Raw genomic sequence first — 72,089 nt, forward strand, 5'->3', positions numbered from 1 at the left:
TTGATTTGAGGCATCTTATGGTTGTTGTATGAAAGCATGTTTGTTTAGTGTTTCCCAAACTTAGATACAACCATATTTAGTATGCTTTTATATTTTGACTTAGATGCTCACTTATCTTAATTTAGGTGTTTTTCTTAGTTCTGTTTTATGCATAGATTTATCTTTAATAAAAGTGAACAATAGAGAAGGGTTCTATATTTTGATCAGGGGACACACTTCTGGGTAGGAGGCACTCTATTCTAGGAAGATTTTACCATGCAAGTTAGTAGCTTTATCCCAAAATCCTAAGAGGAGCTATTGTAACAATAAGAAATTCATTTATTTTGAGTTCTTCATTAGTGCATTGATAGTATATTGTTTATTCCATGTAATACCTCAATATTGTATGATCAAATTATAGTTAAGATTGTATGTCATAATATTTTGACTTACCCTCTTTTAGAGGGAAATTAGAGCATGTGTCAAGCTTGCACACCAAAATTGTATCATGTCGAGTTTATCGGGCATGATTTTTTTGGATCTAAGTGGCCAAATACCTGTTGGAATTCAAGAGGGAACAATACTACAAAGTGGGAAAGAGGTTTGGCAGTTAACTTGCCTTTCACATTATGGTTGGAGTAAGTTTGTTGGAAAGATGCTGGATACCCCAACTTCCTTTTTATCACTGAGTGCACAATTGAATCCTTCAACATATTCCTCTCTCAATTGTCATTAAGCGATGGGTTTTCTCAGAAGTGCTTTAGATCTATAAACTTTACTAGAGTTGTTATTGAGTCTTTAGATGTGGTTATCTTTTGAAAGCACACATACAAGAATATGAGAAATAATATTCCCAACTAATTTCAAGTTATAAGTTATCTTCCTGTGAATAGGGTGTTCCCTTCCATAAACCTGATGACTCGCTCTGCTTCTTTCTAGTGAAAAAATTTGGGACTTTTCATGAATTGTGAGACAATTTCAACCCCATAACTATCAGTTTCTTATTTAAAGTTATACCCACTAGATTAGAACCCGCACAAGGAGAATTACATTCCTGTTTCAAAAGAACCTATAATCAACTTATACCATTCTATTTAATATTTTATGTATTTCTTCGCATCCATGGCCTGTGACATAAAGACACAACAGGATACCTTGCATTTTCTATACTAACACTTCTAAACAGTAATAAAGTATGCCCAAATCTGTCATTTCAAATGATCTATGCATCTCACCTTTTGGTTTTTCAATTATTGAAGTTGTTACCTATATCGATGATATCATCCACAACCAAGGTGACAATGACAATATCTCTTAGATTTTTATCCGTGTTGCACTAAAGGTGTTTTTTGTTCAGGAACACTACAACACATTGCAGTTTCCATTCAGGGGAGAAGTGTACCCAATAGTAGCCTTGGTTTGTGTACAAATGGTTTTAATTCATAGTAGACTTTATCTATTCTTTTGAACGTGTTTCTCCTTCAATAGTACTTCATCTCAGGAGATCCTTTCAATCTACACCTTCAATAGATGCACCTAGCCTTGTGGTACATGCTATATATTCCAGTTTTGTTGTGAGGGTATAGCAACGATGAAATAATCGCATCGATTTTAGGCATCTTATTTTTGTTGTATGAAATCGTGCTTGTCTAGTGTTTCCCAAAATTATATAAATTCATATTTATTATACTTTAATAGTTTGACTTAGATGCTCACTTTTCTTAATTTATGTGTTTTTTTTAGTACTATTTTATGCACAGATTTATCTTTAAGAAAAGTGCACAACAGAGAAGGGTTCTATATTTTGAGCAGGGGGCACTCTTCTAGGTAAGAGGTAATCTATTATAGGGAGCTTTTGTCATGCATGTTAGGTTCTTTATTCTAGATAGAGTTACAAGTCCTTGCCTCCTTGACAAAGTCCCTACCAGACAAGACACTGGTGGATAGAGTTCCAAGTCCCTAAATTTTCCAAAAACCCACCATCAGCTTGGGACATTATGGAGGATAATAGAGGGCATGAAAACTAGGGAGTTCCAAGGTGTTCTAGTGAATGTAAGGCTCCCAAGTCATGGAAAAATGAAATTCTAGTTGTGAGGTCATGACAACTAAGGTGTGTTAGGGAATGTTAGTGTTTTGGGAAGTTTTAGTGTCTACAGACAAATGCTTAAACCCCTATACTAGTAGCTAAGCCTAGAACAATAGTGCAAAGCATTCTCTACTTTTTCTATAACCAATACATTAAATAAGATAGTAAAGCAGGCTACCTAAAGCTTTCTCTTACTCCTTATCTCCCTTTACCAATTCTATCACTCCTCCAGTTCAATCCCATCCTCTCCTCATAACAAGCAAGAAATTTTGACATCACTACAATACTTGAAACCAACTCAAGTCTCATACTAACAGCATCTCCCTATAGTTCAATGATTTCCAGCCCTTAATCACTTAGATGAGTGGTATTTTTATAGGTGAATGAAGGAAGTTATGACATAAATGGTGATAATGAATGCCCTACAAAACTTAGGATTTAGTTCCATGGAAGAAGGGATAAAGGGATTGATGTTCCTTAACTTCCTTCCTCATCCAATTTCAACCCCAAAGGAGTGGATAGCCCTGGGAAACTTCTAGAGGCATCCTATGGATAAGAATATTCCAAACCCAAATGCATATTTTGCTCAAATTCACCCAGCGCAGGCCAAAGAGGGCCCAAGTGTGCTGCAATGCACCCTAGAAGTGTACTGGGTTGCACTGCAGTCCACCCTGATAAAGGTCTGCTTGCACTAATCTTCTTAGAGGTAGTTTTTGGATGATTTCAATCATTGAGTCTCTTGGGAAGGAGGAATTCTTGATGTTTGACTTCATTAGGGCATATAAAAATTGAACTAGGGTTTGATGGGCCCTAATAGTACTGATTTGTAAGTCGGGGTTGATGTACCCAAATGGATTTGTAAGAGTTAGGGCATGCTAAAATGTTACAGATAGTATGAAGACATGTCAAACAAGATAATATGTGCCAAGTGATAAGGCATGCTAAGATGTACAAGGGTTCCAAGTCCCTGTCTCCTCTTCTTCCATATGGTATCCACTTATGACATTTTCTTTGGAATATTTGGTTCATTTGATAGTTATAGGTCATTTATATGTTATAAATGTCTTCAGAGTTTCACTTCTAATTGAGTATTCAACTAAACATATTGATTCTCTTATACATAACTATTTTTCCCTCCACCCAATTTTCATAAATTCAATAACCATTAGGTAGGGACCTAAAACTTTGATGTTGCTTTGCTTATTTAGTAAAATATTGCCAAGACTTTGATTTATTGAAAGTTGTAGAATTTACAATTTATGAAGTTTCAAGGTCTAATTTTAAAAATATAATTCTTTAAAGGGTGTTATCTCAATAGAAGAGCACCTGCTTTACAAGTAGGAGGTTGGTGGTTCAATTCCATCGTGCCCTGACATCCATATGGAATGGCGATGATCAATTTTTGGTGACGAAGGCTCTTTTTACCATCACCAATGAGCTTTGGTGACATTTTTTGACCCTCACCAAAAATATGAAATGGTGACAGTCAACAAATGCCACCACATATACGCATAAATAATGATGACCCTCAAAGGTCCGTAACCATATATCATTGTTGTTGATATGAAATGGTGATGGTCGTTGTCCATCATTATAGTCATTATTCGTGACGAACCTTGAATGTCACCACAACATCTATACTTCTAGCAATGCAGCTTTTGGTGACGGTCAATGAATGCCACCATATACATGCACCAATATTGATGGTCATTAAATATCTATCACAATAAATCATTATTTTTCATATGTAATGGTGATGGTAACTATCCTTCAATATAATCAATATTCATGATGGACCTTGAATGTCACCATAACACCTATACTTTTAGTGACACCACCTTTGGTGACGTTCAGTTTTTGGTGATCGAGGCTATGGTCCGTCACCATTGCTCATATGTAATGGTGACAATCGCTATCCATTATTATAAATCATTATTGGTGACGAACTTTGAATGTCGCTACAACACCTATACTTTTGGTGACACCACCTTTGGTGACGTTTAGTTTTTGGTGACGGAGGCTATGGTCCATCACCATTACTCATATGAAATGGTGACGGTCACTATCCATCATTATAAATAATTATTGGTGACGGGATTTGTATGTCACTACAACACCTATAGTTTTGGTGATGCCACCTTTGGTGACATTTAATTTTTGGTGACGAATGCTCTTTTCACCATCACCAATGAGCTTATGGTGACATTTTTTGCCCCTCACCAATGTCCTCTTTTCTTGTAGTGGAGGTTCCTAGGATGGCCAAGCCCAAGGAAACTCAGATACCTATGGAGGAGAACAAGATTTAGAAGTTGAACATGACACCATTCTTCATTATTTTCGTCAATAGAATTACATCCCTACAAGAAAATACAATGGAGCTGCAAAAATACAAGCTCTCTCCATAATAACACTAATGAAAATCTCCCTCTAGAGGAAAGTTCGACTTGGTACTTATAAAAAATGGTTAGGAATCATTCCACATGAATGGCGGAAGCTTTCCCCACCAAAATCCCTCGATTAATGGATCTAGTCCCCAATACTAGGAATTTGCATTAAATGACAGGGAAGACATTCCTAGATTTTCTCAATCATTCCCTAGAGGAAAATTCGAATTGGTATATATAAAAAATGATTAAGAATCATTCCCCATGGATGGAGGAATATTTCCCCACTGAACTCCCTTGATTAGTGGATCTTCTCCCTTGATTGGTGGATCTGCTCCCTTGATTAGTGGAACACATTCCTATATTTTCTCAATCATTGGAGTTCCACAATTTGTGCCATAATTCCATAATATATTGTTTAATTATTTATTTATTATTGATCCTCCACTAGTAGGGCACAAGTTCCTAAATTATCTCCTCCTCCAACTCTTCATAATCTACCCAATATTCTCATAATATTCCACAAAAAATAAATAATATTAGGCACAAATATTCAATTATTCATAAACCTTCCTAATGAATATATTAAAGTTAAAAATAAATTACCTGATGCAAAAAGAGATGTTTAATGTGTTGAAGGATGGTCATAGGCCCTACGTTATTGTTTAATTTAGAGGCACGTGCTTTAATTTATGTCTAATTTAGAGGCCATCATAACCCCTGCTGAAAGTGTTGCTCATCCTCTGAACAACTTAGTGTCCTCACTGTGCCTCATCCATAGCCCTGGTGGCCTCTCTCTTGTGAATTAAGAATATTGGCTGCAAGTTCTGCAAGGACAAGCCTAAAAACATATTTGTGCAAAGAAAAATCATTATTTCTTGAGACCATTAGCTTGCCTTCTTCCCCTTATTCAAGTTTGGTTCTTGAATATTTTTCAATTTGGCAAGGTCTTCCACACCCTTATCAACATTCTGCTACCTCATTCCACCATTTATTTTCCTTAGGACTGCCTCTTGTAGGATTTCTGGGTCACTGTAATACCTACAAGATCATCCAGTAGAAAAGATAGTCCCTTTGTTAACTAAAGTAAATGAGTGGAAAAAATAACATAAATGGTGGAGGAATGAGTGGTAAAATAAAAGTGTGAGTGATATGGATCTCTTTCTGATCCTCCTTTTCTCTTTGACCATCCTTGCTGACTTGCAAATGGAAATTTCATGAAAATGGAGAGGATGCTCTCTTTGTTTTTTTTTTTCAAGAATGAAATGGGATGGACGAATGATGAATAGATAGTGAATATGAAGTGGATGGAGGGTTTGGAGTGCTCTGGTAACCTTTGCCTTTGCAAAAATTTATTCTTTTAACTGTAGTCCTCATTCCTTGAAATAATCACCCTTCATAATTTGACCTTTACACATCTACTCTATACTCTATAAATATTGTATTAATTGTTATTTAGGGATTGACATTTTAACATTTTTGAAAAAATGTAGCCTTAATTTTGATGTAACAAAGCCCTCCCAATTCCAATCTTCATTTACGTTCTAAAACAAGTAGTATATTTTCACTTTTCATAGGGCAGAGGGAAAATGAGTAGATATTTTCACTTTTCACAGGAAGGGAGGGAAAACGAGATTGAAGATATTTGTGAATTAAATATTCACTTTTCATAAGGGGGAGGGAAAACGAGTAGCATATTTCCACTTTTCACAAGTGAGAGGGAAAATGAGGGAGGGAAAACGAGATTGAAGAGAGTTGTGAATTAAATTTTCACTTTTCATAAGGAGGAGGGAAAAGGAGTAGCATATTTTCACTTTTAACATGCGGGAGGAAAAATGAGATTGAAGAGGGTTGTGAATTAAGGTTTTACTAGTAGAAAACTGATATCAAACCCCACCATTGGATCTTCAATCCATTAATGGCACCCATGTATGTTTCATTTCTAACTTGGCTGCATTTCCACCCCACTTTTATCCTTCTTCCACATAGGGAGGAGTACACACACCTCAAATCTCTAACCCCACCATTGGATCTTCAATCCATTAATGGACCCCAGATATGTTTCATTTCTAACCTCGTTGCATTTCCACTCCACTTTTAGTCTTCTTCCACACAGGGAGTATTACACACACCTCAGATCTCTGGTTCAAAATTCACTATTTTTTTCATCCTTGATTTAAGTTTACGAGTAGCATATTTTCACTTTTCATAGGGCGGAGGGAAAAAAAGATTGAAGGGAGTTGTGAATTAACGTTTTACCAGTAGCAAACTGATATCGAACCTCACCATTGGATCTTCAATCCATTAACGGCGCCTAGGTATGTTTCATATATAACCTCGCTACATTTCCACCCCACTTTTAGTCTTCTTCCACACAGGGAGGAGTACACACACCTCAGTTCTTTGGTTCAAAATTCACTAATTTTTTCATCCTTCCTTTTAAGTTTATGATTTAATCTTTGTGCCTCACTTTGTTACTGTTTGTAGGGATGGCATTGGCATTTTATGACTTTGGGAAGCCATTTATTATAATAAAGAAGGAGGGTAGAAGACCCAAATGAGAGGCTTAGATGTTCAAAATTTCTAACATTGTGGTCACCGAGGATGCTATGAGAATATTGCACACCTCACTAGAGTCCAATGGAATAAAAATGAAGCTCTAGCACCCCTGCGATGATGTCATCATCGGGTAGCTCCTATTCTTTTTATTCATTCTCTATTTCTAGATCAGTGAAAGTGCCCTTAAATTATGAAAATTAGTAGAATTTATTTTAAAACTTGTACGATGCATAACTAAAAATTACTTAAATTTTCTTTAAAGACTGAAATAAAACATTAAATTATGAAAATTAGTAGAATTTACTTATATGATTCATAACTAAAAATTACTTTAATTTTCTGTAATGATTGAAATAAGCTAATACTCTTCGGTCTACTCACTCTTTCTCACAAACACTGAGGCCCACCTAGCTAGATTCTCTAATGTTCATTAAGGGAATTGCAGCCCCTAGATTTATATGTGCCATATTCCATCATGTTGGTTCCATTTAAAGGTGCATGTCGTTCTGGGTATTTCTCCTATTTTATAGGAGCTAGATTTTTAGGGCATGCACGTCAAACTTAGCTACATGGTATTGGTACATGCATGTAATATAACTAGTAACTTATGTGCATTTTGAGGATGTGGTACTTCAGTTTACCATCCAGATTTACTCAAAAACTGAACCCAAATTCACACAAATTTACGAATTCACACAAATTTACGAAGTAACTGAACTGAATAATTCACATAAAAAGTGAACACAAATTCCCACAAATTTACGAAGTAATTGATATTAACTATTTACTATTGAAATGCATGAAAATATAGATTTATGCAACCTAAATACACATAACCATTCCATTAATCATGAATCCATAAATCACAAATGCGGCCAACACAAGCAGAGCAACCTAAAAATAAATTCAGCAATGAAATAAACCATAAAAAAATTAGTAATAATTCAATACAATTCATATATACATTTGGGAATACTTATCTATCTGGAATTGTTCAACAATTAGTTGAATAAGAGGGAAGTAAGATCACAACCATATAACCGAAGCTCAATCACAATTCATATTTTACTCGATCACTCACTTCATCATTGACATTAGCACTATTTCACTTGATCACAAGATCCATTGTTAGTAAGATCTTTGTTTGCCACACATAAGGGTATGCAGACATATTATCTTATTGTCCATAAGCATACCTGAAATATAATCTCTTCATGAGTATAATTGATGGAGAATCTGTATTTTTCCTTATTTTATGGTTTGTCTCTATAGAGTTGATTTTATTGGGTCTACATTGTATGCATCTAAACATTTATCTTTAGGAAATCCTATTTTTATTCCTTCCAAGAAAAAACTCTTTGGGGAATCCCAATGGATGTTTCCCCACATTCATGGATGACATCCCTAGTAAACCCATTGGCATTGACTAGTGCACCTCACCCAAGCGATTTCGAACAGGGCATTTTCCAGCATAGAACTAGCCAAATACCTAGAATGACATTCGGTTGGGCTAACCCCTTGGGCTCAATAAATCATAATCAAATACACTATTTGCCATATTAACATATTGATCCTATTTAACATTTTGTTAGAGTAACCATAACAATCCAGGTCTGTTCCTTTTTTATTTTGGTTTTTAATTCCTTTCTTGGTGTGGTGACAACTTTATATGACTGTATAGATGTTTATTTTTGTCAGAGTATATGTTGAAAAGTAGATGCTCTCTTACATTCTACCTTTTCTGTTATGTATTGATAGAGTTCAATTTCATTAGTTGTGACAAAAGAACTGTGTTAGGCATGTATACAAAGATCCTTGTATCACTATTTATAAACTGAACATTGTCCTTAAACAAGAAAAGTAGATCCTTAATGCTACATGTTTGCATCTCTGGGAACTTCCTTCTAATAAACGAGGTGAAATTTAAGTGTCTCTAGAATCCAAATCTCAGGTTTTGTGAATTCACTCATATATGGTCTTGGAAAAGCAAAGTGAAATTTAATTATTTCCAAATCTTAAGTTCTATGAATTCACTCATATTTGGTGCTGGAATCATTTGAGAAAATGAGAAGAATTCATTTTTGTTGTATTCAAATTTTCCAAAAACAATACTAAATTTCTCCTTGACTAAATTTCTCCTTGACTAAAATTCTCCCTGAAATGGATTTGGGATTGAAAATTTTGTAAATATTTTTATGGAAACAACCCAGAATACTTTTTCTAGATTAGAGTTTTATAACACTAGGTACTAAAACAGTCTTCTGTTTTCTGCTACAAATGTATAATAGAGTTTGCCCAAAAACTGATCAGAAAATTGGGTAGATTCACTGGACAGACTAAATAATTTTGAATGAATAAGCAATTAACATAAATGATATATTAGGTTCAATAAATATATAACTTAGAAGCATGAAATAAATAAGAAATCTCAATGAGATTGACATATTCTTAATTGAGTTGAATGAGGCCAGGAATAGCTTTGATCAGAGGGTGTTGAAAATGGCAGAATTTTGTTCTGGTTGGATAGATTTAGAACTAAAATTCAGTAGTTTTCTTGCTCGCATAACTTGGGAATATCTTTGTATATCAACTCTCAACCTTATTGAATTGTATGATTTATGCCTTGCAATGTTGAGATATGATGTGATAGCACTTGCTAGTAACCTAAACACTTTGGATGAGAATTTAGTTGTGAATTTTATTGCAAAATATATAAGTGAAAATATAGGTTACTTGTACCTTGTGTAGAATTTCCTTGAAATTCTGCTACTGCTTGAATGAATAAATCTAAAACTAATTGTTGCACCAAGACAAAAAATATCTCTACCAATTTGTAGTGGAATAGAACAGAACTAAAAAAAAGTCACACTATAGCCCAGAAAACAAAATATTCTAGCGAACCCAACTGGGAAAACCCTCTGCTAGCTATAGAACTTTAAAATATTATACATATTATACTTTGAGACACCTTATTCAAGACCAGGTTCATAGATTCTTATTGATTTCCATATTCATTTTAATAAGCATTAGGGTTTTTGTTCGTTAAATCAGAGTAGCTAGAAATTGTCTCTTTCAGAAAGCATATCAAGATCAACTTGATCCATGATTCCCCTAGAAGGCTCATCAATAGCAAGAAGAAAGGTCCTTTTTTTATTTCATCACATGCATCCATCATAATCATTGATTTGTCTTCATTTATTTCACAGTAATTTTCAATGTTAGATGAAAAAGGTAATTTAGTATGATATAATCCTTAGGTAACCAACCTCAAACATATTGTCGGTTAATTTATGTTGTTTGAAGTTTATTAAGTTTGGGTTTTTTCATGAACTTAGTAGAAGCATACTAGCATGGGTGAGTTGATTATGTTGATAACAATGTTATGGTTTGATCTAGTCCTTGAAAGGAACTTATAGTTGATGTTCAAAATTTCACATTCCTTTAATTTTTTTATCTTCACATATAACAAATATCTTTATGTTATAGCCTTTAGCTAGATATATACAGTAACTACCACTAAGAAGTTGGATGCCATCATTTTGGACCTTGAACTTACTTAGCTTATGTTTGTTTGAGTTGAAAATGTCATTAGATCTCATCATATCATCTATTGTAGAACTTGAATCCAATTTACCTTTTTTTTAGTTTAAAATGTAATTAGATCTTGCTATATCATCTTTTGTATAGAATGAATCCAATTTCTTATAGTCCATTTGCTTGAGGCATAACAAAAATACTTTAATTCATTAAACTTACTTTCCATATAATATTTCTTGATTTTGATTCTATGGGTGACATCTGCATTGGAAAAGGGGCATATTTAATGAAGTGTGGAAGGAGAGGGAACATTCAGTTATGTCCTTTCAAACTTTCTAAGGTATGTATTTTAAAAAAAATTCTCCATAGAATGTTCCGCTTTAACCTTTTCTTTTGATAATGGATTATTTATGTGATATCCCCTCTCTTACACACAACCAGAGTCGAGACATACATGGTTTTCTGGGATATGTGGACAATGGACAGATATATGCTAGCCATTTATCTAGAAATTTACACTGTAGAAGATCAAGCATTTATAGTTGAATATTTCCTTGCCACTAAATTAGAGTTCAAGAGTTGGACTCCTATTTTTCAAGCATATACCTCACTTTTAAATCAATTTATTGTTGACTCTGTATAGACCTTCCATGGGAGGAAAAGAGTGATCACTACCATTGCTTAATCATTCTGCATACCAGGTAAAGATTCCAAATGTGTATAAATTAGTGGCTCCTTGGAGAATCCCAAGAGTGGTGCTATTGTAGCAACAAGAAATTTGTTTATTTTGACTTCTTCATTAATGCATTGATAGAATATTATTTATTCCACACAATACCTCAACAGTGTATGATCAAATTACACTTAAGCTTGTCATAATATTTTGAATTACCCTCTTTTAAAGGGAAACTAAAGTGTGTGTCAAGCTTGCACGTCACAATTGTATCATGAAAAGTTTACCTGGGACAAGTTTTGTGGACCTAAGTAGCAAGATACCTATTGAAATTCAAGAGGCAACAATACTACAAAGTGGGAAAGAGGTTTCATAGTTAACCTGGTTTTCACATTATGGTTGGAGTCTGTTTGTTGGCAAGATGTTGGATATCCCAAATTCCTTTTTATGACTGAGTGTAAGATTGAATCCTTCTACATATTCCTCACTCAATTTTCATTAAGTGATGGGTTTTCTCATATGTGCTTCACACCTATAAACTTTACTAGAGTTGTTCTTGAGTGTTTGGAGGTCGTTAGATTTTCAAAGCACACGTGTACAAGAACAAAGAAATAATATGCCAGGATAATTTGAAGTTATCTACCTGTAAATAGGGTGTTCCATTCTTAAACTTGAGGACTCTCTCTACTTCATTCTAGTGAAATAATTTGGGACTTGCCATGAATTGTGAGACAATTCCAACCCCATAACTATAAATTTCTTATTTAAATCTATACACAATATATTAGAATATGCACAAGGATAACTCCATTCTTTTTTCAAAAGAACCTACAATCAACTTGTACCATTCTATTTAATCTTTTCTATATTTATTCACATCCTCGGTCTGTGACATAAAGATGCAACAGGCTACCTTGCATTTTCTATACTAACACTCCTAAAAGAAATAAAATATGCCAAAATCTATCATTTCAAATGATATATGTAGCTCACCTTTTGGTTTTTCAATTATCGAAGTTTTTGCCTATATTGATGAGATATTATACAATCGATATTGTTATCCTCCTGTTGCAACAGGGTATCATCTTTCATGATTGACATTTTTACATGCCAAATATGTCATACTTTGCAGGCTACAATGTTCCATATTTCCACGAGGTGCCATGAAGTATGCTTAGTCCAAATGCACTGCTGTATTCTAATTTTTTGATGAGTAGTTCCGGTTTTTGAAGAGTTTTCATTTAAGGGAGGTCCAAGCAGTTTAATCTTGGTCTCCCTAGGTTTCAATTTCCTGTTTTAGAATATAGAGAACAATATCTGTCCAAACAGCTTAATCTTGGCAGATTTGTAGATAGGTAGAGAATCAAAGGGACCCAACTGTTTAATCCGGGCCCTGGCAGAAATAAGTGTAGATTTAGATAATAAAAATTCAAAAGAAAATTTGTAAATCTGGTTTTGAAAGTCTAAGTGCACCCAATTCAAAAGAAAAAAAATGTTAGGAAAGTAGGCTGGGTAGGTAGCTGTGTGGTTGCAGAAAGGCAATTTATGATCAATTTTGTGTTACAAAGTGCTTTATCTTTACAGATCACAGTGCAGGCAATTTTCATGCAAGGGAGCTCAAAGGTGGACATAGCTAACTCCCCCTTCTTCTAATTCCCCAAGTCACTTACTAACTTCCCAAAGAGGTCAAGGTCTGCTTGATTCCTCTTAGTTTCATCATCATCCATATCAGTTGCCTTGGTGAAGATCTGCTTCACTCAAGGATTTTATTTCTTTTCAAAATCATTTCCCCAAAATTAGCCTAAGGTCCCTGACCTTGGCGCCTGCTTATCATCTTCATATTAACTACTGACAAGTATTATATAACTCCCTATCAGTTTTCCCCTTTCCCCTACTAAAACTTTGTATATAAAATTCCCCTATGTAAATATTCCCCCCTGGCAATATTGTTAGGATATTCCGACACATAGGATATAGTTAAGTTCAACTTGGTCTAGTATAGAGTTAGGTAAAGTGTCTTTCTTTACCGTTGTACATTTTGTAACTTACAATCCGACGGTCACAATATGTAGTGATCTGACGGTTCACTCTCACCTCGGTATTACCGACACTTGATCCGTGGCTTGACACCCGATTGGTCCATGAGTTCTATTTAAAGTGCATGGAGGGTCATTGTTCGGGTAATCCGTGCATGAGAGAAGCTTATGTAAATTTTCATTCTTTGATTAATAAATTTCCTGTAGTACCCACGTTGGGACAGGCCGTGGACTGTTTCCCTCCTTGCACTTTGAGGGTTTTAACCACGTCAAAAATACTGGTGTATTGATTTGAGATCTGGTTGTGAGCGGTGTCCTTTTGGTGTTCTTTCTGAGGAACTTACCCTGTAAATTCCTACATGGTATCGGAGCTATTTGAGGGCCGCGTCCGTTGGTGATCCAAATCTGAAGCTGGTAGAACTGCCTGCGGCTGTCGTTTCCTAGATCTGTTGTTTCTGACTGCTTTCAGGTCGAGAGGACTGCTCTGTTGCGTTCGGAGCATCTGTTCCAGTGAGGAACCCCTTTCGTTTCACGCGAAAAGGTTTCCGGTAGCCCTAGCTGCGTCATTTTTCAGATCGGGAGGTCTACAGTGTTTTTGCAGTTTACTGTTATTTTCTCTCTGCTTATTTCGGTTTCGGTTTATTTAGCCTTTTTTTTTAACCGGATCTATACCTTTCATTTCTGTGTATGCTCTTTGCCCTGCGACTCTGTGCGATCTGGGCAAATTAGAAACAGAAAGGAAGGATTTTTCTCATGCGTATGCTCTTTTCCCTGCACCTTAGTGTGATCTCGGAAAATCAGAAACATTGAGAAAAATATTTAGTTTTTCGGCTAAATCTAACATTGAGATTTTTTTTTTTTTAAATATCTAGTTTTTTGGCTAAAGCTAACTTTGAGCTGCAAGGTTCGTTTTTCTTTGCATATTCGTGTTGGGTTTTGTGTTTTGTGTTTTGTAGGGAAAAAGAGCTTTCTGAAGGCAAGCATGCAAACCAAGGCCCCAGCCCCCCCTCTCTCTCTCTCTCTCTCAAATTTTTTGTATAGATCAATTGGTTCAAAGCTATTTTAAGAGAGTAGAGGTCTTGGGTTCAAGTCTCCATTTTGTGGGGGCGGATTTTTTCATTCCCGCACATTCGCACACTTTGCCGGCAACTTCAACAATTGTTTTTCAAAAAGCCATAACTTCTTCATCCGGAAGCCTTTTTCAGAGCCGTTTTTTTTAAAACCGCCTATTTTTTCAAGATCTATCCATTGGAACACTTACTTTCAGCATCTTTAGCTTCATTTTTTTTCTAAAAAATGGAAAGTCCATGCCAAGTCATTCTTGACAGCACTAACTACTTCCAATGGGTAGCCTACATGGAAGATTTACTTAGAAGTAAAGGTCTCTTCAGAATAGCCACAGACCAAGAGAAGAAACCAAAAGATGAAGACAAGGCTGCAAAATGGGAAAATAGACAAGATCAAGCACGTGGTTTGATAGGGATGTCTATTTCTCCTGATCTTAGATTCCATATTGCAGAACTTGAGACTCCTCATGAAGCATTGGAAAAACTCGCTAAAGTTTTTGGGATTAAAAATGAAATTAGAGCCCATCAACTTGAAAATGAGTTACTTACTTTGGATCCTAATAATTTTTCTTGCATTGAAGATTTCTTGTCCAAATTCAAGACCCTTAGATATCTCTTGGAAGGTGTTAAAGTTAAGAAAGAAGATGGTAACCTTATTTATTCCATCCTCACTAAGTTGGGACCAGCCTACTCTGTATTTGTTTCCACCTTCCATTCTACAAGGGAAGCTTTCATTTGTCAAGGACAAGACTACAAGGCCCCTTCCTTTGACTCTTTTTGTGATTCTTTAATAAGAGAACAAGAAAAACTCTTACATATTGGTCTTCTTAATCTTGGAAACTCTTCCACGAAAGCGTTAGCCGCCCAGCAGCAACCAAATTCAAAGAATCCTAAGAAGTTATATCCTCAAAAGAATGGTCCTAAACCAACTCAGCCTCAAAATGAAAGATCATTTCAGCAAAATGATAAGACCAATAAAAACAAATGGAAGAAGACTGATAGACATTGTAACTTTTGTAATCGAGATGGCCACTTAGAATCTAAATGCTTTAAGAAGATGGAAGCCTTGGAAGCCGCAATGAAGAAACATAACATCCATGTGGAGCATTCTTCTACTTCAACTTCAACTTCATCTTCAGGAATGGCACTTTCTGCATGTCGTTGTCAATCATCTCAGTCTGGTTATGCATTAAATGTATCTTCTTCTTCTCATTCTCATGAGTGGCTCATTGATTCTGGAGCCTCTTATCACATGGCCAAAAACAAAGCCATGTTTTCTTCTTTAAATGATTGTAACACCAAAAATATATATGTTGGTGATGATAGATCTCTTAATGTTGTAGGGACTAGAACTGTTCATCTAGACAATGGTCAGTTTAATGATGTATTATGTGTTCCAACCTTATCCTGCAACCTTCTATCTGTATATCAGATAACTCATTCAGGTGAAGGTAAAATTGTTGAATTTTCACCTCATGATGTTGTAATCAAGGATCTGAGAGATCCTAAACAGATTCTAGCTACTAGTATTGCTGATGATTCCACAAGGTTGTATAAGTTTCACAATTTTGGGTCATCAAATCTTCCCTCAGTGTTTGTTGCTCATAATGATGAAGTGAGCAAACTTTGGCATGAGCGATTTGGTCACTTAAACTATCGCTCCCTTCAGCATCTATGTAAAGAAAATATGGTGACAAGTCTTCCTATGGTATCTTGCAGAGATGGTGTTTGTTCCGGATGTGTACTCGGAAAACATCATCGTGACAGTTTTGAAAAACGTGCCTCTTGGCACGCCTCAGCCCCTTTACAGCTTGTGCAGAGTGATTTATGTGGTCCACTTCCTGTTGCTTCATTCTCTGGCTGCAAGTATTTCTTAACTTTCATTGATGATTTCTCCAGACGCACTTGGGTATACTTCTTAAAACTCAAGAGCGAAGTATTTAACACTTTTTTGGCCTTCAAAGCCTTTGTTGAAAAACAATCTGGACACCAAATTCTTAAGCTAAGAACTGATAATGGTGGAGAATATGTTAAAAACACATTCATCAACTTTTGCACCGAAAATGGAATTCAAATGCAACATACTGTTCCATACACTCCACAACAAAATGGTGTAGCTAAAAGGAAAAATCGCACCTTAAAGGAAATGGCTAATTGTATGCTGCAATCTAAAGGACTCAGTCTTAGTTTTTGGGCCGAAGCAATTAATTGTGCAAATTATATAATCAACCGCACTCCTACTAAGGTTCTACAGAATATCACTCCAGAAGAAGCTTGGAGTTCCATTAAACCAGATGTAAGTCACTTTCGTGTTTTTGGAAGTGAAGCATGGGCCCATATTCCAGATGAAAAGCATAAAGCTTTAGAACCTAAAAGTGAGAAATGTACTTTTGTTGGATATTCTGAAGATGTAAAAGGTTATAGACTTATTCCATTTAAGTCCAAAAATGTTATCATTAGAAGAGATGTAAAATTTGATGAAAATAAATCGGCCTGCGAGCCTAGTCCGGCGGATGTGCCACCTCTTCCTATCTCTTCTACTTTTGAAAACATTTCTTCTTCAGATGATGAAAGTGAGGATGATAATCCTCCCCCACCTTCTCAAGATCCTCAACTTCCAAGATGGGTCCATACTACTCGGGATGCAGCAGGTGATCTTGCCGGTGATCCTACAGATCAGCGACGTACACGTTCTCAGTTTGAAAGAGCCTCTTCTTTACTGGCTCAAGCTCCAGTAAATCATGATCCTGACACTTTTGCAGAAGCTTCAGGCCATCCACATTGGGAAGCAGCTATGAATGAAGAATATCATTCGTTGATGACAAATGATACATGGGATCTTGTTCCTCTACCAAAGGGACGCAAACTTGTTAGATGTAAATGGGTTTACAGAACCAAGTATGGACCAGATGGGAAAGTTGATAAACATAAAGCTCATCTTGTTGCTAAGGGTTTTTCACAGGTTGAAGGCATTGACTACACTGAAACCTTCTCCCCTGTTGCCAAAATGAATTCTATCCGCCTTGTTCTTTCCCTTGCTGCCTCTTTAAAATGGGAAGTCCATCAGATGGATGTTAAATCTGCCTTCTTGCATGGGGACTTGCAGGAAGAAATCTATATGGAAAAACCCATTGGCTTCATACAAACAGACTCCAGCCTTGTTTGTCGACTTAAGAAATCCCTTTATGGTCTCAAGCAAGCTCCTCGGGCTTGGTATGCCAAAATGGATAGCTTTCTTTTAGAATCTGGCTTTTCTAGGTGTTATTCTGACAATACTGTCTACACCAAGAAAGTGGGCAACTCTCTTATCATCCTTGTTCTTTATGTTGATGATCTTATTCTTACTGGTAGTGATCCCAACCTTATAAACCATGTGAAGTCCAGCCTTAAAAAGAAATTTGAAATGACAGACTTAGGATTCTTACACTATTTTGTCGGTCTTCAAGTCTTGCAATCCAAGGAGGGTATTTTCCTTTCCCAGTCCAAGTATGCTTGTGATATTCTTCATCATTTTCACATGGAAGACTGTAAGCCAGCCCCTTCTCCCTTTCAGTCTGGAGTTAAACTTTCAGTCTCTTTTACTTCTCCTGAAGTTGATGCTACCTTATACCATCAACTTGTAGGAAAACTCTTGTATTTAACCCATACTCGTCCTGACCTCTCCTTTGTTGTTGGCCTTGTTGCTCGTTTTATGCAAAACCCCCGTGAAAGTCATTGGAAAGCAGCTAAAAGAATACTTCGTTATGTTCGAGGTACAGTACAGTTTGGGATTCATTATAGTGCCAAAGCAGCTCCTCTATTAGTTGGTTTCACTGATTCTGATTGGGCTGGTGACCCTGATGATCGGAAGTCTACTGCTGGTTATGTCTTCACTCTTGGTTCAAGACCTATTACATGGGCTTGTAAGAAACAGGCTGCCATTTCTCTTTCGTCAGTAGAAGCAGAGTATCGTGGTGCCGTAGAAGCTAGTAAGGAAGCCTTGTGGCTTCGTCAAATCCTATCAGAGTTTGGCTTTGAGCAGCAGCATCCAACCACACTTTGGTGTGATAATCAAAGTGCCATTCAGCTATGCAAAGATCCAGTCCAGCATCAGCGCAACAAACACATTGAACTACACATGCACTTCATCAGAAAGCACATTCATGACCATGTTCTTGAAGTGCAATATTGTTCAACAGATGATCAGGTTGCAGACATCTTCACAAAGGCTCTCACAGAGGCGAAGTTCACTAAACTTCGATATATGCTTGGAGTTCAGGAAGTTGTCACTAAGGGGGGATAGGCTCTAGTGCCTCCTTCCTTCTCCTATTGTGTCATATTTGTAAATCCTTCAATCCTATCCCAAGTTGTTCTTAAGGGGGGATGTTAGGATATTCCGACACATAGGATATAGTTAAGTTCAGCTTGGTCTAGTATAGAGTTAGGTAAAGTGTCTTTCTTTACCGTTGTACATTTTGTAACTTACAATCCGACGGTCACAATATGTAGTGATCCGACGGTTCACTCTCACCTCGGTATTACCGACACTTGATCCATGGCTTGACACCCGATTGGTCCATGAGTTCTATTTAAAGCGCATGGAGGGTCATTGTTCGGGTAATCCGTGCATGAGAGAAGCTTATGCAAATTTTCATTCTTTGATTAATAAATTTCCTGTAGTACCCACGTTGGGACAGGCCGTGGACTGTTTCCCTCCTTGCACTTTGAGGGTTTTAACCACGTCAAAAATACTGGTGTATTGATTTGAGATATGGTTGTGAGCGGTGTCCTTTTGGTGTTCTTTCTGAGGAACTTACCCTGTAAATTCCTACAAATATAGCCATATTCTTTCTAAGTCAGGGAAAGAACAGTCCATTTGGGGATACTTTAGCCCATCCGTGTCCAAGCAGGTATTAATCTGACACCTGGTCAGATTAATAACCTCTTCCCTAGCCCTAAAACCCTCAAAACCCACTTTTTCCCCCCTTATACCAAGTTTCGGGCATAAATTGCTAAACCTGCGCTCAAAAACCCATGTTCTACCCCTTTTTCCTAAGTACTAACTGTAAATACATTAACCTGCGCTCGTATTAACCCCCAATACCCCCTAAACCTAAGTTTCAAACCCCACCTACGTGCGTTATTAAATTTGGAATATTCTGCGCATATTCCCCGCCCATATACCCCCGCCGACTCACCATCGCCGCCAGCCGTTGGATCATTCGCCCCGCAGATCTATGGCTGACGGGCCCTCCCATCCCCGAACCGCCAGAAGCTTAGCGTCCGGAAGATGGGCGGTATTACCGCCGTACTCCCGCCACGCGTCAGGCTCTGGGGTGTGGCGGAGCCCCTCCCCCCAAAACCGCTTACCGCCCTCCCCTATGACCTAAGCCCCACGTCACCTGCCGAGTAACATGTCGAGTCACCTGCCACGTGGTCTCCTGCCACCATACCCTACCACTGTACATGCCACGTCACCATCGATACATGATGACATCATCCTGCCATGTCATCATCGCTGATGTCACCCGACGTACGAAGTCACATCTGCTGATGTCATCAACACTTTTTGGCGCGAAGGGAAAAAATCGCACTTCAGAGCCCTGGAATCAGTTTTTGAGGCAGTTTTTGATGAGCGATTTGTGCCTAGTGCAAATCGCTCATCGCTAGATTTTTTGGGCCAGAATGGGGAATCTTCAGGGAATCGTTTCCTTCTGCAGCCCCCAGGAAGCCCGAAAGGCGCCGAATGAACCATTTTTCTTCGCGAAGCACTCAGAAAGGAGCAGAAAATAGTTTTGAAGAAAACAGATGCCAAACAGTGGCCATTAAATGATGATTTAACACACATCATGTCAGAACAGCATCGGTTTATTGCCAAAGAGTATCAGAGGAAGATGAAGAGCCAAAGAGTATCAGCCGAAGATTTTTTAGGGGCTCGAAGCACCTGAACATTGATAAGCCCCCCCAGAAAGTCAAATCAAGAGGCGTAAGCCCATCCTTGCCGTCAAATCACAGTTAAAGCTTTAAATGCAGATAGACAGCAGAGATGCAGAAACCCATACACATTTATTTCAGAAAACACTACAGCAAGCCACCAAGGATAACATCATTTACTCAGTTTTGATACGGTGGCCTTGAGCGCAGCCCGAGATATTTTTGCATTTATTTCTGGATAGGATTAGGTTAAGTAATCATCTTTCTTTCAAACCTGTTTAGGTCAAGTTGTAATAAAAGCAGTTATAGAGAGTTTTTCCCTATATATACCGCCCTCTACATTGTTACAAGGGTTGGTTGATTGAGAATTTTCACTAGAGACTCGCACTGTATACCTGAGTTTTTTCTATAATCAAAGATTGCCGAAAGCTTGGAGAGCAAACTGACTGTTGTAAATGAATGTTTTTGGAGTTTTGAAGATGGAATTCTTGTACTACAGCCTGAAGAAATAAGTGCATCTTACCTCTGTTTATTGTTTACCACTATCTAAATAGCAGAAAGAAAGAATAGCTTAGAATTTGTTTAAATACACTCTATGCTCAATTTCTGTTATTTCTTTATGTTTTCCTCTGATTGAATTGGTTATGAATATGAATTCCTCCTAGCTCATGTTTACCCCGATTCACTTATGTTGGCCAATTATCTAGGGATTCTTCACTGCCCCTAGGTAGAACTCTGTTACCTCCATCTGTTAAGCTGATTGAGAGATTCTTAACTGCCTCTCATTACTTAGCATTCTTCCCATCATTTAAACCTGAAATATTGTTTCATGCTCAACTGTCTTGCTCCATTTTACCTCTCTTGTGACCGGAGAAATGCACCAGCAGTTCTCCTCCTCGACTCCACGCCCAATGGTTTGAAACTTCCAGACTATGCTTTGCCTCTCTGTCTGAAAACATCAATTTTCCCACCAAAACAAAACAAAAACCCCATGAACTCAAAACCTAGCCTAAAATCCTTTTCAACAAAGCTAAATCATAAAGAGAGAGCCCTCTCCAACTGCAGGTTGGCTAGAATCTGTAGTCCAAAGTTGGTCTGTGGTTACCTCGGTCGTATCCTTTTCCGGAGCTTAAGGACAACCTGAGTGATAACATAATGGCGACTCCATTGGGGACCTTCCTCAGATAGTTTCACGAAGAAGGTAAGAAAGCTCTGCTGAGACCATAAATCAAACTTTCCAACTCCTGTTTATCTCTTAAAACTACAGATGAAGCCTGAATGTCAGCCAGGAAGCCTTTGAAACTTTTTTTTTGCTTTGCATTAACAGGAGTAAATAAATGTTGCTTTAGTCAATCTTCATGCTAGTTTTAAGTTACAAACAAGTTGTCCAATATTTTAGTTAGTCCCTTGTTGATTACAAAAACATTCCCAGGAAAGATACCCAAAAAACAATTGGGAAGCTGGCTCCCAAGAAAAATCCATGATATACCAGATCAAATCCAGATCCCAACACTCCAACTGTTTTTGAAAACCCTAACATAATCTCGAAAAACCTTAGGAAACAAGAAAGACAGGAAAATTTTGCTGATTTGAGCCCTGAAACAGCTTACCCTAGCAGTATTCCGACTCTTGTCAAGGTTCTGTTCCGGTCAACCCCTATTTCCCTTAGTTCATCATCTACATCTCGTAGTACTCCTTCCACACCTTCATTCACTGTACATACTAACACTACTATTGTTTCCAACATTCCAGTTACTCCTGTGATCCCCGTTACTCCAGTTGTTCCACGTATCCCCGTTGTTCCATTTATACCTACCAATATGGCTAATAGATATGCACCCTTGCAATTACCTGCTAATGCTGGGGCTTTACCTCAAGAGTACCAATCGAAAATCACATATTTTGATTCCACCGGTCCTTTCACAGCCATTCATCATACCAAAAATATGCAAGATTATTTTGAAAACTACGAGATAGATGATGATAGCGTAAGAATGAGAATTTTTGTTCAGAGTTTAACAGGTGATGTAAGAACTTGGTTCAGATCACTTGCTGCAAATCCCATAACCACCCAGATGAGCTTTACCAATCCTTTACCAACAGATGGGAGAAAAAGAAAGACCCCTTGCACATACTAGCTGAATATGATACGATCAAACGAGGTCCTCAAGTAACTTTTTTGGAGTACTGTGCAAGATTCAATAATGTATATAACGGAATACCACAGAACCTAAGGCCTCCAACTGACCTTGCCTTGTACAAATTTCCCGATGGATTCGACCCAGATATGGCATACCAGTTAAAAGAAAGAGCTCCTCAAACCCTTGCGGACATGCAAAATGTTGCTATCAACGTAGAAGCCAATTTAATTGCCAAAAGAAATAGAGCTAGAATGGAAAGAAGAACCACCTTGAAGGAAGAACCCTCAACTTTTGATCAAAAGCTTGATGCTATCATCAATGGCCTGCAAAGGCTGGGAGAAAGAGTAGAAAATGTTGAGAGAAAAGCATCATGGGAAGGACAACAGTCTAATACCATAAGGAACCCAAATTTTATAAAAACACAGAACACAAATGCTGGTAGGCCTAACCAAGACCATGATATAAGACCCCCTTTCCAAGATAATTATGTCGAAGGATCTACTTCTAGTGAACCCATAAAGGACACTCACATGAACTTAATGGATCTAAAGGGTGAGCACCAAATTGTCCTGTCCCAAGAAGACCAAAATGAACCTGATTACAATTAGTTTCAGACTAGGTCTGGCGAGTCTTTTGATTTTAAACAAGGTTATGATACCGCTGTGTATGAAGTACACAAACAATATAAGCTGAGAACTAGGACCATTGACATTTCCGAACCTAGTAAAATGAGGGATAGCAAACAGCCCAACAAGATCAAAGGAAAGGCTGTCATAATAGAACCAGCTGATATACCTATTCCAAACCCGCATCAAGTGACTCTAGAAGACATAACAGAAATACAACCTTCCAAAGATTAGTCTTTTCCACCTTCTTCCTCGAAAGAAAGCTCAAATAGGGTCCCAAAAAACTTTCCTGAAGTTGAAAAACCGCAAGCAAAAACTTCCCATAACACTGATAAACAAGAGCAAAACGTAGACGATTCAAATGAAACAGAAAAAATTTCCATTATCAACACTAAGACTCCACTGGAAAAGCCATTTATTTTAGAAACAGAAATAGCTAAGTTGAAAATATCCATTCCCCTCTCAGAACTTGCCAAACACGATGTATATAGGTAGCAAATTCAAAGATCACTTCAATTGCCATAGGTTAAGGATGATGTAAATGTTTTAGACGACACCCCAGAGCTGCTATTTGGCCCAGACGTTAATGGAAAATCAACACATGGACCTGTCCCACCCTTTTATGTCAGTTTTCATATACACGACAAAGTTTTGCACAATGCTATGTTTGACTCAGGGTCATCACACAATCTTATGCCCAAAGAAGTTATGGAAAAACTGAATCTTGATGTTACAAGACCTTACAAAGATTTATACTCATTTGACTCAAGTCAAGTGAAATGTCTAGGCCTCATCAAAGGCTTGTGTGTCTCCTTAGTACAATATCCCAACAAGACCATCCTCATGGATGTAGTGGTTGCTGAGATTCCACCAAAGTACGGTATGCTCTTGTCAAGATCATGGGGAGCAAAGCTCCAAGGATCCCTTCAATTAGACCTTTCCTATGCCACCATTTTAGTCTTTGGGCAACCAAAGAGACTGTATAGAGAAACGCTCATGAAATATGTGGTAAGTAGTGAGAGCAAGCCTAAAAATTTTCCCATTTACCCAATCCACTCTGATATGGATTCCTTTATTTTTTTAATGATGATACAAATGTTCCAATTGATAATGAGCCCTTCACTCTAGAGCAACAAGCACACATCAACGAAGAGTCAGTTGCACACACTGACGAAACTTGCATAGTAGTTGATGCAACCAGCCTACCGAAAGAAGTTCCCCAAACAGAAATTTTAAATCTACCAAATCCTAAAACAGCTCAATCTCTTGATACTGACCATAGGCAAGAAATCACATGGTATTTAGAGTTTGATGGCTCTGTCAACAAGTTAGGAGTAGGTGCAGCTGTATGGATTCACAACACATATAACAACCATGCAGAAGGTCATGCCTACAGACTGAATTTTAAATGCACAAACAACATGGCAGAATATGAGGCTCTGCTTTTAGACCTTAAACTCCTCAGAGCTCTGGGAGCTGCAAAAGTGTCTATTTTAGGAGACTCTGATTTAATCATACAATAGATTAAAGGAAATTTCGTAACCAATGACAACAAAATGAGAGCCTATGGGACTGCTGCTACTAATATACTCCAGGCATTCACTGAATTCAAGTTTGACAATATTTCCAGAAATCACAACATTCATGCACACAACCTAGCCACCTTTGCTAGTACATGTAAGCTTCCTTTTGACCCAAACCATCACTTCACAGCTGAAATAAAACATAGGCCCGCAGTCCCAAATAACGTTAAAGACTGGCAAGTATTCGAAAATGATGCCCAGATTAATAATTTCCTCACCCTTGAGCATGAGTTTTCGAATATTAACATCGACATGGATGCTATGACAGATCCAGAACACCAAACAACTGAAAATCAGCAAGATGTAACAGCTGCAACAGCCAAGCAAATCCTGAAACCAACTATTTTTGACAAAGAAAACATAGAACAACTGAAACAAATACACTTGGAAGATATAGCCAAAACAGAGGCAGACATCATTGAATTAAAGGATAACTTTCTGCCTGTTGGCCTAACCCCATTAGAAGACATGTTTGATGCTAATGGCGTGCCAAGAAAGCCAAAATTGCATCCTATAAACACTGATATAGAGGAACATAACATTGGGACAGCAGAAAAGCCAAAAATGATCAAGCTGTCCAAAAATTTGCCACCTGATCAAAAGCCCAAGTACATTGACTTATTCAAAGATTTCCAAGATGTATTTGCTTGGAGCTATGAGGATCTGAAATCCTATGACACCTTGGTGATCCAACACACCATTCCTTTAAAACCAAACCAGAAACCCTTCAAGCAGAAACTTAGAAGAATTAACCCTATGCTTCTTCCCCCGATTGAGAAGGAAGTAAAGAGGATGTTTGAAGCAGGCATCATAGCACCCATCAAGTTTTCTGAATGGGTGTTCAATCTTGTTCCTACGAGAAAAAAGACAGGCGAAATTAGACTTTGTGTAGATCTCAGAAATTTAAATCAAGTCTCCCTAAAAGATCATTACCCTTTGCCTAAAATGGACCACATCTTGCAAAGAGTAGTGGGATCATCTAGAATCTCTTTTCTAGATGGGTTTTCAGGTTTTAACCAAATACTTGTTCACCCGGACGACCAAGACAAAACAACTTTTACTACACCCTGGGGAACATTCAAGTATGTAAAGATGCCATTTGGTCTTAAAAACGTTGGTGCTACCTTACAACGTGCAATGGATATTGCTTTTGCCAAAGAAATACATGACTTCCTAGTTGTCTACCTTGATGACTTAACCGCATTTTCCAAATCTGATGAAGAACACCTCAAGCATCTCAGGAAAATTTTCATGACATGTAGGAAATATGCCATTTCCTTGAACCCCAAGAAGTCTCCGTTTGGCCTTGAAGAAGGAAAATTACTTGGCCACATCATATCAAAGGATGGGATCAGAATTGATCCTGAAAGAATACAAGCCATCCTCCAAATCCCATTTCCAAGAAACATTAAAGAGATACAAGCATTCCTTGGGAAAATCAACTTCTTGAGAATATTTATTCCAAATCTAGCTGAGCTGATAAGATTGTTAAGCAACATGTTAAAGAAGGATGCCAAGGTAAAATGGTCTCTTGAAACCAAGCAAGCATTTGAGAGTAACAAATCAGCCTTAACGCAAACCCCTGTCCTAACTAGCCCACAGTTTGACAAAGATTTTATCATATTTTCGTTTGCATCTGATCACACTATAGCCGCTGTCCTTTTGCAAAAGGATGAACAGCGAGCTGAAAAGCCAATTGCTTTTTTCAGCCGAGCTCTAAGAGACGCCCCTTTGAAGTACCCAATAATGGAAAAGCAGGCCTACGCACTTGTTAAGGCCATCAAGGATTTCAGAGTGTACATTTTATATTCACACGTGATTTCCTATGTCCCACATGCTGCTGTAAAGGACATATTGACTCAGGAAGGATTAAAAGGCAAAAGAGGCAAGTGGATTGCAAATATCCTTGAATATGACATAAAAATAAAACCAACCAAGTTGATAAAGGGACAAGGTTTAGCTGAACTAATATCTGAACAAATTTTCAAGCCTTAGAGATTAACCAGCTGGACAATGAACCGGAGCTGGTGACTCCACAGATCAGTGAAATCTTTTTACAATCCCCATGGTACGCTGATATATGCTTTGTATTGTTAAACCTGTGTGCTCCCCCAGGATTTTCCAGAACCAAGAAAAGATTTTTGAAAATGAAGGCTTTAAAGTTTTGTGTTATAGATGGTGCATTATTTTGGAGAAATCATGAAGGTATATTTCTTAATTGTTTAACCATGAATGAAACTAACAATGTCATGAAAGAATTCCATGCAGGTCACTGTGGAGGACATCTAAATTGGAAGTCCACTGCTGATAAAATTTTAAGGGTTGGTTTTTATTGGCCCTCTCTTCTTGCAGATGTAAAGAAGTTTGCCATGTCATGTCACAAATGCCAAATTTTTGAGGGCAAGAGAAAGTTGTTACCCCTGCCCCTTAAACCCATCTCAAGCGAAAAACCTTTTCAACAATGGGGTCTTGACTTCATTGGAGAAATCCATCCCTCTTCCTTAGGCCAGCACAAATGGATCCTAACAGCCACCGAATATTTCACTAAGTGGGTTGAAGCCATTCCCTGTAGACAAGCCAATGACACCATCATTATCCAATTCCTTGAGTGTAATATCCTTTCCAGATTTGGCTGCCCTGAGAAAATCATCACTGACAATGCCGCTACCTTTAAGTCCAAAAAGATGATCAATTTTTTCCACAAATTTCATATTACCTTGGGCCACTCCACAGCCTATTACCCTCAAACTAATGGCTTGGCCGAATCATCTAACAAAAGCCTCATCAACATCATAAAGAAAGTGTTGGAAGAAAACAAGAAGAACTGGCACAAAAAACTGGTAAATGCCCTATGGGCAGACAGACTTTCAAGCAAAAGATCAATTAGGATGAGCCCTTATGAGCTAGTATATGGCATGGAGGCCAGATTTCCTTCATCCCTGGGCATTCCCACTATCAAGTTGTTACAAGAGATTCAAGCTGAACCGAATGACATTCAAAGAAGAATCAATCAGACCATCCATCTGCAACAAACCAGAGAACAAGTTTATGATAGAGCTCAAATTGTGCAAGAAAAGCTCAAAAAGATGTTTGATAAGAGAGCTAAGGCTGAGGATTTCAATGTTGGTGACAAAGTTCTAAGATGGGACTCAAGAAGGGAAGACAAGGGCAAACATGCCAAGTTTGATTTTCTATGGAGAGGTCCATTGGTTATTTCTATTGTTCAGGGAAATAACACTTATTTTCTCAGATCTGTGGAGGATTGTTCTGCTGAAGAAGGCCTTGTCAATGGCTGTATGTTGAAGCATTACCATGACCCCTTTTAAAGGGACACCATGCAATTTTGTATATATATTTTTACATTCTTAGTTGTATATATCAACACTTTGTTTTCATTTTTATAAGCAAGCCGGTTGTTTAAGAAGCAGCAGTAAATCTGTGAAGATCCAGCCGATGCAAGTAGTCCAGTTGTAAAGGCCCTATATCTGCAATAATTTCAGCACAACAACGAAGAAAAGCACAGACACATCACAATATATCATGGTAAAGGCAAGTTGTTGCAGATTATAATCTTCAGCCAAAAGAATGTTGACAAGGAATAAGAAATTGGTCAGTAACTGTTCAGGACCAGAGTCAGAGGAGATACATTAGTTTTGGCCCATGATTTTCAGAGGCATAATGCTCAAACAATGTTGTACATAATCATCAAGCATGCAGAAGAAAGCAGACGATGTTGTACAGTTCACAGTAATTCAGTTGAGGAGGAGTTTGTTCATAGTTCAAAGTTTATATTTTCAGCAGCCATAACAAAGAAATGTTTCCAGTCTACAGCAACAAATAGAAGATCAAGGCAATCTGACCTGCTGTTCTTGAATTTTCACAAGGAAAATCCATCCCCAAGTGGAGCCATTGTTAGCCTCCTATTGCAACAAGGTATCATCTTTCATGATTGACATTTTTACATGCCAAATATGTCATACTTTGCAGGCTACAGTGTTCCATATTTCCACGAGGTTCCATGAAGTATGCTTAGTCCAAATGCACTACTGTATTCCATTTTTTTTATGAGTAGTTCCAGTTTTTGAAGAGTTTTCATTTAAGGGAGGTCCAAACAGTTTAATCTTGGTCTCCCTAGGTTTCAATTTCCTGTTTTAGAATATAGAGAATGATATCTGTCCAAACAGTTTAATCTTGGCAGATTTGTAGATAGGTAGAGAATCAAAGAGACACAACTGTTTAATCCGGGCCCTGGTAGAAATAAGTGTAGATTTAGATAGGAAAAATTCAAAAGAAAATTTGTAAATCTGGGTTTGCAAGTCTAAGTGCACCCAATTCAAAAGAAGAAAAAATGTTAGGAAAGTAAGCTGGGTAGGTAGCTGTGTGGTTGCAGAAAGGAAATTTATGATCAATTTTGTGTTACAAAGTGCTTTATCTTTACAGATCACAGTGCAGGCAGTTTTCATGCAAGGGAGCTCAAAGGTGGACATAACTAACTCCCCCTTCTTCTAATTCCCCAAGTCACTTACTAACTTCCCAAAGAGGTCAAGGTCTGCTTGATTCCTCTTAGTTTCATCATCATCCATATCAGTTGCCTTGGTGAATATCTGCTTCACTCAAGGATTTTATTTCTTTTCAAAATCTTTTCCCCAAAATTAGCCTAAGGTCCCTGACCTTGGCGCCTGCTTATCATCTTCATATTAACTACTGACAAGTATTATATAACTCCCTATCAGTTTTCCCCTTTCCCCTACTAAAACATTGTATATAAAATTCCCCTATGTAAATATTCCCCCCTGGAAATATAGCATATTCTTTCTAAGTCAGGGAAAGAACAGTGCATCTAGGGCTCCTTTTAGCCCATCCGTGTCCAAGTAGGGATTAATCTGACACATGGTCAGATTAATAACCTCTTCGCTAGCCCTAAAACCCTCAAAACCCACTTTTTGCCCCCTTATACCAAGTTTCGGGCATAAATTGCTAAACCCGCGCGCAAAAACCCATGTTCTACCCCTTTTTCCTAAGTCATAAATGTAAATACATTAACCCATGCTTGTATTAACCCCCCAAACCCCCTAAACCTAAGTTTCAAACCCCACCTACACGCGTTATTAAATTTGGAATATTCTGCGCATATTCCCCGCCCGTATACCCCCGTCGACTCGCCATCGCTGCTAGCTGTTGGATCATCCGCCCCGCAGATCTACGGCTGACGGGCCCTCCCATCCCCGAACCGCCCGAAGCTTAGTGTCTGGGAGATGGGTGGTATTACCGCCGTAATCCCGCCACGCGCCAGGCTCTGGGGTGTGGCAGAGCCCCTCCCCCCAAAATCGCCTAGGCACTAAGGCGGTGCGCCCAAAACCGCTTAACGCCCTCCCCTGTGACGTAAGCCCCACATCACATGCCGAGTCACCTATCGAGTCACCTACCACATGGCCTCCTACCATCGTAACCTGCCACTGTACACGCCACGTAACCGTCCATACATGATGACGTCATCCCTCCATGTCATCATGCTGACGTCATCGTTGACGTCACCCGTCGTACGAAGTCACATCCGCTGACGTCATGTTGACGTCATCAGCACTTTTTGGCACGAAAGGAAAAAATCTCACTTCGGAGCCCTAGAATTAGTTTTTGGGGCAGTTTTTGATGAGTGATTTGCGCCTAGCGCAAATCGCTCATTGCTAGATTTTTGGGCCATAATGGGGAATCTTCAAGGAATCTTTTCATTCTACAGCCCCCAGGAAGCCCGAAAGGCGTCGAATGAACCATTTTTCTTCGCGAAGCACTCAGAAAGGAGCAGAAAATAGTTTTGAAGAAAACAAAGGCCGAACAGCGGCCATTAAATAATGATTTAACACACAGCACGTCAGAATAGCATCGGTTTATTGCCAAAGAGTATCAGAGGAAGATGAAGAGCCAAAGAGTATCAGCCGAAGATTTTTTAGGGGCTCGAAGCACCTGAACATTGATGAGCCCGCCAGAAAGTCAAATGAAGAGGTGTAAGCCCATCCTTGCCCTCAAATCAGAGTTAAAGCTTTAAATGCAGACAGACAACAGAGATGCAGAAACCCATACACATTTATTTCAGAAAACATTGTAGCAAGCCACCAAGGACAACATCATTTACTCAGTTTTGATACGGAGGCCCTGAGCGCAGCCCGAGATATTTTTGTATTTATTTCTGGATAGGATTAGGTTAAGTAATCATCTTTCTTTCAGACCTGTTTAGGTCAAGTTGTAATAAAAGTAGTTATAGAGATTTTTTCCCTATATATACCGCCCTCTACATTGTTACAAGGGTTGGTTGATTGAAAATTTTCGCTAGAGACTCACATTGTATACCTGAGTTTTTTCTATAATCAAAGATTGTCGAAAGCTTGGAGAGCAAACTGACTGTTGTAAATGAATGTTTTTGGAGATTTTGAAGATGGAATTCTTGTGCTACAGCCTGAAGCAATAAGTGCATCTTACCTCTGTTTATTGTTTACCACTATCTAAATAGCACAAAGAAAGAATAGCTTAGAATTTGTTTAAATACACTCTATGCTCAATTTCTGCTATTTATTTATGTTTTCCTCTGATTGAATTGGTTATGAATATGAATTCCTCCTGGCTCATGTTTACCCCGATTCACTTGTGTTGGCCAATTATTTAAGGATTATTCACTGCCCCTCGGTAGGGGTCTGTTACCTCCATCTGTTAAGCTGATTGAGAGATTCTTAACTGCCTCTCATTACTTAGCATTCTTCCCATCATTTAAACCTGAAATATTGTTTCATGCTCAGCTATCTTGCTCCATTTTACCTCTCTTGTGACCGAAGAAATGCACCAGTAGTTCTCTTCCTCGACTCCATGCCCAATGGTTTGAAACTTCGAGACTATGCCTTGCCTCTCTGTCTGAAAACATCAATTTCCCCACCAAAACAAAACAAAAACCCCCTGAACTCAAAACCTAGCCTAAAATCCTTTTCAACAAAGCTAAATCATAAAGAGAGAGCCCTCTCTGACTGCAAGTTGGCTAGAATATGCAGTCCAAAGTTGGTTTGTGGTTACCTCAGCCGTATCCTTTTCTGGAGCTTAAGGACAACTTGAGTGATAACAGATACCACAGTGACAATATATGTTATAGTTTTACTGTTGTTTCTCTAAAGGTGTTTCTCCTTCAGTAGAGTAGCAATACACTCCTGTTTCCATTTAGGGGAGAAGTGTACCCAGTAGCAACCTTGGCATGTGTGTAGATAGGTTGAATGCACATTAGTCTCTATCTATTGTTTTGAAGGTGTTTCTCTTCAACAATACTTCATCACAGTAGATCCTTTTGGTCTACACCTTTAGTACATGCATGCAGCCTTGGGATACATGTTGTAGATTATAGTTTTCCTATGAGGTTGTAGCAGGGATGAAAGAAGTGCATCGATTTTAGGCATCTTAAGGTTGTTGTATGAAAGCATGTTTGTTTAGTGTTTCCCAAACATAGATACAACCATATTTAATATGCTTTTGTAGTTTGACTTAGATTCTCACTTTTCTTAATTTAGGTGTTTTTCTTAGTTCTGTTTTATGCACAGATTTATATTTAAGAAAAGTGCACAGTAGAGAAGCGTTCTATATTTTGAGTAGGGGACACACTTCTAGGTAGGAGGCACTCTATTATAGGAAGATTTTAGCATGAAGGTTAGGTGCTTTATCCTAGAATCCTAAGAGGCGGTATTGTAACAATAAGAAATTCATTTATTTTGAGTTCTTCATTAGTGCATTGATAGTATATTGTTTATTCCATGCAATACCTCAATAGTGTATGATCAAATTACAATTAAGATTGTCATAATATTTTGACTTACCCTCTTTTAGAGGGAAACTAGAGTGTATGTCAAGCTTGCATGCCACAACTATATCATGTAGATTTTACCTGGCACGATTTTTGTGGATCTAAGTGGCCAAATACTTGTTGGAATTCGAGAGGGAACAATACTACAAAGTGGGAAAGACGTTTCACAGTTAACTTGCCTTTCACATTATGGGTGGAGTTGTTTTGTTGGTAAGATGTTGTATACCCCAAATTCTTTTTTATGACCGAGTGAAAGATTGAATCCTTTGACATATTCCTCTCTCAATTGTCATTAAGCGATGGGTTTTCTCAGAAGTTCTTTGGATCTATAAACTTTATCAGAGTTGTTATTGAGTCTTTGGATGTGGTTATCTTTTAAAAGCACACAGATACAAGAAGATGAGAAATAATATTCCCAACTAATTTCAAGTTATCTTCCTATGAATAGGGTGTTCCCTTCCATAAACCTAATGACTTGCTCTGCTTCTTTCTAGTGAAAAAATTTGGGACTTTTCATGAATTGTGAGACAATTTCAACCACATAACTATCAGTTTCTTATTTAAAGTTATACCCACTAGATTAGAACCTGCACAAGGAGAATTCCATTCCTGTTTCAAAAGAACCTGCAATCAACTTATACCATTCTATTTAATATTTTATGTATTTCTTTGCATCCTCGGCCTGTGACATAAAGACGCAATAGGATACCTTGAATTTTCTATACTAACACTCCTAAACAATAATAAAGTATGCCCAAATCTGTCATTTCAAATTATCTATGCATCTCACCTTTTGGTTTTTGAATTATCGAAGTTGTTACCTATATTGATGATATCATCAACAACGAGGTGAAAATGACAATATCTCTTAGAGTTTTATCTGTGTTGCACTAAAGTTGTTTTTTCTTCAGGAACACTACAACATATTGTAGTTTCCATTAAGTGGAGAAGTGTACCAAATAGTAGCCTTGGTCTATGTGCAAATGGGTTGAATTCATAGTAGACTTTATCTATTGTTTTGAAGGTGTTTCTCCTTCAATAGTACTTCATCTCAGCAAATCCTTTATGTTGGACACCTAATCCTAAATGGGTTAGTGTGGAAGTCGAATAGACCAAAGCAGTCCAAGAGACCTTGGGATCTGAAACCCAAGAGTCACATGTTGTACTATAAATGTATATCTCGTGTTAATAAAAAAATGCACTTGCATGTTTTATCTTTCATATTTCTTACTGTCCATGTGTGTTTAACATGGTATCAGAGCCATGATGTGTGGCTTGTGTAGTTTTCTCACGGTTTAGCAACTGGTCTGAGCTGCCTTGAATAATGCTGGCCTAGTCTTCATTACCTAACCATTTATTTTAGCTGAGCGCATCAGATCTGCAACTAGGCATTGTATTCCTACCTGCGGCCTATCAGAGTCTGCGCACTGGTATAACAGTGCTGCGATTTACCATTATTCCCTGACAAAACTGTGAATTTAAACTGTTGGGCTTCCATATACGCCACTGGCCTCCATACGCTGCCCTCTTCACGCTGTTGGTGTCATAGACGTTTTATATTCTCTGTAACTCCTGTTTTCCTGCCACATATTCTGTCTGAAAACCTTGGAACCCCTCAGAACTTTATTTTTAGTATGCTATCCCTATGCATGCGCTGCTGTGTCTTGTCAGATAACAATTCAAGCCTTTGAAACAGTCTATCGGTCAACCCATGATCGACATATACAAATTCCCGCAATAACTCCTTGGTTCATATGCGTTGGTTGAATGCTACTAATATGCTGGTCAAAGCATTCAGGTGGACTGGTTAAGCATTTCTTCTTGCGTCCGGTCGGCTCCCTTTACGGGACTGGTTAAGAAGTTGTTACATGACGGTTACATTGTGAGCTACAATAAAATGGCGATTTGAATGATCATGAAGTTCCTCAGGACAATGATTATTGCAAACCCTGGTGCATTGAGCGTTTGTAACGCCCCTTACCTGCTCATCCCAACACGGCTTGTTTAGCATTCTTGTCAAGTAGAAACTCAAATCCATCACCGAAGTTTCCAAATTAGCGATTCAATGCATTCAGTCGGAACCATCTACTAGACCGCACATCAGCACCTTCGTGGCAGAGTTGAAGGACGCTATCAAACGTGAGGAGTATAAGGCTTCTCTAATTGATTGATATGAATACGGAGATTTATCCTTAGCTTCCATTGGATCCAAAGAAATGGATTCTGCTCAAAGCAGCCGCTCGAAGCTAACTACAACGTGTCAAGAAGGCCGATAAGCTCAAACGTCGTGGGTCGCGGCTATTGATATTGTGGAATGGTAAACAAGTCACGTCAAGCTAAATAGGTTTTCTGAGGCACGTAATTCGACACACAAGACAACCCCTCAGAGTCGTGAACGCCGAAGCTGGAGAAAGGTCTTGCCTCATTGCGCCACTCCTCTTGCGTTGCCAACATTACAGCTCCTGATTCCTGGCTCTCCAGCTACTGATGCCGTTTGGTAAGCACTTTTTTGATGGTCGATGGCATATATGGTGAATGCATAAAACTTTTATAGTCAATTGAATGGCGTGACACTGCACCTCCCTTCTGATGTATTAAACCACCTCTGCGCTAAAGCCACCTATGCGCCAAACGCTGCCTCCATACTTATACCACTATCCACTCCCTCTTAACTCGCAGTGCCCTCTTATTTTAGTGTATTTATTTTGCAAATGTCTAATGCGCTCCCTCTTGATGTGTGATAATACTTCCATGCTATCATATTACAAAGGCCTTTGAAATTATTGTCATAGTGGTTTGTTCGACTCCGACCTCTCCGCATGGCCTCTTCATATTGAAACAAGCCATCTCCTCCGGCCTCTCCACATACGACCTCTCCACTCGCTGCTCTCAATTGATCTCGCCAGTAGCCAAAAGCAAAGAACACAGAAATTCTCAATAATATGAATGATGACGTTTGGGGAAGCAGAAAATCAATAAGAAATTTGCATCGCGCTGAGATTTGGGTGATACATTGGTTTATGTGTTTCTGCTTATGCGATTGGACTGCTAATTGAAACTACATCAGAATTTTCTAATCTTGTATTAGATTGCCCAGTGCTCCAATACATATCATCAATATTCTTATAGCAACTCGTAGGGAGGATGCGTCATTTTTTAGTATTTATGAGTTGCATATATTTGTAAAAGGGTCAGGTATATAGATCGATTGATCCAATTGTTGAAGTCGAGTTTCATATATTTTTGAAGGGGTCAAGTTAATATTTGTAACCCAAAATTGTCAAATACGAGAACATCTACTCTTCTGGATATGAAAACTGCGACAACCACACCGTATACATAGAGTGTGGGTCTTCATTTCAGAAGCCTCTACTCCAAACTATCCAACAGATCCTCATCAAGCAGCCTCTTAACATATTGTGCATACCGTCTGTGCTTCAGAATCATGGCCAACTGTGAAGGACACAACTCACATTTTCCATCGTAATTGTGGCGAAAGCGGCAGGATTTTCCGTTTTTACAGTGGCCCCGCCGATAAAATTTGTAAACCTGATCAGAACTGGCTCCATTGGTAGCTGTCCAGTGTTTGGGATCCCGCATGCTGGAATTGGCAGAACTCACCATTTCTACAATAACCCCACTTGAAATATTTGCAAAGAGGGGGTTCTGTAGATCTACGTTGAATATTTTCAAATTTTGATTTTATTCGAGCATTAATTGCCACGTGTAGGACGCGCCCCTTCTTGATTGTTCTCGAAATAACCGGTGCAGTATCTGGAATGTCAGAAAGCTCTGGAAATCTACAAGTATTGGTGTCATGTCCTTTCTTATGGTAATGTTCCTTGCATTTTATCAGTCTGAAGTACAATTTATGTGCCTTAGATCTTCCATTTAAGACATTCGGAGACGGTTTTTGGTTTTGGAAAACTCCACTTCGGCGCGATTTCTATGTTGTTTGGTCTTTTGCTCAACAAACTTTGACAGGGTTTCACTGCTATTGGGGGCCAGTTCGTTGCTATTATTTATAGGTTTTGCTAGACGAAACAGAGTTTCTTCACCGTTGTATTAAAGAAAGAGGTTTTGCATGTTTTAAATTTCCAGGTTTCTAATTTGTAATTTTCCAAAGATCTGGACGCCTGGAAGAATTGTTTGCCAAAAAAAAAATGGGGCAGAGTTGTTTCAGTACTCTTTTGTTGTAAGTGAAAATGGCTTTAATTAGTGATGTATTAGATTTATTAAATACCTTGATATATTCCACTATTGATGGGAAGGTAAACATCAACAAAGACACTCTTTGTGACATTCAGACCTGCCTATATAATGCACAGGAAAAGATCGATTTTTTGCAGCTTGAATCACAGCTACAGCAAGAAGAGCTACATCAAAATAGACATCATTCTGAACCTGTTTCTGTTCAGAACATTGAGACTGCAACCCATCAGCAACAAGTCAATAATGTTATAGTTCATTCAGATTTACTACCCAATAAAGCAGCAGTTGTACATGCAGATGCAGAAACTCAGTCTGCACTTCCCAAGCCCATCATCAGACCTTGGGAACAGCTTGTCCACAACAAGCACAAAACTGGTCTTGGATATGACAAGGACTTGTCCTTTCATATTCCAGACTATGCCAAGCCCATTCAGTTTCAAAGTGTTGGATTCATTCATGACAGTTCACCTGCTCTTCATGACAGTTCAGCTTCAGCTGTTCCAGATTCTGCCCCTCTTCCACAAAAACAACAACAAAAACAACAGATCGTGAAATGCCAACACTGTGACCGAGTTGGCCATCTGAAAGATCACTGTTTTGATCTTCATCCATGTGAGCACTGTCATAAAACTAGCCATTCTTCCCACAGATGCTTCAAAAACAAACGTCCTGCAAGAACAAAGATTCATCTTGGATGGATCGCTTCTTGGCAATGGGCATCAACAGCCAAGAAGATATTCCAAACACATGTTAGAACTTATTCCAGAGTATTGAACAGTCTTGCAGCTGAGTTTTCTCCATCATCTCACCTTGTATCTGACAGGGGGGGAAATGATGTTCATCTACAAGCTTCAAAGTCACATCAAGCGAGCCTGAGCCACAACCTGCCACACCAGTTTCAGAGTTGTAGCCAGCGAAAAAGATGCCCCTGAACATGCCTTCAGTTGGCAATCTGGGACACCTCCTCTAGTAGAAGACTTCAGCTTCTTGCCAGTTTCGGAAGCATTCCAGGAACACAATTGAGAACACTTCCTCTAGCAGAAGACTCCAGCTTCTTGCCAGTTTTGGAAGAGTTCCAGGAATTGCATTAAGCATTCCAGAGTTGTTGGTTATCCTTAAACCATCACAGGTTGAGACTTCCCTTTTCAGGTTGAAGTTTTACCTTTTATGCGGGGTGAGACCTCCCTTTTATGGTTGAAGGTTTCCCTCTTTAAAACAATAGGATCACTTCCTCTAGCAGAAAACTTCAGTTTCTTGCCAGTTTTGGAAGAGTTCCGGGAACTGCACTAAGCGTTCCAGTGTTGGTGGTCATCCTTAAACCACCGCCCTTTATACCAACATTTCATAGAGCACATTCAGCCTAGTGCTGCCATGCATTTTTTGCACATTTTGTATTACAACTCTCTTCTTGGACTCATACATAACCCTTCGGATTAAGGGGGGGAATGTTGGACACCTAATCCTAAATGGGTTAGTGTGGAAGCCGAATAAACCAAAGCAGTCCAAGAGACCTTGGGATCTGAAACCCAAGAGTCACATGTTGTACTCTAAATGTATATCTCATGTTAATAAAAAAATGCACCTGCATGTTTTATCTTTCATATTTCTTATTGTCCATGTGTGTTTAACACTTTCAATCTACATCTTCAACAGATGCACCCAGCCTTGGGGTACATGCTATAGATTCCAGTTTTCCTGTGAGGTTATAACAACGATGAAAGAATCACATAGATTTTAGGCATCTTATTGTTGTTGTATGAAATCATGCTTGTCTAATGTTTCCCAAACTTATATAGAGTCGTATTTATTATATTTTTATAGTTTGACTTAGATGCTCACTTTTCTTAATTTATGTGTTTTTCTTAGTACTATTTTATGCACAGATTTATCTTTAAGAAAAGTGCACAACGGAGAAGGGTTCTATATTTTGAGCAGGGGACACTCTTCTAGGTAGGAGGTGATTTATTCTAGGGAGCTTCTGTCATGCATGTTAGGTGCTTTATGATAGATAGAGTTCCAATTCCTTGCCTCATTGACAAAGCCCCTACCAGACAGGACACCTGTGGATAGAGTTCCAAGTCCCTAAATTTTCCAAAAACCCACTTGAGCCTAGCTATCTAGCCTAAAATCCTTTACATTCCACTCATCTCTTGGTTGTGATTTCATAGAGAGACACCTCTATAGTTTAGTAGGGCTAGTTACCAAACTAAAAGCTTGTTTCATGGTTACCTTCGTCAATCTCCTCATCAACGTGGGACATTATGGAGGATAACAGAGGGCATGACAACTAGGGAGTGCCAATGTTTTCTAGTAAATGTAAGGCTCCCAAGTCATGGAAAAATGAAATGCCATTTTTGAGGTCATGACTACCAAGGTGTGTTAGGGAATGTAAATGTTTTGGGATTTTTTAGTGTCTATGGATGAACGCTTAAACCCCTAGACTAGTAGCTAAGTCTAGAACAATAGTGCAAAGCATTCTCTACTTTTTCTATAACCAATAGATTAAATAAGACAATAAATAAGCCTACCTGAAGCTTTCACTTACTCCTTATCTCCATTTACCAGTTTTGTCGCTCCTTGTTGTATTTAATTTGCATGAAAATTACCTACACAAATACAAAAGACAAAAACTGATAAAAGCATATGATAATGATTTATTGATTAAACATAAAATGGAATCAAGTGCAGAATACACATATGAAAGCATCAATAAACAACACAAACATATGGAAAAAATTTGAACACTTTATTAGTAAAAGAAATAGTTACAACCAAATTTGCTTGATACAGTGTTACTCCTCCAATTCAATCCCATCCTCTCCTCATAACAAGCAAGACATTTTGACATCATTACAATACTTGAAACCAACTCAAGTCTTATACTAATAGCATCTCCCTATAATTCAATGATTTCCAGCCCCTGATCACTTAGATGAGTGGTCTTTTTATAGGTGAATGAAGGAAGTTATGCCATAAATGGTGATAATGAATGCCCTCCCAATATTAGGATTTAGTTCCATGGAGGAAGGGATAAAGGGATTGATGTTCCTTAACTTCCTTCCTCATCCAATTTCGTGCCCAAAGTAGTGGATAGCCTTGGGAAACTTATAGAGACATCCTATGGATAAGAATATTCTGAACCCCAATGCATATTTCGCTCAAATTCGCCTAGCGCAGGCCAAAGAGGGCCCAAGTGCGTTGCAATGCACTATGGCAGTGTACTAGATTACACTTCAGTGCACCCTAATAAAGGCTTGCCTGCGCTAATCTTCTTAGAGGTATTTTTTGGATGTTTTAAATCATGGAATCTCTTGGGAAGGAGGCATTATTGATGGTTGACTTCATTAGGGCATATAACAACTAAATTAGGGTTTGATGGGCCCTAATAGTACTGATTTGTAAGTCGAGGTTGATGTGTCCAAATGGATTTGTAAGAGTTAGGGCATGCTAAGATGTTCCAAGTGCTAAGGCATGCCAAGATGTACAAGGGTTCTAAGTACCTGTCTCCTCTTCTTCCATATTGTATCCACTTATGACAATTTCCTTTGGAATATTTGGTGCATTCGATACTTATAGGTCATTTATAGTTTATAAATGTCTTCAAAGATTCACTTCTAATTGAGTATTCAACTGAACATATTGATTCTCTTATACACAACTTTTTTTCCTCCACCCAATTTTCATAACTTTAATAACCATTAGGTAGGGACCTACAACTTTGATTTTTCTTTGCTTGTTTTGTAAAATATTGCTAAGACATTAATTTATTGGAAGTTGTAGAATTTACATTTTATGAAGTTTCAAGGTCTAATTTTTAAAAATATAATTATTTAAAGGGTGTTAGCTCAATGGAAGAGCACCTACTTTACAAGCAGGAGGTTGGTGGTTCAATTCCATCATGCTCTAACATCCATATGGAATGGAAATGATCAAATTTTGGTGACGAAGACTCTTTTTACCATCATCAATGAGCTTTGGTGACATTTTTCGACCGTCACCAAAATATGAAATGGTGACGGTCAACAAATGCCACCATATATATGCATCAATAATGATGAACCTCAAAGGTCAGTAACCATAAATCATTGTTGTTGATATGAAATGGTGACGGTCATTGTCCATCATTATAGTCATTATTCGTGACGAACCTTGAATGTCACCACAACATCTATACTTCTAGCAATGTAGCTTTTGGTGATGGTCAATGAACATCACCATATATATGCACCAATAGTGACAATCATTAAAGATCTATCACAATAAATCATTATTTTTCATATGAAATGGTGACGCTAACTATCTGTCATTATAATCAATATTCATGACGGACCTTGAATGTCACCATAACACCTATACTTTTGGTGACACCACCTTTGGTGATGTTAAATTTTTGGTGATCGAGGCTATGGTCCATCACCATTGCTCATATGCAATGGTGATAGTCACTATATGTAATTATAAATCATTATTGGTGACAAACTTTGAATGTCACTACAACACCTATAATTTTGGCGACACCACGTTTGGTGACGTTCAATGTCTGGTGATGTAGGCTATGGTCCATCACCATTTATGATATGAAATGGTGACAATCTCTATCCATCATTATAAATAATTATTGGTGGCAGGATTCGTATGTCACTACAACACCTATAGTTTTGGTGACGAATGCTCTTTTCACCGTCACCAATGAGCTTATGGTGACATTTTTCGCCCCTCACCAATGTATTTTTTGCTTGTAGTGGAGGTTCCTGGGATGGCCAAAACCAAGGAAACTCAGATACCTATGGATGAGAACAAGATTTAGAAGCTGAACATGACACCAATCTTCATTATTTTCATCAATAGAATTACATCCCTGCAAGAAAATACAATGGAGCTACAAAAATACAAGCTCCCTCCACAATAACACTAATGAAAATCTCCCTATAGAGGCAAATTCAACTTGGTACTTATAAAAATTGGTTAGGAATCGTTCCCCATGAATGGTGGACGATTTCCCCACCAAGATCCCTTGATTAATGGATGTAGTCCCCAATACTAGGAATTTGCATTAAATGATAGGGAAGACATTCCTAGATTTTCTCAATCATTCCCTAGAGGTAAATTCGACTTGGTATTTATATAAAATGATTAAGAATTATTCTCCATGGATGGAGGAATATTTCTCCACCGAACTCCCTTGATTAGTGGATCTTCTCCCGTGATTGGTGGATCTGCTCCCTTGATTAGTGGAACACATTCCTAGATTTTCTCAATCGTTGGAGTTCCACAATTTGTGCCATAATTCTATAATATCTTGTTTAATTATTTATTTATTATTGATCCTACAGTAGTAGGGAAAAAGTTCCTAAATTATCTCCTCCTCCAACTCTTCATAATCTACCCAATATTCTCATAATATTCCACAAAAAAAAATAATATTAAGCACAAATATTCAATTATTCATAAATCTTGCTTATGAATATATTAAAGTTAAAAGTAAATTATCTGATGAAAAAAGTTAGGTTTAATGTGTTGAAATATGGTCATAGGCCTTAATTTATTGTTTAATTTAGAGGCGCAGGCCTTAATTTATGTATAATTTAGAGGCCCATCATAATCCCCTGCTTAAAGTGTTGCTCATCCTTTGAGCAACTTAGTGTCCTCATTGTGCCTCATCCATGGCCCTGGTGGCCCCTCTCTTGTGAATTAAGAATATTGGTTGCAAGTTCTGCAAGGACAAACCCAAAAACATATTTGTGCAAAGAAAAATCATTGTTTCGTGAGACCATTAGCTTGCCTTCTTCCCCTTATTCAAGATTGGTTCTTGAATATTTTTAAATTTGGAAAGGTCTTCCACACCCTTATCAACATTTTTCTACCTTGTTCCACCATTTATTTTCCTTAGGACTGCCTCTTGTAGGATTTCTGGGTCATTGTAATACCTACAGGATCATCCAGTAGAAAAGAAAGTCCCTTTGTAAACTGAAGTAAATGAGTTGAAGAAATTAAATAAATGGTGAAGGAATGAATGGTAATGAGTGGTAAAATAAAAATGTGAGTGACAGGGGTCTCTTTCTGATCCTCCTTTTCTCTTTGACCATCCTTCTTGCTGACTTGAAAATGGAAATTTCATGAAAATGGAGAGGATGCTCTCTTTGTTTTTTTTTTCAAGAATGAAATGGGATGGATGAATAATGAATGGATAGTGAATATGACATGGATGGAGGGTTTGGAGTGTTGTGTTGACCTTGTGCTTTTGGGAAAATTAGTGTCTTTTCGATCTGCTAGTCCCACTAAGATGGGTAGCTATCTTAGAAACAAACAATCAAAGCAATTTGCAATTTCCTTTATGTATGATAGATAAGAGAGAAGCAAAGGGGAGCAACCTAGATCTTCTGATTGGCTTCTTGCTTGATTTCTCTCTCCCTTGATAGAGTTTGCAACTCCTCTCCTACTTGTCCCACTTTAGAGAATACATTTAGAGTAAAAGTAACAAAACACCATCAAAGCATATTGATCTATAATATCATAAACAATGCAGAATCAGAAATACATTGACCATACAATTGCATTCACAAGTAACAAGATTCACAAATACACAATTATATGGAGGAAAACTCAAGGAACTTTATTAATAGTAAAAGAGAGCATTACAACCCAACTATCTGATCCAGCATCATCCTCCCAGCATCAAAGCCCTCTTCACCTCATGAAAAGCAAGATCACCCAACAATACAATGTCTCTTCTCAAAGATAAACCAACAACACTTCCTTACAAATTACAAAATTCCAACCTCTAGATCTCTTAGATGAGGGATCCATTTATAGATGTCTTGCAAGGGTGTGAGTCAGCTCTAGTTTTTTATTAGTGTCATTCCACTGATAGTTCTTGGTTCCACTTTGAGATTTCATTGATCTCTTACTCATCCCCGGGCGAATTCAGAGAGGCAAGTGTCATGGGAGAAGTTTCTAGAAGATTCCATGAGCTTCCACTTAGCAAAATGTCTCTGCTATTTGTCCATTCTCGCTCATCGCACCCTACATAAAGCCTCTTCTATATGCATCGCACCTTGCTAGTGTAGCGGCCAGTATGTATTGCACCTTGACCATGGAGCAGTTAGTATGGTCCAGTTTTGGCCAGTTCTAAGTGGTTTTTCAGGTGAAACGTCTGGGAAATGATGTAATTAGTTGACCATGATCCTTTAGGGAATGGAACAACACTTTTAGGGGTTGAAGAGCCCTTGTTTTATTGACATATGTGACTAGGGTTGAAGTGCCCAAATATGTCTATAACACCTTAGTCTTTGCAAAAATTTATTCTTTTAATTGTTGTCCTAATTCCTTGAAATAATCACCCTTCGTAATTTGACTTTTCAATATTGCATGAGTGAACGAGCGAGTTGCAATTAACTAGTTGAAGCCAGATGAGACTACTGACCAATCTGTAGCTTATAAAACCTCATTTCTCATGCATTGGCAACAAATTTCTAACTATAATATGCTCAATAGAAGATGTCAAGAATATTTCATATCTGTACCTACCTGATGGTTGTTGGAGAGACATGCATGTTGCTGCTGAGTTGATGTTGATGTGCAAGTGTTGGATGGTAATGCTACCACTAAGCTCTCGAGGAGCTTCTTTGACCTCTGGATCTTGTTTAAAACTGCTCACTACCAATCTTTTAGGTGTTGTTCTGTATCTTGTAGGTTTATAGGACAACGACTTGTTTTGTCCATATCTCCCAAACACTAGAATGGATTGAGTTGAAACTTTTTGAGCATGTTACCATCATCATTATGTACCTCTCCATAGAAATGTTTTGGTCACTAGATGCACGAATATTGAGAAAAAATAAAAATGGCTGAAGGTGCTGGAGGCCGATTTCTTGGAAACTGTGCACTAGAATTTGCTGAAATTGCTTGGGCATGTTACCATCATCCATATGCATCTGCCCATGAAACATATGTTTAAATGGATACATGGATATTGAGAAAAGGAAAAAATGGTTGAAGCTAATGGAGGCCAATTTCTTAGAAATCGTGCACTGGAATTTGATAAAAAGGCTTGAGCATGTTACCATCTTCCATATGCATCTCCCCCTAAAACATCTTGGTAAATGGATGCATGGTTTTCAAGTTATGGAAAAAACAAATTTCTGCTCTATGTATTTTTGTATCCTGTAGTAAAACAGAGTATCTTGTAGTTTTTTAGGACAGTAAGGAAAATGGATGGTAGAAGCTTGGAAATTATGAGTGGATAGTGGAAGTAGATGAGGGTGATGGATAGGGATGGTCTTGGCCTTGTTGAGCATGTGAGCGAAGGAGGAGAAAGTCAAAATTTGACTAGGCTTGACCAATTTTTTTTTGTGCCAATTTGTTCTTATTGCTTGCAGATGTTGGAGAGTACATGCATGCATGGAGCAAGGATTATTTTTTATTTTTTCTAGGCCACTAGCCACCTCAATGAGGTTTTCAACTAGTAGGTCTTTCTAAGCACCTCAAAGGAGGTTTTCACCTAGGATCGTCCTTTTTTCTTTTCTTTTTTCCTTTTTTCCAACCCATTGACCGCCTCATGGAGGTTTTCAATCAACGAGCCAATCTGAGGCGCCTCCAAGGATGTTTTCACCTTAGATTTATTTTCTTATTTTTCATTTTTTTTTTTTATTTAAATTTAAATTTTTTCCTTTTCTTCTACTCTACCCTACTTGAAAAAAAAAATCACTTTCAAGTATAAGAATACTTCCAATGGAGCCATGTGCACATCAAGATGACAAAAAACTGATGTGTAGGCTTGAGATGTATGCTTTCACATGTACCTAAATTTGAGAGATAAAATTATTTGACTTTCATGATATCAAGCTCAATTGAAGAAGAGAGTTTTGTTGCAACTTAGTGACTGCTTGGAATTATATTTCAATATAGTTGTGATGTCCCTAGACCTTTTGTTGATCTGGATCATTCTTCATGTCTTTTTCTACTATGAACTTCAAATCTTCCTCTTTTTGCTGATTTTTCTCTTGAATACAAGGAGGATTTGATGGTAACCATGAGGGAGCTTTCTCAATCTCTGATTTTATTTTCTGTTATTCATCAAGTGCAGCCCACGATTCTTTGATCTTCTCTTTCAAATCTTCTTTCTCTACATGTTGTCCCTCAATGGCATCAAGAGAATCACTTTTTTGTAATAATATCCCTGTGCTATGGTGAATACCATTGAGCTCAAGAGGAGATGTTTGGAAGTGTTGTACCTCAACATTGTAAGTGGGTTGAGCTACTTCAATGTGTGGGTTTGGAAATGATGGTATAAGGAGTTGAGTGGGAGTGTATATTTGAGATGGATGTGGATGGGGTTGTGGTTGTGGTGGAGGTGAATGGTAGGGATAACATGGAGTTGGGCATGGAGGATATTGAGGAAAATATTGAAGATATTGTGGATGGCTCCCATAAGTTCCTTGCCAACCTTGTTGCCAATATTGGTTTTAGGGTTGAGCTGGCCAATGTTACCAAGGAAAAGGTGTGTTCCAATCACTTTGAGGTGGATATGCGTAACCTTGAAATTTTGAATTAGGCTCTTGCATCATATCAAGCTGAATAGACTGCCATGGTCCTCCTAGAGCTACATAACATTATTGCATTGGCAATTGAATTGCTCCATTTTTCTCTTGGTGAACTTCCTTCAACCTTAGTAATGGTGGACAATGTTTAACATCATGTGATTCTACAACACAAATATCAACAGTTTCTTTTCCTTCATCTTGCATTCTTAACATTTCTACTTGTTTTGTTAGATTGCAAGAATTTCTATTTTAAAATCATCAAACAAATTTCCAAGTTTAGCTTGACTTACCGATCTTGATGTTGATTTACCTACTCTTTATTTTCCTCTTGATATGTGTTTGCATGTTTCACAAATTTCCTCAAATGATAATTGATATACATCACCTCTACTCATGAGATCAAGAATATCAATCCACTCATCCCTAATTGTTCTAAGTAAGAGGTTTTTTAGTTTTCCCCTCTTAACATTATACACGATCCTCTCTATTAGATCCTCTAGACTCTCATCTTCTATTTGATTCATTCTAAAGATTTCTTCCTTTGAGATCATGATGTTTATATTTTTCTAGAAATATCTTTTGCATATCATTCCATGATCTTATTGAATTAGTCCCTAAACTCATGAACCATTTAAGAGCTCTATCCTTCAATGTTACTGGAAACAATCTCAATTTTTGAGTTTTCAATAAGTAACCATAAGATCTACAAACAATTTCAAATTCAAAGAGAGGTTTCTGAATCCTCTGACCTTAGACCATGAAATTTTGGAAGAAACTATGGAGGGATGTTCTTCATGTGCACATTGATATCTGTATCTTGAATGGGAAATCCAAAAGGGTCTTCCTCATTGCCATATTCTCCATCCATTTCTTCTACATCCTTTGTCATCTCTTCTTCTTCTTCTACCTGCAAAAGTGGATGGTGATATGGCTCTTACTACAACATGTGATCAAATGGTGGGGTGGGTTGGCATTGGATAATTCTTTTGCTTTTGTTTTTATGATTGAAAGAAAACTATAATGCAATGAAATTTTATATCTTTGAAATGAAATATGTTGTAAATAATACTGAGAGGGGGGGTGAATGAGTATTATCAAACTCTTTTCAATTTATACAAATATTTGCAGTTCTGACTAATGAAACTTGTGTATACCTTCCAGATTTATAATTTAATATATTCTTCAGATGTGGATCATTAATCTGAGTGTCAGAACCATATAACAGTAAATAGGAACAAGAAAAATAGAGCAACCAATCACACCAAAGAACACAAGATATAACGTGGAAACCCAATGTGGGTGAAAACCACCTACTGCAATATGTCTCTATCTTCTTTCAATTAGAAACCTCTTTTTACAATGCTTCTGTACTGGTGCAGTCTTATACCAGCACACAGGCTTCAACCTGCAGAAGGCTACAACCTTTTATTTTCTCTCAAGGACCACGTTTCATGAATTTTCAGACTAGATCCATGAATATCAATCAAACATCAAATAGATCTGCAATTAATCAACTTCCTTGTGCAACTACGGAATCAACAACTTCTCAGAACACAGTACTAGTAACGAGACACCAGTTCAAGACCCAGAACACAACAATAAAAGAAAGCAGTTAAAACATATTTCAAGAAAAGTTCGCAACTTCACCAACAGAAACCTCCGCACATCTGCAGCTTCTCTGGTCTAATTTGCGGGTCTCCGCACCCACACTGTGTCAGTCCTGCAAACTTTGCACTTGCGATGTGCAAAACCTGCCAACCTCCGCACCTTTTCCTTGATAGACCTATGTATCTCCACACTTTCTCCTTGTCTGCCTTGCGGTTCTCCGCACCTGCACCGTGTCGCACCTGCGGTCCTGCGGGTATAAATAGTTCTTCAGACTTCAAGTATACCCCAGACTATCAGATTTACAAATTTGATCATGTGCAAATGGGATCTCGACCCATCAGTAGATCTACCTTATAGTGCTCAGGTTTCTCCTTGATTTAGATCCAGCTATCACTCACCAACTGATCACCAAAATTTCAGATCTTTCTCTCCTTAAGATATTCAACACTTAAGTGCTCAGCCAAATGATCTCCTTTCCTTTTTATAGGTTCAAAACCATAGAAAGCCAATACAAAGGACCCAAAATCGAGGTTCAATACTTTAGAAACAAAAACCACGGACCAAAACCATAGGATCAAAAACATCAGACTAAATACCATGGATCAATCATAAAGTTTCCCACGTGCGCGCGCTTCTCTGCATGAAAGTGTGTGAATTTGATGTCTGCACTTTTTGTTCAGATAACCTGCGGGTATTTCCACACCTTTTGTTCAGATCACCTGCGGGTCCGCGGCTTTTGTTTGGCTCACCTGCGGGTATCTCATTTTCTATCATTTTGAGAGCCTGAACTATGATTTGTCACCAGAGTGAGTTGCCATCAAGGACAACACCTGAGCCATAGCGCCAAACCTGAGTCCTAATGCCAACAATCTCCCCCTTTGGACTTGATAGCAACAACACCAAATCACTCTCCCCCTTTGACATCAAGGGCAAATGGCGGACCAATATATTCTCTTTCCTTTAAGAAACATTCCACTAACCATACCCCCCGTGAGCACCTGGTGAAATTTCTTAATGAGCTCCCCCCTTTGTATATGCCAAGGTGTACCAATATGTCCATGCTCCCTCTGAGTTCATGCTAAAATCTCTGCTCTGCTGAAGAGTGTTGTTCATGCTCCCCCTAACTGTAAGCAAGATTTGCAAAAAGACATTCTAAGAAGAACATGACTCTATCATAAATTACCTTCCTATCACCAAAGACTCATACATACATCCATTTCCCAACCAAGTGGGGCTACATCAAGGTTTACATATGATAACACAAGAGTATAACATCATCCATCCCAGGCATAGTGGGGAAACCAACATAGGCCATTACATGACCTTGACAAAAGAAATATAAGACATAGAGACAAAACATCAGTAGCATAATAATGCCAACAATGCACTATTAGAAGAATATATGCTCCCCCTGAACCTGTGCCAGTTGGTCTCTGAAAGATCCATAAACCAGCGAATGTATACTCCAACAATTTCTGAAATAGATAAGATTCAATAGCAAGATGATGCCTCAACTACTCCCAACTTCTATCTGCGGTATTCAAAAGTTTCCCTGGGCAGTGGTTTGGTGAGAATATCAGCAACTTGTTCCTTAGAGGGAACATACTCCAATTTGACCTTTTGTTCCAACACTTGTTCCCGGAGAAAATGATACTGGATCGGTATGTGCTTAGGCTTTGAATGCATGACAAGATTCTTTGAGATACTAATAGCACTTGTATTATCACATAAGATGGAGATAGGTGGAGTACAAGTGATTTGAAAATCCTGCAAAGTTTACGTCATCTAAAGGAGTTGTGTGCAACAAGATGCGGAAGCCACATATTCTGCTTCAGCTGTAGATAAGGCAATCGAACTCTATTTCTTGCTGAACCAAGATACTAATATGGAAGCCATAAAGAATGCACCACCACTTGTGCTTTTTCTGTCATCCACACTTCCAGCCCAATCTGTATCTGTATAAGCATGAAGTGTGAGATCTGTATCTCTAGGATACCATAAGCCATAGTTTTGAGTTCCTTTAAGATACTTGAAAATTCTCTTTACTGCCTGAAGATGAGTTTCCTTTGGATTTGCCTGAAATCTTCCAAACATTCCCACTGCATGCATGATGTCTGGTTGGGTACCTATTAAATAGAGTAGACTTCCAATCATGGATCTATAAGTTAGTTGATGCACTGCTGCTGAATCATCATTTGCACTGAGGCTGCATCCTGTAACCATAGGGGTACAAACTAGTTTTGAATCTTCCATGCCATACTTCTTCAAGATCTACTTGAGGTATTTGGTTTGAGATAAAAAGATACCGCCTTCATTTTGTTGTATTTGTAAACCAAGAAAATATGTCAGCTCTCCAAGCAAGGACATTTCGAATTCTTTCTGCATCACCAAGGCAAAGTTTTGACTCATAGATTCTTCATTGCTGCCAAAGATAATATCATCTACATACACAACAAGGATTAGCAATTTGTCATTTTCAATTTTTATATAAATATTGCTCTTTGCTGATCCTTTTGAAAAACCTTGTTGATGAAGGTATTTGTCCAAACGATAGTACCAAGCTCTTGGAGCATGTTTAAGACCGTAGAGAGCCTTTTTTAGTCTGCATACAAGATTTGGATCATTCCCAAGGATGAATCCATCTGGTTGCTCAATGTACACTTCTTCTAATTCTCCATTCAGAAAGGTTGATTTCACGTCCATTTGAAATACTTTAAACTTCTGAAAGCTAGAGAGAGCAAGGAACATTCTAATGGCCTCAAGTCTAGCAACAGGAGCAAAAGTTTCTTCAAAGTCAATTCCTTCTTGTTGAGCATATCCTTTATAAACAAGTCTAGCTTTGTTTCAAATAACTTCCCTATTTTCATTCAACTTGTTTTTGAATATCCATTTTGTCCCTATGACATTCTTGTCTTTTGATCTAGGAACCAACTCCCAAGTGTTGTTCTTTTCAATCTGCCCAAGTTCTTCATCCATTTCATTGACCCAGCATTCATCCTTACATGCCTCTCTTACATTTTGTGGTTCAGTGGAGGATAGTAATGCCAAATATCTTGAAGCTTCTGCAATTGTTCTTCTTGTTTGTATACCTTCCTCTTTCTGCCCCAGAATTTGAGTTTCTGGATGATTCTTCTGAACATATCTGGATGGAGTCTTCTCTTCTATCCTTGTCTGTGCTTCTGGTGACCCTTGAGCTTCTTCTTCATCATAAGTCTGATTGGATGTTGAAGGATAGTGCTCATCATCTTCAAAATCTTCGAACTTTACTTGCCTAGGAATGTTTCCTTCTTCATCCACCACTACATCAATGTTGTCAACAATTCTTCCAAGTCTTTTATTGTAACACTTGTATGCTTTGTTGTGGGGAGAATATCCAAGGAGAATTCCTTCATCAGAGCTCATGAGGAGTTTGAGTGCTGTTAACCCAGACATTTGTCTTGTTGAGAATAACAACTGCAGCAAATGTAGCTTCACCCCAAAAAGTTGCGGGAGTTCCAAACTCATCCATCATAGCATGAGCCATTTGTTGAACTGTTCTATTCATCCTTTCCACTACTCCATTTTGCTGAGGAGTCCTTGCAATAGAGAATTCCCTTCTTATTCCATGTTCTTCACAAAAATCAAAAAATTCATTTGAGGTAAACTCCCCACCTCTGTCAGACCCGAGGCATTTAATTTTGTGATCTAATTCGTTTTCAACCAAGGCTTTGAAAGATTTGAATTTTTCGAAGGCTTCGTCTTTGTGCTTCATAAGTCCTATCCAACACATCCTGGAAAAGTCGTCAATGAATAATATAAAGTATTCTTCTCCTCGAGGTGACCTTTTCCTAGATGGACCACATACATCAGTATGGACAAGTTCAAGCGGCCTGCTAGTTAATCCTTCATTCTCAGGTAAGTTAGTTCTGGTTTGCTTACCAAAACTGACATGATTTTCATATTGTATTGTCTAGAATTTTGATTTCTAGAAGACCACGAACTGCCTGGTATTTGCATGCTTTCCTTATCTGTGAGAAGCTTAGATGCCCCAATCTTCTATGCCATATCCAGTGTTCATCACTCTTGCTTAGATAGCATTGATGATGTCCTTATTTGAATATGTATAAATAATATGGAGTTCTTATGCCTTTGATCACTATTTTTCATGTATCAAGATCACGAACACTACATCCATTTGATCGAAATATTACCTCAGTTCCTTGATCGCACATCTGACTGACAGTCAATAGATTATGCTTTAAGCCATCAACATACATGACATTTCCAGCTTTGACCTTTTCCTTTAATTGAATAGAACCTTTACCTTTTATGAGAGTAGGGGTGTCATTTCCAAAAGAGACCTTCTTCTCCTTCTCTAAGGCACTATATGACTGAAGTTTTTCTTTATCACCCGTCATATGTCTCGAACATCCACTGTCGATGTACCATTGATTTTCTTGTCGTTCCACATATAAAGCTATACCACATCTCTCTGGTTGTGGTTCCTTCATTCTCCATGTTTTGGCACTTGAGGCTTGCTCCTCATGAGTTGTCTGCCGAAACTTGCTCCTGCATTTAGAATCTTCATGACTGGAATTGTTACAAATAGAACATTCTATTTCATTTTCAGGAGTAGAAAAGTTATTGTAGTTCCTTTTCATGATCCCAGTCATACTCCTCTATTTTTTAGCTTCTCTAGTCATGATTGTCTTATAGGAAACACATTGAGTTGCTTTGTGACCAAATTTATGACAAGAGAAACATTGGCCATTAAAGAAACTCCTGTGATTATCAAATCTACCAGCCAAATGATTGTAGTTTCTATTGACATCCATTCTTGAGGCAAATTGAGAAGGTTTTACCTGAGGCTGGTTGTAGCTTCTGTTTGTCCTTAAAGTAGATTTCCCTTGATTTACCTGGTAGTCTTTGTTCATTCTTGAGGTAAATTGTCCCTGATTTACCTGGTGATTTCCATTGGGTCTTTGTTCACTTCTCCTTGTTGCATCAACTTTTGGAGGTAGATGGTTTCTGCACTTGGGTTGTTTCTTCATTAGATCCCAAACCTGTCTTGATTAGTGGAGAACGCTGCACTTTGATAATCTCATCTAACGTTTCAGATCCTTTAAAAAATCTAAGATTAAGAGCTTTAGTTTTCTCAATCTCTTTTCTAAGTCCCACAATTTCACATTCTAACTTTTCATGATGTTTTTCCATTTCAGCCAGTTGACATTGTAGAGTATTAATAATCATATTTTTCTCTTCTAAACAAATTTTGAGTTTAGAAATCTCTTCATAAAGACCTTCTTCATCTATAGCATCCATGAAATCATCATCTTTAAAAGCCATTAAAAGTCTATAATTATTACCTTGTTCATCTTCATCACTATTTGAAAGTCCATCACTGTCTTCATGAGTGTAATAGCTTTTCTTATTTACATTCTGTTTCTTGTTCCATCTAATAGGTTCCTTACCTTTGTCAAGCTTATCTTTATGAGGACACTTGGCAGCATAGTGATTGACTCTTCCACAAGCAAAGCATTTGAAATGCAACTTACCTCTAAATCTTCCAGCACCCCATTGAAGGATCTTAACAAAATTTGATTCTTCCTCTTCTTCTGACATATGTCCTGACTCATAGTAATCTCCTTTGCCCAAAGCCTTGAATGCAGCTTCTCTCCTTTCTGATGGTCCTCCTTTCCTCATTTCGTAAGCAGTTAGAATTCTGTGCAGCTGTGACATGGTAAGGTTTTGTAGATTCTATTTTTCTTCTATTACAGAAACGTTTGATTCAAACTTAGAGGACAAAGATCTTAGAACCTTTTCAACCACAACAACCTCTTTTATTTCTTCACCCAAGTTTTTCATACAATTAACAATCTCATCTATACGTAGGAAATAGTTAGCCACACTTTCATCATTGTACATTCTGAGATTTTCATACTGAATTTTGAGGGTTTGAAGTTTTGCTCATTTTACCTGTTCATCTCCTTCATAGCTCAGAACGATCTTATCCCATATTTCTTTTGAGGATTTGTACTGCATAACCTTGATGAAATTTTATTGAGATAGACATCCTAATAGAGTATTGATAGCCTTTACATTTGTTTCATATTGCTTCTTACCGGCCGGATCTGTAGGAGTTGCTAAAGGAAAAGTGTACCCTGTATCTATGATATCCCAGACTTCTGTACCAAGAGATTGAAGATAGGTTGTGACTCTTACCTTGCAATAGACGAAGTTGGTCCCATCAAAAATTCGTGGCCTAATTGATGCTTCTCTCTCGTAGTTGCTGATGATCATAGATCTTCCTTTAAGCGATCAATCTTCTTCTAAAGGACCTGCTCTAATACCAATTGTTGGAAATAATACTGAGAGGGGGGGGGGTGAATCAGTATTATCAAACTCTTTTCAATTTATACAAATATTTGCAGTTCTGACTAATGAAACTTGTGTATACTTTCCAGAGTTATAATTTAATATATTCTTCAGATGTGGATCATTAATCTGAGTGTCAGAACCATATAATAGTAAACAGGAACAAGAAAAATAGAGCAACCAATCACACCAAAGAACACAAGATATAATGTGGAAACCCAATGTGGGTGAAAACCACCTGCTGCAAAATGTCTCTATATTCTTTCAATTAGAAACTTCTTTTTACAATGCTTTTGTATTGGTGCAGTCTTATACCAGCACATAGGCTTCAACCTGCAGAAGGCTATAACCTTCTCTTTTCTCTCAAGGACCACATTTCATGAATTTTCAGACTGGATCCATGAATATCAATCAAACATCAAATAGATATGCAATTAATCAACTTCCTTGTGCAACTACAGAATCAAAAACTTCTCAGGACACAGTACTAGTAACCAGACACCAATTCAAAACCCAGAACACAGTAGTAATAGAAAGAAGCAATTAAAACATATTTCAAGAAAAGCCCGCAACTTCACCAACAGAAACCTGCGCACATCCACAGCTTCTCTGTGTCTAATCTGCGGGTCTCCGCACCAACACTGTGTCAGTCCTGTGAACTTCACACCTGCGGTGTGAAAAACCTGCGAACCTCTGCACCTTTTCCTTGATAGACCTGTTTATCTCCACACTTTCTCCTTATTAGCCCTGCGGTTCTCCGCACCTGCACCATGTCACACCTGTGGTCCTGCAGGTATAGATATTTTTTCAGACTTTAAGTATACCCCAGGCTATTAGATTTACAGATATGATCATGTGCCAAGGGGATCTCGACCCATCAGTAGATCCGCCTTATAGTGCTTAGGTTTCTCCTTGATTTAGATCCAGCTATCACTCACCAACCGATCACCAGAATTTCAGATCTTGCTCTCCTTAAGATATTCAACACTTAAGTGCTCAGCCAAATGATCTCCTTTCCTTTTTATAGGCAAGCCCTTACTCAAACCATGGATCAAAACCATAGAAAACCAATACAAGGGACCCAAAACCGGGGTTCAATACTTTAGAAACAAAAACCACAGACCAAAACCATAGGATCAAAAACGTCAGAATAAATACCATGGATCAATCATAAAGTTTCCCACGTGCGCGTGCTTCTCTGCATGAAAGTGTGAATTTTACGTCCGCACTTTTGGTTCGGAGAACTTGCAAGTATGTTCGCACCTCTTGTTCAGAGCACCTGCGGGTCCAGGGCTTTTGTTTGGCGCACCTGCGGGTATGTCAGTTTCTATTATTTTGAGAGCCTAAACTGTTATTTGTCACTAGAGTGAGTTTCCATCAAGGAAAACACCTAAGCCATAGCACCAAACCTGAGTCATAATGCCAAAAAAATATGCCGAATGAAAACATTTTTTTGTTTTTTCGAAAAGTAGAAAGAAATGAATCAACTAGGGAAGAAAGAAATGCATACTTTGACACCTCCCCTACAATGGTGCCAAACAGTGATGAACCTCTGTATTGCAACAAGAATGTTACAACTCCCAAGCCTACTGACATTAATTATCAACCTGAGCCTCGTAAAAATTTAAGAGGTGTCGGCACTATATGTGTAGCATAGAACGTGTCCTTCCTTTGCTGTCATGATGTAATAGAGTGTATGTAATGAATTCAAATCATAACCTAATTGCATAAAATGAAATGTTCGAAATGGAACCTTAACCTATTGCAAGAAATAAAGTACAAGGAAAGAGAATGAAATCAAATGCGCAAACACACCATTTTCTAACTAACTGCGAAGAGGCTTTGCTTCAAAAGAATGCTAAGTTAACATGTATGCAACCCTAATATCTTAAGCATCTAGATTTAAACAATCAAACCTTCTATTGATGTGCATGTAAATGAATAAAATATATTTGTTTTTCTTTTTGCCTATTTTCATGTGAGGGTGTGAAATCTAATCTCTTTTTCTGATGTGGCAAGTGGCTTGGAGATGATGGTGAATGGTCAAAAGGTTTGGGAGAAAAGTAGGGACCATTTTCTATCTTCCTAGAGGCTTTTTCCTCAATTCGGCCTTAAAACATGCTTTCCTATAGGATGCTACAGTGATTTCCTACAAGATCCCCTGATTTCCTACATGATATACAAATTTACTATAATTCATCGAATGACCAAGAAAATCAAATCCAAATTGGATGGGAAGAATTTTGGTATCAACTAGGACATCTTATGTCGCCATTCCAAGTGGAATCACTGAAAAAAACCTCTCTTAACCAATGCAAAAAAAAAAAACCATTACTAGTCGAAATCTAGAAATTCGAGAACTAGTGAGATAGTAAATCTAAAAAATACCTAACTAAATCAGGTGAAAATGCAATGGGGTAGCTTTTTTATGAACTATAATTATTTTGTGATCTAATGCAAGAGGAATCAATTTGATTGAAGCTCATTAGCATGCTCTAAAAAATAGCAGAAATTTATTGTTCTTTGCTAAAAAGGAATTCGAGCAATCTAGATTTGGGAATGAGAAGACTAATACAAGAAACTCAATGATTATTATGAACTTCCAAAGCTTTTCCAAGGATTAAATAATGCTTGTGATCCTACAAAATAACTTACATCAACTATTTAACTCAATCCTATAACAAGGAATCATTAATACTAAATGCAGAAATAGAAAGAAATAAAGACTAGAGATGCATGTGAATAAGCAATGAAAATAAGGGAAGAAAACGATACAAAAGGGCTATGAGGTTCTTGGTATGGCCAAGCCCTAGGAAAATCGTATACCTATGGAGGAGAACAAGATTTAGAAGCTGAACATGACACCAATATCCATTATTTTCATCAGTAGAATTACATCCCTGCAAGAAAATACAATGCAGCTGCAAAAATACAAGCTCTCTCCACAATAAAACTAATGAAAATCTCCCTCTAGAGGAAAATTCGACTTGGAACTTATAAAAAATGATTAGGAATCATTCCCCATGAATAGAGGAAGCTTTCCCCACCAAAATCCCTTGATTAGTTGATGTAGTCCCTAATACTAGGAATTTGCATTAAATGGTAGGGAACGCATTCCTAGATTTTCTTAATCATTCCCTAGAGGCAAATTCGATTTGGTATTTATAAAAAATGATTAAGAATCATTCCCCATTAATGGATAAGCTTTCCCCAACTAAATCCCTTGATTAGTGTATCTTCTCGCTTGATTGGTGGATCTACTCCCTTGATTAGTGGAACACATTCCTAGATTTTCTCAATCATTGGAGTTCCACAATTTGTGCCATAATTCCATAATATCTTGCAGGGATGTAATTGTATCAATGAAAATAATGAAGATTTGTTTCATGTTCAGCTTCTAAATCTTGTTCTCCTCCATAGGTATATGAGTTTCCTTAAGCTTGGCCATCCTAGGAACCTCAAAGCCCTTTTGTATCATTTCCATTGCTTATTCACATGCATCTCTAGTTTTTATTTCTTTTTATTTTTGCATTTAGTGTTAGTGGTTTCTTTTTGTAGGATTGAGTTAAATGGTTGATGTCAGTTGTTTTGCAGGATCACGAGCATTATTTCATCATTTTAAAATCTTTGGAAGTTCATAATAATCATTGAGTTTCTTAGATTAGTCTTCTTATTCCCAAATCTAGATTGTTGGACCTCCTTTAGTGTTGGCTTTGTGGGGCCTGACCCAAGTACGTAAGTGATTTAACCAAGAAAATCTTGGTACTACTGGCCCTTTTGGAAATAATCTGTGGAGCGCAGACTGAGGTCTCACCTGAAGTAGTATGGGAGGGTGCTAGAACCAGGTTTCTACACCCTAGGATGTCTCGATGAAGTTTCTAGAGGTTCACAGTTCGAACCTGCATGCTTGCGCTACTCCACGAAGCTATCTATCCTTCGTGACTTGTGCCACTACCTCTGCGTACCCCAGTAAGGGCATGAAGAAAGTCTACCCTAATCTTTATTCTTATTGTTCTATTATTTTACTGCTTAACTTAACTTGTGAGGGCCTAGTATTCTTCTTACTTTATTCAACATTCAGGTAAGTGCACGTAATCATAAATAGTATAAATGCATAAAGATAAATAGAAACATATATGCACAATATTCCAAATAAAACTTGTCTTTATTAGTATTATTTTTCAAGTACAATCCCACTTACAGACCCGAATCTGCCCTGCGCGCTCAGCTGCATGGGTCTGTGCACTCAACTCTGGACTCTACTAGGCCTCTGCGCACTCAGCTGTAGAGCCTCTTGCTACTACTACGACTCAATACACTTCAACATTCACTCTATGCCCTAAGCATGCATTCGTATTTATCTATTAATTGCTTGCCAAAAACTATCTTTACACTTAGAGCCTCAATCTATTTATATAATCCCATGATTCGCGGACCATGGGTAGGCTGACACAACTTTACATTATTTTACAATTCTTAGGGTGGACAACCCTATGAATCATCCTAGAATTTTGTGCTCCGCGTCCATACTTCACAGAGTCTTTACATTAAATTGACCAAAAATTTGGGCTTTAAGCCCCAAAAGCATGCTGTGGAGGGATTCGTTGCCCAACAGGCCCCCAACACAATCATCGTGACTCATCCCGAGTCACTCTGCTGGTGCGATGATATTTGAACGGAGCCCACCCAACTGTGCCTGTGTTGTGCGAAGGTCCACAATGCACTACTCTGTCATCTGCTATATCTGCTCTACTCTTTCTACCGAGTGCTCGTTGTCAGGGGCAGATCCCTGTCTTAAGGCATGCATCACCTTCATTTGTGTGAGTTTTTCTTTGATATTGGTAGTGATGCGGAAGGCCTCATCAATCCACAACTAGGCACATGCTTTAAGTATTGCCTCTTTCTGCCGTGTGACATCCACCTGTTCCTTCAACGCCTTCGCTTGTTGTAGCTTCGCTAACCACTGAGTTAGGACAACTGTCTACATTGTTCTGTGCACACTGTCATACTACACTTGGAGCTCCCACGCTTCTGTTTCTAGGCGCTATATGGTGGGGTCCTCCTGTAAGTAAGTGAGGATCGCGAGGGATTCTTCTAGAATTATAGTACAGTCCTGCACTGCTTTTCCTATTTCCTCCAGCCCCTTTTGGATATTCCTAGCACACTATTCCCTAACTTCCGGGGGCATGGATGGTTGTGCCTTTAATCGTAGTTTGACAATCTGAAGGCTGAGGTCCAGCTATATCCTCATTGTTTCCTCCTTTGCCTTGCGGAATCCATTAGCCAATATGTGAATTGGCATGCCTATTGGTAGGTCTGTCGCAATTTCTAGCTCCTCGGCATGGTGACATGCTTCCCCTACTATTTGTTCCTGCTGCTGATTCTACACTAGTGCTTCATCGCGTTGTAGACTAAGCTGATCGATGTTGATTCATTGTTCACTGAGCACTTGTACAATGCGACCTTCCCTAGCATGGAGTTTTTTCGTCACTCCGTCTTGTAGCTGGTATAATATATCCCGCGAAAGGGAAACGAAGTTTAGGCCAAGTCCCTTGATCCGGCCCACCGCAGCTCTGTCCTTCATGCTGTCCATTGTCAATCCTCCTTCTGGTAGTGTGACGATGTTAGCCATTTTGGCTTGAAGCAACTACTCCATTGTTGATGTACCTACGGCACCATAGATGGCTATCATCCCCTCCTATGGGGGTCACACCTAAATTTGTTCTAGCTACACCCTGAGGGCGCCCAACACATTCTACTACTCTGGCATTGCTTCCTAGAGAACTTCCCTTGTGAGCTCGCGAACTATGTCGTCGATGTCGTATAGGTCACCCTCTTTTAATGTAATGGGTTCACCATCTAGTTTAAAATCATTAGTCTTCTTTCGTGGCCCTATTCGTTTTGTACTACATGGTTGTTTCAGTTGTGTAGATGTCATGCTTAGGTTTGCACCTTCCGTTGTGTCTTTTGTCCCCTATCTTGTGGTCAGGTCTGGGCCTCTTTCCTCTTGCATCATGGTGGCCCTGGTTTCCAGTGCTGCTACTGCTTTTTCAGCAGCATTGTTCTACTTTTCGGCAGCCTTCGCTGCATCGCAAGAAGCCCTTACCTCCTCGGCCAGCTACTTGTTGTGCTTCTTCTGTGCCAGCAGCTTGGTGGCATCCTTCTATTTTTGTATCATTGTCTCATCACGTGTAGCTAGATCTGGGGTGTGCCACTCGGGTGGGGATGAGTTGAGCAGAGCGAAAATGACATCAGTAATTGCAATTAAAGGATGTTTGGTCCAAATTTGTGTTGGATCCTTACACGCCTTGATATATACATTGTGCATATCTGCCTTGAAGTTTGAAAAATTCCGCAAATTGTTGTACATTGTGGAGGATAGGCATGGCCTTTTATTAATCCACATCTAGACGTTCATCTCCTTGAGCACCCAGAAGATCTTGGTCTTGCGGATTCGCATGGCATTCTTCGTCACCTAGAGTGACGCATATTTTTCCGCCTCTAGCAAGTCCTATTCAAGGGGAGGGAACTGATTGTCCTCCTGTAATTCCCCTATCACCAATAAGATATACAAGAGCAACCACGCATAGTGGAAGGTCTTTCCCTACTCCTGAGCTTCTTTGCAGTTGCTTAGTAATTCCTCACAGAGGAATTTTGCCTAGTTGAATTGGACCCCCTCTGCACATTGTTCAGCTAGTGCGACGACCGACGCTGGTACCTTGTTGCCACGGAATTTTCTCATCACCTTCCTGGCTAGTAGCTGGGTGGCTATGCACACCCTTTTGTCTTGAATGCTACTAATTACGTAGCCTCCCTGCTTCTTTTCCAACTTGTATTTCTTCTTCATGGCCTCTGTGAGCACCAAATATCCACTTTTGCCAACTATTTCCACAGGGTCCCTTCTCGTACAGGGAAGCCGAGAAATCTTGTTAATAAGCTCTATCGTGATGGGGATAGGCTCCTCCAGCCATAAGTACCCATCGTGCACCAAGAAAAGTAGTTGCCTGATGACAAAGATCGTGATCGGTGCCTGATGAAAGTGTGGAATCCATAGTAAGTGGGGTAGCCCTGCCTCCTCCACACCGCGTAGCCATTTCCGCAGCTATAGCATTGTAACTGACCCTTGATTTGTTTCATGAGTTTGATAGTCTCCAAATTTGGGAACTTTTCACTATCCGCGAAGTCCCAATATTCAAATTTCATCGTGGGCACGTGGCCTAGAACCGAACCTACAAACAAAATTCCATCTGGGAGGAGCGGGGTTTGGAGTGCACTCTTAATGGCATCCAAATCCTTGGGTACTTTTACTTTCCCTCTCTGCAGGGGGACATACTTGGGTAGTTTTGCTGCAGCGCACACTCGCTGAATGTCCTCCTCCATTTATTCATCTGCTTCGATTTCTTCTATGATAATGTGGAGATCCTCCTCCTCATCATCCATCCCAAGATTAACAGTCTTGCCCTTGTCTTCCATAGACAATTTACCAAACCGCGGATTTTGCGGAGACATGCAGATTGGTCTTGTTGCTTGTGGATCCTTTTTGGGCCTCAACGTCTGGGGTGATTTTGGAATTTCCAGTGCTTCCCCCCCCCCCAGCGTAGGGCTCTATGCGGCTTCCTCGGTTGTCGACATCATTCTATTCGAGAAGTCCTGTGTATCCTTCGGCAATGTCTCAAACACTGAACTTGATCTCAAAGCCTCCAAATTCATAAGGTCCATCCCACTTGTTTGTGCAACAACTGAATTCTCAAAACGATAAGGGTTGTTCGTTGGATAGCAACCTACATTTATAGGCCTTTTTAAATTCAAATTCAACCATTCCCCACTTATTCGGCCCATTCATGCTAGATTGGAGGCAGTTCATCCCAAATCTAGTTCTGACTTCATGTCTTAATTGCTCGCCACCCACTCTTCATTGTCTTAAATTGGACATCTTGTCATGAACAGTGACACCAACGGTCACTTCCCAGCCTATCCGCATGGCAGTGTTGCCCCTATGCGTGGGCGCGACCCCTGTTACATATTGATCCTACGCGCAACCTCCTTATCACACAACTCCCATACAGACTCTTTTATAGTCCCGCACTCTATTTCAACTGCTTGGAGTGTTGAGACCATGCTTCCTACGGATAATCAAGTGGTCACAACACCTATGCGAAGCTTCAATTCACCTTTCACCCTAGTCCGGGGCACTCCTCAATTACCCTTACAATAGTCAATGTTGCACGTTCTTCTTTATGTGGTGTGCTCCCCTAGTTACTTTGTCTGGTAAGGTGCGGTTGCATCCATGGTAGCAGAGTCACAAATTCTCAGCGACAATCTTCTAATGCAGTAGTATAACTATCTGTATCTTTTCTTGTCATCCTTAGTTTATCGATGAGACATTTTTGCGTGATTTCGTGTTCTAGCCTTTTGATCTCCACATCCATTAACATGCTTTTATTCCTTAGTCATACCCAATCCTCTTTGAGTTTGTGAATCTTAACATTCCCTCACCAAATGGCTTCTTGAATCTGCATGTGTTCGCCCTCGCATAGCGGCATAATTCCTTCGTTCTGGTCCTTTTGTACTGTCCCAACTGTGAGAGCTATTGTGTGAGGATTCCTTTCCTCCAAAATTTTGGTCTCGACTCTGCTTGTCAGATTCATAATCATTTCCACACTCAGGTTTTTGTACATGGCCCTATAGGCCCATCGAACCATTGGTACATGCAGGTCCCAATTAATTCCTCTCACCTGGTGAACCCTGTTCAGGATTCCACATACCTTCTTGAATGCATCTACATGGAACGTTTGTGGTGTGCGTCACTTTTCCTGCTGCTGCGTCCTATTCTGATTTTCAATCCTTAGTTTGGGGTGGGTTTATCTGGACTGCATAGCACATTTCCATACCCATCAACACAGGTGGGCGCACAAGTTGCTTCATCCTGCCTGCCTGACTCTCATTCAACGTTGGGGGCTTCCAGACCGCAGCATTATGTGGGTGTTACACGCAGTGCCCATTTCAACGCATCGAACGATTGTTGTTCTGAAACTGCACTTCGAAATTTTCTCAGGAATTCGTCCACCGTTGTCAGTCCATCATATGTCGGTAGATCTCGAGCCTCTATTTTCACACAACACAGTGATCTAACCATCATGTTGCAAATCAACATTGTCACTTCATGCAACCGATTTTGCTAGTGCTCTACTTCTTCATCTGAATCCAAAGTGCAGGAGCTTCCACGCTCCCATGAAATTCTCCCATCTGTAGTCAGATTCACCTGATCCTAGTCTCACGCAGTTATCTTGTAAATACAATCTAGCTCACCATAGCTCTCATCGTCACGCACTAGTTCAGTGTAGCGCACTCCTTTGGCTGGGTCTAGTGGGACTACTACGTGTAGTGACCTTTTCTCGAATATCATCTTCTGCTTCTTCAAGTTGATGACTCCATTCATATCAATGGTCCAGTCTATTCCTAACAATGTGGGATAAAGATTGTTTTCATCAACAATCGCTATCACTTCAAAATACGTTTGTGTGCTCGCGCCTTCAATATCAATTGTTACCCCTTGCAACCTCCCCATGGGAAAAATCTTTTGTTGGTTCGTTATTCGTAATTGAATAGGGGATCACTGTAATGCAGACCTACCCATGCGTTCCCATGTTTTCTTTAGTAACACATTTGTTTCCAAACCCAGATCTAGGATTACCTGATCCATTTCATACTCACCAATCTATGCATTCATTCACATTTCTCTCCCAGTGTGAAATGCATGCTTTGCTAATTTCCGGACTACACGTGGTTCTCCTGATCCCACGCACCTAGTGATTAGCTCCTATAGTCCCTTAACTACCTTGTTGTCACGTAGCAGTTTCATGCATGTCTCCAGAAAGGTAGTAAGCATTGAAGGATCCATTCTTAGATCTAGTTGATCCTCACTACTTGAAGTGGAGGCCTCCATGAAGCTCTTCTTAGCTTCCATAAACGTTTCCTCTATGTGTTCTAAGTCAAACTCAGGTTCCTTTGTAGGAGCCTTGTGAACCCATGTATCTTCCTTGGGTTGCTTCCCCTTATCCTCCCCCATGTTTGCACCACTTCTGAGCATCATGTTCACATTTTGGGTCTTCTTTGCATGGTTTAGACCTCATCAATTGTATATTCTAAGTTGGAGGAGGCTGGAATACCCCTTTTTCGTGCATCTGTGTGATCAGTGTAGGGAAATCTATTTTTTCATTATCAAACTAAGCATAGTACGAGCAGGATATCCTCATTGGGTTGGTACAATCGTGGGCATAATGCCTTGGTCCTCTGCAATTGTAACAAATTAACTGTTTGGTGCCCCTTCCTGGTCCCATTCCTCCTCGTCCTTGACCTCGCCCCTAAAATCTAGTGTGCGCCATCCCCATAGCTGGGTTGAGGGCTCGCGTTTCTGTCTACATCATATAGGCTGGGGTCTGATCCATCATTAGCTCGCAGCTGCGACAAGTGCGCTCGTCGTGGCCCACTGACCTGCAAAAATTACAAAACAATTATTGGGGTGTCAGTGTATACTTCTGCAACAAATGATAATTATTCTCGTGTGTTTTCCTCCTATCTGATAGATTGTGCACCATAACGTGGGTTTCGCACTCAGCCCTACCTGTACCTCTGGTCTCACTGATATTGGCCCCCCTCCTACCAAGTAGTTCGCGAAAATTGGATAGTGATTCTTGTCATGGCCATGGCCCTTGCATTTTATGCACCATACTTCCTCGCGTGTCTCTAGCCGAAGTGCTCTATCCTGCTTCAGATTTTGCATTTCCAAGCATATATTCTATAGTTTCACATGGATTTTTTGAACTCCCAACCTAAGTTCTTGTATCAGGGTCTCATGCAACCTCATCGTCATTTCCAATGCTTCGGCCTGGGTGGAAAGTTTTTGTTGTGACAATGCCATCCTCAAGTGTGGTTTCAGAGATGCCACAAACCATGGACGATGTTATGCATCCGTTAGCATCATATTGGCCTTGCGAATTGTACTCTTTAGCCTTTGGTCTAGATCCCAGGGGATCTCACCTGGAAGCATTATGATCTCTTTAAACCCGATGATTGACTATGTCTGTGATTTTGGCCTACTAAATTCTCTATTCAATGCATTCTGGATCTCTGTTATCCTTACGTTTTAGTGGTCATTAGAGTGATTTATATACCATTTCAATGCTCAATCCTGTTTCGCACTCACCAATGTAGCCTTCTTAATATTGTTGTCCGTGACACCTTGCGCTTCCCATACTGCTCTTACCACGAACCAGAATTCATCAGGATCTTCATTCCCTACTCCTCTGAATACGGGTAGTTTGATCGTGCTCGCCATGCTGAACTGTGGGGGTGGTGGATGTGTAGTGGGTGGAGATGGAGGTGAAGTGGGAGGTGGCATGGGTGGAGATAGTAACCACGGAATGCGTTGCCTTATCAAACTAACAGCGCTTCTCATAGAGACCTTAGCAAGCTCTTCTTCGCTCTCTCACGAAGGTTAAATTAAGGAACTATTTCTAATTCTTTGCTACTTTTGTAGATCTTTCCACTCCGCATTGTCCCAAACCTTAATGTATTCGCATGACCCTTTTTTCACATAACAACATCTTAATCCAGGTATTCAAAGATTTAATATACTTACCTTGCGGTCCCTTGAGAAAATGTCGTTCTACTTCACTATAGCTCACGGTGTGTCTACCGCAAACTTAGTGATAAATCCCCCTATTATCCAGTCGATACAATGGTCCACAACTCACGCGATCTTATCTTCTGATGCCTCTAGTCTACACACTAATTCTGGAGTCCACACTATTGGTTTTTCGAGCCTACACCTTCCCTGGCTATCGGCTAACCTTGCGATCCACTCATATAGTTCAGAAGGAAAGGATGCAAAGAAAATCTCATGTATTTCTGTATACAGATAGTGATCCAACCAACTTTTCTCAAATAATTGTAGATTTCTATTTTCCTGTGTCGCGAACTCGTGAATCTTCTTATCCAACCACTCTTCAATTTCCTTCTTTGTTGAGTTCTAGTGGCATGACATCAGACATCCCTTAGCAGATCCCGATTCTGGCAACAAAACCATTTTTTGGCTTAGTGGGGCTTGACCCAGGTTCGGAAGTGATTTAGCTAAGAAAATCACGGTATTATTGGCCCTTTCGACAACAGTCCGTGGAGCGTGGATTGAGGTCTCATCCCAAGTAGTATGGGAGGGTAATGGAACCAGGTTTCATGTCTCGATGAAGTTTTTGGAGGTTCATGGTTCGTGTTAAAGCCTAGATTTACCTTAGGCTGAAAAGTAGGATCCAGGGCCAACATCAAACCACGCTCAACCTGGTAGCTAGCCCTACCAGGTCAAGAGAGGGCTCTCTCTGGGTCAATCTTAGCAAATAATGATCTATGGGGGCTTCAGATGACTGAAATATCTTCTGATCTTAGGCTAGGTATATGTGCAATAGAGTTGATTTGATAAAAATGGAGTTTTGTTAGCTTAGAGGGAAAGGCACATTTTGGGGTGCGGGGATTGAGGTTCAGTTCTACAGAGATCTCAATGGGGCAAGGTAGGCAATCGTTTTGGCACTTAAATTTTAGTGAGATGGAAGGAAAAGATATGTGAGGTGTTGAAGAGGGCAAGAGCAATCATGAATCCTCCCCAAACAGCTGAAAACATCAAATAACTAAAGCAAAATTCAAGTAGAGCATTGCACTTTCAATGAATTCTACTTACACTCTTGTTTGTTTAGTTCAGAAGAAATACGATAGGTAATGGCATGTAATCACATAAACAAATTCACAATTACAAGAGAAGCACTGTACCAATACACATTTCCACATGAATCCCAAATAGTGTTGCAAATCCTGGTCTCAATTCCTTAGCCAAAATGAAAATATGAGGGTACAATGAAGCTCAATGCTTTCTCAAGAGTCCAACCATGATAATGACTGAAAAGCAACATAATATAGAAAAACATAGCTCATCCTTGCCTCTAGGGATCGAGCTCACATATTTAGGAGCTGATCCAACTGATTTTAAACTAAGATCTAGAAAATAGGCAACATAACAGCATGCCTCTAGAAACAAGGGAATTGATTCATTCAGTTTCAAACAGCCTTTAAATTGATGAATCTACCTCTAAAAGTGAAAATATAACATATTTACATCACAATCCATCAATTTTCATCAAATTACATCATAAATTTTCCATTAGGAAAGTGAAAAATTCAAACTAGGCAAAGCTGGGCGAAAAACAGAGCAAAACTTGGTCAAACTGCCAATTTTTCCTCTATGCACTGCGCCTGATTCTCTATGCATAGCGCCTGTTTGGACCCTCTTTTGGAGGCCTTCTCTATGTCCAAATGAGCTCTAGGTGTGCTTCCTATATAGGTATGCATGTCTACTTTCCAAAACAAGTGGAATTTTTCAATTTGGCCTCCATTTGCCCCTCCAAAAATCCATTGTCCCAGCATTGCTTCTTGTGTGTCAAAATGGGGGCATCGAGGTCATTTTTTGAGTGTTTTTGACCTTTTTGAGGGCTCAAAACCTGCCCAAATTTCTTGGCCATAGGTAAACAAGTGTAATTTTGCATGAGAAATCTAAAAATGATGATTTTTTGAGATTTAGAGGCCTCTATCAAAAGCGAGCGCAACATGGCACGGCGCATAAGGCAGAAAAACCTGTTTTTTGTGCCAAAAATTTGTAAAAATACAAAAATTGCTCCAAATTTCTTGGAATTTGGGCTAAGTCTTCTCTATCAAGTGCTATGATGGGTCAAGGAAGCCTCAGCCAAGATTTCAATTCCTTCATCCTCTTTTTTCCTTCTTGATGCTCTCTTCACCTTTGCTTTCAAACTCCTGATTCTCGCTTTGCACACCAAGTTCCGGGACAAGTAATGATATGACAAGTTTCTAAGCATATTCTTCTCATTGATTGCCTTCTCCAGCTTCCTTTCTAGGTGGATTTGGCTCTTTCAAGCCATGACTCTATATAGATATTGTTCTCTTGCTTCAATGAAGTGAACTCTATCCTCCTCCTTTGGGCAACTTGGCGGTTTTGCTGAATGTGTTGCAATTCCATAACCACCTATTGATCCTCAAGCTGCTTATTCCTCTGCTCCAAATACTGTATATTCCATTGAGCTCGATCCAAGTTGGTTGACAAGGCATCAATGTTCGCCTGCTGCTCCTTAATGATCTCTCTAATTTTTGTGCTTTGTGAGCCCATATCGGTATCATCACCCTCAATAAGGATGAAATCAGTCTCCCGCTCACCTGATGATCCTTCCTCCTATAGTGGCATCTTGCCTCAGTCCTGAACCTACTGTGCTGATGATGGAAGTGAGGCCCCTTCCACCCCGGGTGGAGATAACACTCGCTTTGCTGCTGCAAACAACTGTCTAGTGCCCCTTTGATAGGGGATGAACACCGGAACACTAGGGGTCTCATGGCCCTCATGCTGATAAGAAGGTCCACCTATCTCATGCCTAGCCTCTGAAGGTCCCTGTGAAGCTCTGAAAAACTCACGAGAGATGAAGTAATCCCAAGTGATGCCCTGTAAACCAAGCTGATGCACGACCACAATTTTGATGAGAGCAAAATCATAAATACTGTTGAACTACTGCTGAGAGGTCTTGTGCTGCACAAGAGTGGTCATCTTCTCTATGTTTCAGCATATGAAATAAGGAATGTTTATCATTCGTACCCAAATAAAATGCATCAGCAGCCTGATGTGATAAGCATACAAGCGGGAAAACTGGCCCTCACAGGTGAAATACTTCATGATGAGTTTCATTAAAGGAGCATATTCATCCCTAAGGTACCAAAAAGGAAACACTCTCTTGAGATGTCTCAAAAAACTGGGCTGGATGTATGCTTCATAGTGCTGCGGTTAATTTTCTCTCTCTTCTTCCATGGTTCTCCAATGTTTGGTATGCCGGTTGCTAATGAAATGGATTCTAGTGTTAATGTGAAAGTGGCACCATCAAGAGTGGCTTGATCACCATGCAAATGCAACAAAAATAAGTGGGCCAGCTCATGATGAAACTGAATATTAGCAACCTTCTCGCAAAATTCATAACATGATTGATGCTGGAAAAAAAACATGGCGAGAGGGCAGGCCTGTAACTCGACAAGAGTGGTTGGTTCCTCTCTGATATGTCTACCACCTCTATGAGGCCTCCTGGGTGCATGTCCCTCCACGGGTGAGTCACTTTGGGTCTCCTCTTCATTATCATATGAAGGATCAGATGCCATAGCTACTGATAAAAAAATTGCCTTGGAGAAATAGGTGCTGATGTGTCAAACTCTGGTGGACTATTTTTGGTGATGTGCTTGACCTTTGTCACCAAGGGAAAACAGTGAAATGAGGAACTGCAAGGGGAGGGAAAAATATTGGGGGATTAGGGACTATTGGGATAGATTTAGTTAGGGGAAATATGGGATGTTTTGGGAGTTTTTATATAGGATTAGGGTTTGGGGTTTTACATTTGGAAATTTGGGAAAGGGAACTTGGGATAGGGGATTAATGAATTTAGGGGGTAGGGGAACTTAGGGAATAATGAAATCAAGGGACAAATGGGATAAGGGAGTGATGGAGGAATGATACACTTAGTAGCAAAATAATCACTTAAAACCCTAACAGCAATCTCCTTTGATAGTTTGAAGAGATAGGGGTTTTTTTCCTTTACACATTCGTCATGCAATAAACATCGTCATACAATCATCAAAATTGGATGCAAATTAGTGACAGGGGGTTAACCTATTTGTCATAAGGCAAAACCATGTGATTTTTAGCAATTGGAGGTCATTCTAGTGATTTTCGATCCCTCTAGATGTATGTGCCATGCATCCAGCCCAATGCACTGTGCCCTCCATATGCGTCGCGCCCATGTTATTTTTCACTGGATCCTGAGGCCCAATGCACCGCGCCTGGTGAGTGCGCTGTGCCTCCTACCCAGTGCGCTGCGCTGGCAACTTACAACAGTTTTTACCCAAACTTCAAACTCACTCACCCAAACCATCTTTCTTTGGTTCTCTTTGCTCTTGGAATAGAAATGAACCTTAAACACTTCGAGAAAAGATTTATGCATGAGCTTTTCAAATTTAATTTTGTCAAAAACCACTTTCATAATGTTTTGCAAATGACTTTATTTCAAACTCTGTTTTTGGACTTTTTCGCTGCTTTTTCACTTTGTGATGAACTTAATGACCTGAACTTTGCTTGTTTTGCAGGTATTCGAGCTTTTGGGCTAAGGAAAGAAACCAAGGTGCAGATGAAGAAACTTACAATGAGAAAAATAAAATTTTCATGATTTTTGTACAATAAAAGCTAAATACTTTGTTTTTTCCTCAAAACAGGGTTTCGAGGAAAAACACATGTTTGAACACTTGGTGATGAAACTTATTGATGTTGAAACCTCCTCATGGCCTACTGGTTGTTATTTGACACTTTGAAACATTTTTTGACCAAGCCCTAATGAAACCCTAGACCTATTTGACCATGAAACCCTAAAGACAACCTTTGCAATTTTCAAGATAAAAAGAAGACAGTATATGCTTTTTTATGAGAAAATATGAGCCAACAAGTAGATAATATGAGGGAAAATGAAGCAATGCCACTACCGTCAGATGATCTATGTGCCTAATGGAATTAAAATGACTGGGCGGGACAGCTAATATGAAATGCAACAAGAGGATTTGATCTCTAATAGAGGAATGAAAATACCGACTCTAACAATTCAAACTTACACACTTGCGCTATTCCATGCAACTGTCTATCCTTCGTGATCTGTGCCACTACCTCCACATACCCCTGTAAGGGAACGAATAAAGTACTAACCTGATCTTTATTCTTACTGCGCTATTATTAGTTCTTAACTTAACTTGTGAGGGCCCAATATTCTTCTTACTTTATTCAACATTCATGTAAGTGCACGTAATCATAAACAATATAAATGCATAAAGATAAATAGAAACATAGATGCACAATATTCTGAATCAAACTTGTCTTTATTAGTATTCATTTTCAAGTACAATCCCACTTATAGACCCGACTCCGCCCTGTGCACTCAGCTGTAGGGGTCTGGGCACTCAGCTGTGGACTCTACTAGGCCTCTGCACACTCAGCTGTAGAGCCTATTCCTACTACTATGACCCAATACACTTCAACTTTCACTCTATGCCTAATGATGCCTTCACATCTATCTATTACTTTCTTGCCAAAAGCTATCTTTACACTTAGAGCCTCACTCTATTTATAAAATCCCATGGTCCGTGGACCATTGGTAGGCCGACACAACTTTACATTATTTTGCAATTCTTAGGGTAGAGAACCCTATGACTCATCCTAGAATTTCATGCTCTATGTTCATACTTTGCAGAGTCTTTACATTACATTGACCAAAACTTCGGGCTTTAAGCCCCAAAAACATGTTGTGGGGGGATCCGCTGCCCAACATTTAGCGAAGAACAATAAATTTCTGCTACTTTTTAGAGCATGCTAACGAGCTTCAATCCAATTTATTCCACTTACATCAGATAAAAAAGCATTCTAGTTCATAACAAAAATTACCCCATTGCATTTGCAGTTAATTTGGTTAGGCATTTCTTAGATTTACTAGCTCATTAGTTCTCAAATTTCTATATTTTCAACTAGTAATTTTTATTTTTATTTTTCTTTTATGGGCCAACATATATTTTTTTAAGTGATTCCACTTGGAATAGTGACCTAAGACATCCTAGTTAATAAAAAAAATTGTTCCATCCAATTTGGATTTGATTTTCTTGGTCAATAAACCCTCACCATTTTCATCATTTCACAAGGAAACTTCTTCAAGCTTTTTGAGCAAATCCATCCATCTCCCGACTTTGGTTTTGAGTTCTAATTGATACTAGGAATTTTCCCACTCCATTCCACCCATCACACACCTTTCCTAGGCCTTCCATCACCTAAAACACCTC

Source organism: Pinus tabuliformis, chromosome 4_2, assembly GCF_031772625.1.
Source record: "Pinus tabuliformis cultivar Carrire ecotype Pingquan chromosome 4_2, CPIR1, whole genome shotgun sequence".
Taxonomy (NCBI): Eukaryota; Viridiplantae; Streptophyta; class Pinopsida; order Pinales; family Pinaceae; genus Pinus; species Pinus tabuliformis.